Here is a 72089-nt window from a genome sequence, read left to right on the forward strand (position 1 = left end):
TTATAGTTTATTGAAAACAATACTTTGCTTTGAATAATCCTCGCCTGTCTTTCTCTTCACCCACATCATTTTATTCTTATAGCGGTTCTCCACTAGAGATAATTCAGAAATTCCCTGTCTCACTCCAAACCACATCTTATTCCTAATCTTGCTAATATTATAAATTCATAACAATATATTAATAAAATTAAAATAATAAAATATTAATTGGATATTAATATTTAACTTCTGAAATACTTTCTCTAATTTAAACTAAATATTTTAATATTCTAATTTTACTATTTTAAAATGAAACAAGGTATTTTGAAAAATTTTTAAGTGGTTTTAATTCCCTTCAAAAATCAGTTATTGGGGCTTCCCTGGTGGCACAGTGGTTGAGAGTCTGCATGCCAATGCAGGGGACACGGGTTTGAGCCCTTGTCTGGGAGGATCCCACATGCCGCAGAGCAACTGGGCCCGTGAGCCACAACTGCTGAGCCTGCGCGTCTGGAGCCTGTGATCTGCAACAAGAGAGGCCGCGATGGTGAGAGGCCCGCGCACTGCGATGAAGAGTGGCCCCCGATTGCTGCGGCTGCAGAAAGCCCTCGCACAGAAACGAAGACCCAACACCACCATAAATAAGTAAATAATTAATTAAAATAAATTTACCTTTAAAAAAAAATCAGTTATTTTCTCAAATCAATTCCCTAGATTCAATATTCTACTGAATATTTACTGCAAGTTTTTGATAGTCATACATACTTATATAATTGTATACCATACTTAACCATCTCTGTAAAAGGATTTGCTTTTGTTTTAAATGTCACATCTTCTACTAGATAGTAAGCTGCTAGCTTGGAGTTGTCTGTTCATATTTGCTTACCTAGGTCATAGTCAAATGACAAGCACATAATAGGCATTTAATTAAATATGTTAAATAAAACACTAGACTTAGTATTTTTGTAATGTTTTGTGTTAATTTAACTCTTTCTCCCAATGAATATTGTCAAAATTCTGCTCTTCCTTATACTCTTTTATATATCTTATATACCAAATGAGTATTAATATCACTTTTCTTTCTTTTCTGTTGGTTTCACCTTTTGTTTATTATCACTTATATATCATAATGATTATGATATATAAGTGATAAATGAAACTAAACCTTTAAATAAAAACTAAAGAGAAAAAAAGTTGTTTTTTTAATTTTATGGAAAAAAAAAAGAACAAAATCAAGAGAAGAGGGGAAGGTGGAAATGTGCATAGCGCTTCTCCACACAGGTGCCAAGAACCAACAACCCGAAGCTCCCAGGGCAGCTATGCCAACCACTGAGCCAGAGCTGTGGACCCCCAATCTCAAGTGGGCCACCATCCAAGGGCCAGAAACCTGATTCCTTTCTGATTTGCCCATCCTCCAGCCATGTGGCTGATGGAGTCTTGGTGATCTGGCTGGGTGTCAGGCCTGAGTTCTGAGGTGGGAGAGCTGAGTTCAAGACATTGGACACCCAGAGATCTCCCTCCATGTAATATCAATTGACGAGAGCTCTCACAGGGATCTCCATCTCAATGCCAGAACCCAGCTCAGCAAGCTCTGGTGCTGGACATCCCATGCCAAACAACTAGCAAGACAGGAACACAACACCATCCATTAGCAGAGAGTTTGCCTAAAATCATAATAAGTTCTCAGACACCCCAAAACACACCACTGGACATGGTCCTTCTCACCAGAAAGACAAGATCCAGCCTCATCCACCAGAACACAGACACCAGTCCCCTCCACCAGGAAGCCTACATGACCCACTGAACCAACCTTACCCACTGGGGGCAGACACCAAAAACAATGGGAACTACAAACCAGCAGCCTGCGAAAATGAGACCCCAGTTTACTTACTTAAACACAGTAAGTTAAGCAAAATGAGAAGACAGAGAAATGCACAACAGATGAAGGAGCAAGGTAAAAAGAAACCAGACCAAACAAATGAAGAGGAAATAGGCAGTCTACCTGAAAAGGAATTCAGAGTAATGAGAGTAAAGATGATCCAAAATCTTGGAAATAGAATGGAGAAAATAGAAGAAACGTTTAACAAGGACCTAGAAGAACTAAAGAGCAAACAAACAACGATGAACAACACAATAAATGAAACTGAAACTTCTCTTGAAGGAATCAATAGCAGAATAACTGAGGCAGAAGAACGGATAAAAGTGACCTAGAAGATAAAATAGTGGAAATAACTACCTCACAGCAGAATAAAGAAAAAAGAATGAAAAGAATTGAGGACAGTCACAGAGACATCTGGGACAACATTAAACACACCGACATTTGACCTATAGGGGTCCCAGAAGAGGAAGAGAAAAAGAAAGGGACTGAGAAAATATTTGAAGAGATTATATTCGAAAACTTCCCTAATATGGGAAAAAAAATAGTCAATCAAGTCCAGGAAGTACAGAGAGTCCAATACAGGATAAATCCAAGGAGAAACATGCCAAGACACATATTAATCAAACTATCAATAATTAAATGCAAAGAAAAGATATTAAAAGAGGCAAGTGAAAAGCAACAAATAACATACAAGGGACTACCCATAAGGTTAACAGCTGATCTTTCAGCAGAAACTCTGCAAGCCAGAAGGGAGTGGCAGGACATATTTAAAGTGATGAAAGGGAAAAACCTACAACCAATATTACTCTAACCAGCAAGGATCTCATTCAGATTCAGTGGAGAACTTAAAACCTTTACAGACAAGCCAAAGCTAAGAGAATTCAGCACCACAAAATCAGCTTTACAACAAATGCTAAGGAAACTTCTCTAGGGAGGAAACACAAGAGAAGGAAAAGACCTACAATAACGATTCCAAAACAATTAAGAAAATGTTAATAGGAACATACATATCGATAATTACCTTAAATATAAATAGATTAAATGCTCCAACCAAAAGCCATAGACTGATTGAATGAATAGAAAAATAAGACCCATATATATGCTGTCTACAAAAGACCCACTTCAGACCTAGGGACACATACAGACTGAAAGTGAGGGGATGGAAAAAAAAAAAAATATTCCATGCAAATGGAAATCAAAAGAAAGCTGGAGTAGCAATTCTCATATCAGACAAAATTGACTTTAAAATTAAGACTATTACAAGAGACAAAGAAGGACACTACAGAATGATCAAGGGATCAATCCAAAAAGAAGATATAACAATTGTAAATATTTATGCACCCAACATAGGATCACCTCAATACATAAGGCAACTGCTAACAGTCATAAAAGGGGAAATCAACAGTAACACAATCATAGTAGGGGACTTTAACACCCTACTTTCACCAATGGGCAGATCATCCAAAATGAAAATAAATAAGGAAACAGAAGCTTTAAATGACACATTAAACAATATGGACTTAATTGATATTTATAAGGCATTCCATCCAAAACAACAGAATACACTTACTTCTCAAGTGCTCATGGAACATTCTCCAGGATAGATCATATCTTGGGTCACAAATCAAGCCCTGGTAAAAGGACTTTTCATAGTGGAAATTTTCAATAAATAATACAGAGTTTCACATTAAAATTATGTTCATGTAAACCTTGCTTAAATAGATTATATTGTGAATAATTGTTTATACAGTGAAAAAATAAGGAAGAAAAGACTCATTAATGAATGAGGAGAAACTGGTTCAAACCGTTCTTTCAATATAGTGAAGAAAATAGCCAAATACCAGTTTTGTCAATTTTGCTGAAATTCTTTTTTTTTTTTTTTTTTTTTTTTGCCTTATTGTCATTCTTCTGTAACAGGAGAGAAATAGATTTCAAAGGGAGAACAATTACAATAATACAGTCTTTGGTATTTGAAGCAGCTTTTCAAGTAAACCATTCAGTGGGTCCCAAATTTCCATTTCATTTTGCAGTAATTTTCTATTCGCTTATTTCAATTATTGAAGTCTTGTGATTTTGAAGATAGATATTAGAATAATAGTGAAAGTTATTTGATATATGTCATCCATGCCTTTCTTCTAACAAGACATGGAAGCAGGAAGTTTCTTAGGACTTTTTTTCAATCTGATTTGATCACTGTCACATTGTAAATAAATAAATATCAGTGACTAATATGTAAAGAAATTCATTTTTATCTAATTTAGTACAGTACTAAATTTGTGTATTTTGCTGCACTAAAATGTTTTACACTTTAAATATATTTATCTGTTATTTCATTAATATCTAATTCTTGAATAAATATTCATGTATGTGTTTTGCATTGATTATGAAAAAATCATTTTTCCATAGACAGAAGAAAGAGAAAACTATCTAAAATTTTTTTCACCATTGGATAATACCATGCTTTAATTGAACAGGAAATTAGGGCATTTAAACCTGAAAATGTTTTATTTCCTATCTTAAAAGTTTTCAAAATATGTGACATATAATTTAAATAAGTTTAAATAATTTAAATTTATTAGTATCCTACTGTCATCATTATGACTACTGTAAATTGTAGTCTAGCAACATTCCTTATTTGATTAAAGTGGTATCTACATTGCTGACAGGCTAAATTTCTATAGACTACTGTAGAATTTTCTATAGATGCCTGTATCTGCTATTCACGAAATGCATCCTTGCTTCCCATGCCTAATTGTGACTTGTTAAGGGAAGAGAAGGGGAAACATCAAAATCATTATTTTGGTGGCTAGAGTGTGAGAATGGGGAAACTGTAGGAGAGAAATGTGTTATTTGTTGTTTCCAAAATTCTATTTAGTATTATATTTTAGAAAATAAAAAATGTCAAATCTTTTCCATAATAGGGAAGAACCTTTGCATTCTATTACAAGTTAATCACTAAAGGTTTGCTGCCTATAAGCTTAAATTATACACAATGGCCCATCTCTGGGAACCCTGCCTCCCAGGTAATGAGCGTTAAGCTAAAATACTATTGTTTAGCTCACAGAAAACATCCTGATCAGGTCCACCCCTGAATGGATGCAGGAAGGAAAAAAATAACACATTCTTTCTAGAGTCTGGCTGGAATCAGAACTTTACCTCCTCACTTTTTAATATAAAAGAAGCCTGGATTCTGACTCAGGGAAGATGGTTCTTTAGGACATTAATCCACCATCTTCTTTGTCTGCTGGCTTTCCAATAAAGTTCATATTCCTTGCCCCAACAACTTGTCTCTTGATTTACTGGCCTGTCTTGTGGCAAGCAGTATGAACCTGGACTTGTAAACATTTTTTTCTTGAAGTACACAGAAGCATGATTTTCAGTCTGCAATTGGAAAGCTAATACTACTTCCACATATATGTATATTTTCCCAAAGAGTTGAGTAACATTTTTCTTATATGATATTCACTACAACCTATATAGAAAGATAATAAAATAAGTAATAAACATAAAGGAATTATATTTGCAAAATTATAAATCCAAATTTGAAACTATAGGATTCAGATTCAGGCCTAAAGATAATAAAACATTTATACCCATTAAATTTTATAATATTTTTCTCTTTCATTTTAGAAAATTATCTCTTATATACATGTGCCATTTTCCAGAGGTCTAAGCTACCAAGACTTAAAATTTGTTATTATTCTATTTTTTTAAACTTGTACTTTTCTTTGGTGATTACATATTTGTCCTACATTACTTTTTCTATGTTTATTGAAATTATGACTAAATGGTCAGTTTCACTGGTCGTATGTTTTATCTAGTGTCTCTTCCAGGTACGCAAGGTACTCAACCAGACCTGGGAGCTTTGTTTCATTAGCATGGAGGGCTGCCCATCTATTGTTTATATTTGCGTGCCAATGAAATATCATATTACACACACACACTGTAGGCTACAAACAAGATACACGTATCTCTTCTATAGGCCACCATTTCCCCTAGCTTTGAACTTTCCTGCACTCTAGGAAAAGTTATTGTAAATTGGCCCTTACTGACATTCTTCAATGAGGATCCACTTTACCATATTTAGTAAAATTTCCTCATAAAGTCAAATGTACTTCAGTAATGATTATAGCATTTATTTTTCTTTCATCTTCATAGTTTCAGTCAACTTTTAGAAAAAATGGTAGGAATGTTACTATTACATTTTCACTCATATCATACTCTTTAAGTTTTAAGTACTCAACTTGAGAAAGATTCTAAAACTAAAATCTCTTCCATTCTAATTTATTTATGTGTTAGAAATTACAAACTCAGCCATCTATGTAAGAATAATCGTATTACAAAAGCAAAATAAACATTTAGGAAGGAGTAAATTAGTTTGTAATTTATTTTCTTCTTTCCAGAAGGTTTCCCTAATCTAGTTAGCCCCTTGGTGATCTGTGTGATCTCTGATGAAAGAAGCAAAGAACAGACTTGTCTTATTTTGACTTTTATTCAAAGTTAATTTTACAAAGAGCTGCAAAATAAGACTATTCTTTTCATATCCAATACTGAATCTTTATTTTAAATTAAGAATGCAAATTGTTATTGAGATAAATGGAAGATTATTATCATCTATTAAGTATTACCACTTTTTAAGAGCTATACAAAAGATATTCATAACAACCTAGAAATACATCATCAAGTTTTACTTCATTGGTTCAAACTGCTGCTTACTTCATTGATTTAATAGTAATTAATATCTGTGGCAACTTATAACTGTGTGTTTTTATTAAATTTATCTCTCTTGATGTTATATTCATGTTCCTTCTTTCTGCTCATTCAATTCTTATGACTCCATATGAACTGGACTGAATTTTCTATGTGTTTTATGTAAAATGATGCTCCACTGAGATCCCCTATTTTGGGCCAACACACTCATCTGCCAGCTGCTGGGAATGTCAACTGGTGATTAATCAAGGCTGAGCTCCTCATTAGGCATTATTCTGGGATTCAGGGAACTGCTTCACCTAAGGTTTCTACTCATCCTAAGAGATGGTCTGCAGCTGAAAGCTGGTTAATGAGAGATTTAAAAGTCCCAGCCTTTGCTTCAATTGTGAACATTTTTGAAGGGTCACCACAGCTTCAGAATTCTCAGTAGGATATGCTGAGGTCTAGGTTGCAACAACAATGTGAATCAACATTCCTCTCTGTCTAATTCTACTTTCATTGTTTTTTTATAGGTATATCTCCTCAAACACTTCCCAGTAAACCTTTTGCATGCAACCCTCTGTATTTTGCCAGGAAACCCAATCTAGACAGTCACTACCAAAAGTCATCCTGGGAAGCAGACTCCAGAGTGGGATTTTACAGAGAGATCCCTTGATGGCTGAAAATGAGGGTTTTATCACCAGTCATAGGTGGACCACTGATAATCCTTGTAAAACTCTAGCAGAGCAACTGTTAAAATTTTCATTGGTGGAAGTGAAAACACTGACTGATGCAGTACTTTTGACCCCTAGGAAATATAGGAATTGGTAACTCTAAGGACAACAGAATTGGACGATTATTCTTAGTGTCATCAATTCATTAATGAAAGATAATAACAGACTGAGCAAAATTAATCACAAATTCAAGGCAAAATGTTAAAGCCAGAAGACTTCCTTGGTAGCTATTAGTAAACATTTGTCTGCAGCCAGAGGGCAGACAGAAGAAAAGACCAGGTGTGGGAAGTAACAGAAAAAGTAGCAGTAGAGAAGGTTGAAATCTCAGGCCATGTAAGTTTCCTGTGCCAAGGTAAGGGCACCAACAGGGAAGAAGAAAGATCATAAGACTTAGTAAGAAAATATTTGAGTAGATGCAGTTAAGAAACATGAAATCCCAGGTTCTTCTGTACCTCCTTGGTCTGCAAATGTAGACATCTCACCCTTATGAAGAGATAAAATCTGACCAACAAAGGTTAAATTCCAAAACATCCAGAATGAGGAAGTTTTAGACCTGCTAAGGAAGAAGAGAGATTATATGACAAAGAAACAGCAGAATCTGGCTAGAAGGTACTAGCAGACGGGAAAGTAAAGATGAGACAGAATCTAGAGATGGCATATGAAGGGGAAAAAGAGGTAGAAACAAATTTAGATAAGGGACAGCTGATAGATCCAGGAACACTTTCCTATGTTATAGAATTTAACAGCCCAGAAAGGACTTCGAGAGACAGTGCTACCATACCTCTAAGATGGTTATTAATAAAGGCAATGACCCACATTAAGTGAATTAGTAATTTCAGAACCATCATGGGAGAGAAATAGGATACAATATTTAATATCAGAACATCACAGGGTTCCACAGGAGGACTCTGAGTATTGTCTATTACTAAAGTAATTAGGAATGCACTGGAAACGAAAACAAAAACAAAACAAAGCAAACAACAACAAAAAATAAACAGCACCAGAAACATGAAGAAATTCAGTGGTAACCTTCCTCTTTAGAATAGGATTTATAATAGAAAAAGCTATACAGAACTTGATAGCAATGATAATAAGATTTCAATCAGAGCCAAGTGGTGCTAAAATGGCAGGAGCAAGGTGAGCACAATTACTGCAATGAGTGGTAAGAGCAAAGTGATTGTCAGAAGGAATCCAGTTGGCACAAAATAATGAACTGGTTGACAGAACATGGTGTTTCTAAAGGAAAGCAAATATGTGGTCAACAATGGACTTGCTTAATTTATACAGTCAAAAAAACACAAGGATGGATGAGCAAGGGCATGAGGGCATTGTACATAAATATGTAGATAGAAAGATTGACAGACAGATAGAGATTTTATCTTCACCTATTTTTTTTTTTTTTGGAATTGAGCCTGTTTTCAGGCTTAGAACACACTGATTAAAGAAGAGGGCAGATTCCTATGTGGAGGGACTCTAAAACCAGCATGGCAAGTACATTCAATATTAATCACTGCAATCCTTTCCCCAAAAGACAGAATATTTGCTTAGATTATCAGGAATTGGGGGACCTTTCTTAAATTGTTTAATTCAGGGCTAGACTTAACATTGTTACTCATATACCCCAAACACAACTATGGTCCCCCCCATTTGACTAGGGCAATAGGAGTCAAGTAGTAAATTGAGTCCTGTCTCAGATCTTGTGGCTATTTAGGGTCTTGAATAAAGAAATGTGTTGCAAGATTAGGAATGCAGAGGTCTGGAGTAGAGAAATGTGGATTGACCTACAGGAGTCAGTAGAAATTCTGAAGATTTTTGATTATGTATTAATCCTGCTTGGAGGACAATCACCAAAGGGGAGCCACTAAACATCCAGTAGAAGAATAACTTGATCAGGTAATGTCAGCTGGGCTCTGTCATCAATAACCCTAGTGTAGCCAAAAGTGTTCATGGATAGAGTAGCAATGCTGAAAGGAATTTTAAAACTATGTGTAGGACCGATAATATGCGCTTTACTCAACAAGTCTGGTCTAACCACTGCTGCTAGTGAATGTCCAACCTTCTAGCAACAGAGACTAATGCTCCATCAATATGGCACCATCCCTCAAAGACACTAGCTACTTCTTGGCAAATTGATGAGAATGGATGCCTTTTATCTTGAAAGAGACAGTAATTCATCTTGACTAGAATTGGCACATATTACAAATATGGAATTGCCTTTTCTGCTTTCAGTGCCTTAACCAGCACCATTATCCTAGTGCTTACAGAGTGTTTGGTCTCTCAATAGAGAATTTGTGTAATCACTCCTCTGACCAAGAAAACTATATTACACAAAAAGAGGTGTGACAGTGGATCCAGGACTATGAAAGCTACAGTTACTATCACATACTGCACCATCACACATTTACTAGCCCAATAGGTGATGGAAAAACTTTTTGATGGCAGAGCTGAAGCATCAGCTACAGAAAGATACCTTGTAAGAATTGGATGAGATATAGACGTTAGGTAGCTAGCTAGCTAGCTAGCTAGCTAGATAGATAGATAATAGATAGAACACACGATGCATGGCTTAGGGAAATAAAAGGAGATAGTAGGAATGACTTTGCCTATTGTCTTCTTTTAAAATTACCCAGAGAAAAAGTCTATCCAGAATCCTGTAACAACATCTTTGCCCAATTGAGAACTTACAAGAAGTAAGTGGATCTAGTGGTATAAAAGATGGACTGTGGTGTATACTAAGGCACTGTGCTTAGATCCTCTCTTCATGGCCAGCATGTCCATCCCCTATGTCCTGGGAATATTATAACAACTTCTCTCCCTAGGAATTCCCCCCAGGCACAGGGAACTGCTTCAAAAAATCATACCCTCTGTTAGGGAGGGCTTGTGGCAATGACAGGTGCAAAAATGCAATTGCCTGTGGCTCAATCTAGGAGCTGTATATATATATATATATATATATATATATACACACACACATTTTAGCTTCTCTTAAGTAATATTGTCAAGGCATATTTCATTATTTTGATGAAATGCAGATTCTTAACATATGGGTCTTTTATATTCTTTTGTAAGTATAAAAAAGTATTTCATTGTCTTAGTTAGAAATTATTTTAAATTATCCATAGAGTCCATTAGCATTAATAATTTAGTTTTCACTAGATGTATAATGACAAATATGTATGGCATGAGTCCAAAATCATACTAGAGTCAATGTCTCTTGCCTTTACTATTTATTGAAAAGCTTTTTCTTGGGCTATCAGCTGCTTTCCAACTCACTTTGCCTTTTATCAATACAGAATTCAGCACACCACTGATATCCTCTCAGCCTTCCATTTATTCATTCAACATTTATTTTCAACCATTTATTATAATTTCAGGAATTTGATATATATTGGGACTATAATTTTAAAAAGACATAGTATCTCACTTTTAGAAACTGGAATCAATCAAAATTGTCAGAAGAAACTTGAGGAGAATATGACCATAACATAGAAGCATAATCATTTGCAACTTTTGCTGTGGAATTACCTATTATAGATATATCTGGCTATAGATAAACAAAGAAGGTGATCTGTCATCATGGGAGGCATGACGCAGTTAGAAATGTGTACTTCATTTTCTTCTATGATTTTACACTTGAGGGAAAACAATTTTTAACAATTGTATTAACTGAGGAATTAATTTTTAAGCTTTCAATGATTCTCAAATTAGTTTAGTTTATGGGTAATAGGGTTCTTAGCTCCTCCTTGCAGTGGAAGTTGGTAAGAATTCCATATTTTAAATGATTTTTATTGACTATCTTCCCCAATAGACTAAAAGATGTCTTAACACAATTGCCTAGCACACAGTAGATTTTAATTAGAAAATAAATAATAGAGTAGATTTTAGAAAGAATGAAAACAATGATCCAGACAAAATGAACCCATGAATCTTCTTGACTCCATCTTAGAGTCAGGGAATAATTATTCTCTTAGTTATTCCTTGGAATTCTAATGGAATAGAAAAAGCAAAATTTTCTGTACTTGGAATATACATATTTTCTTCCCTAATTTATTTTTAGAACAAATGGACTCTAATTCAATTTTAAGTGATAAAATCCACTTGCTAGCATTGCCACTAATTTACATTTTATACATTATTAGACATTAATAAATTTATGTTAAATATGTTCTGTATATGCTTCATTTGAAGCATATATATATATATAGCCATAATGAAATTTTATGCAATGAGAATAGTTTTCTATCGTCCAAATAGTTTAAAGATATGAATATTTTCAGCAGTTTGACTTTCATTCCTTTACATATTTACATATTCAAATTTAATAACGTTTTAATAAGATATTTCAGCACTGAATTATGCATCTACTGTGTGCAATCTTTCAATTTGCCTGCTTCTGCTACTTTATAGAAGTAACCTAATTTATTTTTTCTGAATATTCTCTTCCTCAGACGTATTTCTAATATTATTTTATTGTTTCTCATGGACAACTATAGCAGACACTTTTGGCCTAACAGCTATTCTCCCCTTCCTTGATTTTAGGGCAGTACTATTTTCTAGCCTCCTCTGTAGCAAGGGGTTGCTACAGAATACAATTCTGAGTAATCAGATATAAATAGAAATTGTTTAGTGTGGCTCCCAGAAAGTGCTTCAAAAGAGGGCAGAGCCAAGAGTCTGTGGTAAAACCATCTATTTCACTGGCTTGCAAGAACAGCATTTATATCAACGAAATCAGCAAATGCTACAAATCAGGGACATCCCCATCCCACCCCCCCACTCCAAATGTAGCTTAATGAAGCTAATAAACATATCATTGAGACAGACTCTTAGCAATTGCCTCTTGCCCTTCTCATTCTTTCTTCCTAAAATTCAAATAGTAATATAGGAGGCAAAATAATCAGTTGTGGCTGTCTAATGGCATAATGGAACTGCTGTAACAGCCCTGGATTGCCTACTTACAAAATTTTTGTTAGGTGAAAAAATTAGAAACACTACTTTATATAAGCCACTGTCACTATGCATTTTGCTGCAATTAGATACAATTCTAATAAATATAAAAAAATTATTTTTGCAGATGATGTATGTTTCTTATAAAGCAAATTTTCCAGACAATATTTAGAGAATTATTATTTCACACATGAATTAGTGGTTGAAAGGAACATCAACAAAGAGTTGGTGAGTTTTGATAGTTAGAACCCACTTTGATAACAATCTGAATGATATGATGAAACTGTTTTATAAGAGTGTAGATTTCACACGGAAGTTTACTGGGCATTTGAGGATGTAGGACTCACCCAACGTACCTTATGGCACAAACAACTTCATAATAGAAATATGGAATGAAATTGCTATTCCATCATACAATGCCATCTGACCCTCCTTTCCTGGTACAACTACTCCCAACCTCCCACAAAAATTTACAAACAGCCAAAAATGTGTAAAAAGCACAGAATACCAAACTGACTGGCAATGAACCTATTGCAGAAATCTGGAGGGAATTTCCATTACTCACAAGAACAATGGATTTAGAATGTGAAGCAGATTAGTAGCTCTTGCAGGGTATACTGCTAAAAGTAGAGCAAAGTGATTCATCTAAAAGACAGTAAAAAGAAGCTACATCCAACTTGCCTGCTGACACAGTGGTTAAGAATCTGTCTGCCAGTGCAGGGAACACGGGTTTGATCCCTGGTCCGGGAAGATCCCACATGCCGCGGAGCAACTAAGCCCGTGCCCCACAGCTACTGAGCCTGCACTCTAGAGCCCATGAGCCACAACTACTAAGCCCACGTGCCACAACTACTGAAGTCCGCGCGCCTAGAGCCAGTGCTCAGCAACAAAAGAAGCCACCACAATGAGAAGCCCGTGCACCACAACGAAGAGTAGCCCCCCACTCGCTGCAACTAGAGAAAGCCCACACACAGCAACAAAGACCCAACACAGCCAAAAATAAATACATAAAATAAATAAATTTATTAAAAAAATAAAAGAACCTACATCCTTCTTATATTGTGTGGTTTAGAACAGGGATCCCCAACTCCCAGGCCAGGCGACCTGTTAGGAACCTGGCTGCACAGCAGGAGGTGAGCAGTGGGCAAGAGAGCGAAACTTCATCTGCCGCTCCCCATCACTCCCCATCACTCACATTACTGCTTGAACCATCACTTGCATTATCACCTGAACCATCCCTTCCCACCCCTCCTTTCCTGTCTGTGGAAAAATTATCTTCCACGAAACCAGTCCCTGGTGCCAAAAAGGTTGGGGACCACTGGTGTAGAAATGCAACTTTGTACTATTCAGAAAACTGGTATTGTAAATAAAAAAAACAAGATAATGAATTAAAATTTAGGAATATAGTAGCTATTTAGTAACTTAAATAATATAAAAATACTCCAAGTTTGGCTTAGGAAAACTTTGTACAATAGATAAATGCATTTTGTCATTTGATTTATAAATCTATGTTGTGTGTATTTGTGCTCACCACCTTATTATATTTTCTTTATATAAAATATTCACTGCTTTCTCTGTGTCTATACTGCCTTGTTAAAGATTTGTCTTTTTAAATTTCCTTCAGAAAATTATACTATAAACAAAAATAATAACAGGTGCTTTCAGAGAATTATATTACTAATCATAAAAAGTTGATTCTTCCAAAACATTTATTGTTCCTTCTCAAGTAGTTCTGATTATAACCTATGAAATAGGGAAAATAGTTTCTTTCAGATTATGAGAAAATAACACCAGATATACAACAAGATCAAGGATACATTTTGCTAGAAAAATGAACTATTTAGAGGAAAATAAAAAGAAATTCTGTAGAGTTTTATATATATTTACATATTTCCCAATGGATTGTCTATATGAGAATTACACTTTAACATGCCTAAAATGTGTTATAATGACCTGGAGAACTTGTCATTAACCCATATTCTAATCTCCTTATCAAAGCACTACTGATTCTGATGTTAGTATAGGCCAGTAATGTTAAAATTGCCACAGCATTTCAGGTGTGTCTGTTGCAAGTGATCCTCAACCCATGGATCTCAAAAGGCTAAATTAAAGGGACAATTGAAACTCCAAAAATAAGAAAATATTGTTGAAATTCTAGATGTTTTGGGTGAGGGAAGACTATCGAAACTTTTTTACAACATGAATATGTATGAGGTATGAGCCATCCCATCAGTAAAAGAACCTCACTTGTCTGAATCCTGAGGGAAAATGAGAAATTTTGAAAATACTTCTCAAAAGATTTTGATATGACCACCAAAGTGTTTAGGATAGGGATAGACCTAGATGGAGAAGAGTGTAATTCATGACACATTGTTAAACAAGAAAGCAACATGAAAAAATGGGGGCAAGACATTGTATTAATTCGTTTGGGCTGCCATAGCAAAATAACACAAACTAGATGACTTAAACAAGAGAAATTTATTTCTCACAATTCCAGAGTCTGTAAAGTCCTAGATCAAGGTGCCAGCAAGGTAGGTTTCATTCTGAGGCTTCTTCTCTTGTCATGTAGGCAGCTACCATCTTGATGTATGCTCACATGACCTTTTTCTTTGTGCAAGAGAGCAAGAGCCAGCTCTCTGATGTCTCTTCTTATAAGGACACTAATCCTATGAAATCAGAGCCTTACCTTTATGAACTAACTTAACCTTAATTACTTCCTTAGAGTCCCCACTTCCAAATATAACCACACTAGAAGTTGGGGTTTTAGTATATGATTTTGGAGGAAACATTTAGCATATGAATTTGGAGGAACATTGAAAGAAAAAGAAACATTCAGTCCATAACAGTTATGCATTAATTTCCTGAATATCAATCATCAGTTACTATATTATCCAAATATTACAGGAAGATAAAAACCAAAATCAGAAAATTATTTCTAACTCTAAATTATTTCTAGCTATTTCTAATATCACTCCAAAATGGTTTATATCTTTAAAAAACAAAGTCACAAAAGGAAATTAGAAAAAGACAAAAATCCAAGAGAATGAATGATAAATATACTTTTAAAAGAGTTTATAGTATGGAAGAAGGGAAACATAGAAAAAGGAATTAGGTGCATAACACTGTGCCATTTAGGTGAAGTAAATTAAATGTACATGTATAAAAGACATTTTATGACTTCTAAGGATGTGAACAAATGAACAGAAACATACCCAAACACTAAAAAGGTACTTTATCATGAGGACTAGACAAAAGAATAGAGATGGCATTAAAAAGAATGAAAAATAAAATTTTAAACAATAGAGACATCAACTGGACTGATAATAATAATATTTCATCATCTGAGGTAGATGATTAATTTGTTTAATTCAACTGTTGCTGAGAACCATTAATAAAAGAAAAAAGAAAACAAATTACATGAGCAAGTAATTTACTCAATAAAATCATTGCTATAAAACTTGTGAAAATATTCTTTATTTCTTTAAAAGATGATGAGATCAAATATTTGTTTATAGGATTGAAAAATTTATTTAATGTATATTGTTAAATGAGTAATTATATAAGGCAATGGGAACTTAATTGCTGTAATCCTTATACAATAATTTTTGCTGTATGTATCAAGAGTCTTAATAAACTTTACTACCAATAGTTCCTATTCTAAACATGACATTAAGAAAACAGAAATCTTTGACAAAATAAGTATAAAAATTTGAACCTCAAAAATTAATTAATATTAACATCAAAATAATAACAACAGTATATTTGGTTATGTATGTATTTTATGTATCTATATTTATATGCTTCTGTATGCATATATATCAGAAATGAATGACAGCAATGATACAAGGGACAAGTGGAAGGAATTAGGATTATTATATAAGATATTCACACTACCAATGAAGTGATGCAGTGGTATTTGAAAGTAGATTTGGATTAACTGTAAGTATTGGAAATTCCAGGACAAACACAAAAATAAAGAAAAAAAAAGTTAAAAAAGAAGCATAATCAATATGCTAAAAAAGAGAAAAATGGAATCATATAAAATGCTAAATTAAAATCACAAAAGGCAAAAAAATAAAGGTGGAAAACAAAAAATAAGAACAAAGAACTAGGGCAATAAACAGAAAACAGTAACAAATATGGTAGATATTAATCCAACTGTATTAATAATCACTATAGATGTCAATGGTTTAAAGAAATCAATTAAATGACAGAGATTGTTAGAGTGGACCAAAAACCAAGACCCAACTATATGTTGTCTATAAAAAACTCACTTAAAATATGACACATATGAATTAAAAGTAAATAGAGAAAAATATGCCAAATTAACACTAATCAAAACAAAAGGCAAGAGTAGCTTTATTAATTTCAGATAAAACAGATTTCAAAGGAGGGAAAATGATCAAGCATAAAGAAGGGCATTACATAATGATAAAGAGGTCAGTTCTCCAAGAAAACACAACAATCCTTAACATGTATGTGCCTGACAACAGAGCATCAAGCTATGTGAGGCAAAAACCAATAGAACTGCAAGGAGAAGTAGATGAATCCATTATCATAGTTGGAGACTTCAACATTCTTCTCTCAGAAATGGACAGATTCAGCAGACAAAAAATCAGCAAGGACATAGTTGAACTCAACAACACAATCAATCAACTGGATGTAAAAGACATCTATAGACTACTTCATCCAACAACAGAAGAATACACATTCTTCTCAAGCTCATATAGGAAAGTCACCGAAATGGACCATATTCTGGGCCATAAAACACACCTTAACAAAGTTAAAAGAATAGAAATCATACAGTATGACCACAATGGAATTAAACTAGAAATCCATAAGAGAAAGATAACAGGAAAATACCAAAAGGTGTGGAGATTAAACAACACGGCTCAAAGAGGAAATCTTCAGAATAATTAAAAGTATTTATAATAAAATGAAAATATCAACTGTAATAAATGTACCACTCTAGAGGGGGATATTAGTAATAAGGGAGGCTATGCATGTGTGGGGACAAGGAGTAAGTGGAAATTTGCTTTACCTTCCCCTCAACTTTGCTGTGAACCTTAAACTGCTTTAAAAAAATAGTCGTAATTAAAAAAAAAAAAATTCTGTGGAATGTTCTAGGTGGACCAAAGAATTAAAATGAAGTTCTTGACAAAGAAATATGGTTCATGAAACATATTTACTGAGAAAGAAAGTTAAAGGAAAAAGTAGTCTGGCAATATATTGGAGAAAATATGGCTGTGGATTACCATAAAAATTAAACCTGGTACCTATATAAAATGGAATATTACTCAGCCATAAAGCATGACTGGACCCAGAGGTTATCATACTAAGCAAAGTAAGTCAGAAAGAGAAAGACAAATACCATATGATACTTATATGTGGAATCTAAAATATGACACAAATGAACATATATATGAAACAGAAACAGACTCATAGACATAGAGAACAGACTTGTGGTTGCCAAGGGGGGAGGGGGCATAGGGGAGGGAAGGATTGGGAGTTTGGGATTAACAGATGCAAACTAGTACATATAGGATGGATAAACAACGAGGTCCTACTGTATAGCACAGGGAACTATATTCAATATCCTGTGATAAACCATAATGGAAAAGAATATGAAAAAGAATGTGTGTGTATACCTGAGTCACCTTGCTGTACAGCAGACATTCACACAACATTGTAAATCAACTATACTTCAATAAATTTTTTCAAACAATTAAATCTTTCTTTTCAGTACTATGTGAGACTTCATGTAACATAGATGGCAATGTACAGTGAAATAACACGGGGTACTGAATCCTCTTAACCATTTTTCCATGTTTTGTATGACTCTGGGAAGGTAAATGAAGATATAAGATCCTCATGTTCCTCAGATGTAATGTTGGGGCAAGAATACCTACCATAAGTTGTAAGGATTAAAGGAGATAATGTAAGAAAACAACACTAAGCTTCCCACAGGCTAGACTTTCAGAAAAAATAAAACACATATTTTTGCTGCATTCTTCCCTTTAATAATTTGATACAGCATATTTTTAGGACTTTTAAAATGTCGATCATGTAAATTTCTTTCTGACGTTGAGTAGGTAAAATATCACTTGGATATCTAGTCACTATTCATTTCACTATTTGCCAGGAAATACCATGGCAAAGGAATTAAAGTCTATTGAAAAAATATTCATTTCCTTAACATATATTATAAAAACTCATTAATAAATAGCACATTTATGGTTCTGGATACATCATAAAATGTATTTCACAACACTTGGAATACAACATTGATATTCTTTATGCATAATTATGCTCTGTCTTGCTCTTTGCAGTTCTGTAGAAAAATCAGATAACTGAAGTGGTAATAGAAATAGATTGCCAACATATAAAAGATTTCTTTTCACTTTAATTGTTGCATGACATTTCAGTTTACAAGTAAGATGTATCTTTAATCTGAATAGCACAGCCTTTAACTTGCTTGAGTTAAATGTTCAAAAAATGAACGACCTTACATTTACCGAAATCTAAACTGGGGAGAGAAGCTCAAAACTGAAGCATTCATCTTGATAATAGCCAAGAAGTGAATTGAAATTCTTTTCCTAAGAAGAACTGAGTCACACAGAGCTATTTTCAGTAGATTTTATGTTTGTTCATTCAAGTCAAGGTCTCAAAGAGAATTGTTTATATATTGTAAACACTCAGCTAAAAACATTTAGTGGAGAGAATATCAGAATGACTCCATATTTTTTACATGGCCTAGTAATCTTTAAGGAAAATATTTTTATTCTTAAATTTTTTTTCCAGCATGTATCACATATCCACATACATCATAATAAAAACTATTTCTGTTGTTTTGTTTTTCTTTATACATTTAAAGCTGATTAATGTTTACAATTTGCTATGTTTTTTTCAGTCTTCTCTTCTATACTTTTCAAAGTATATGTATTTTTAAATGAGCGATGTGATGTTTTGACTGCATTTTATTCAGGCAAAAGCTAACTTTAAAGTGAGATATAGTGAGTATCAAATGTAAGGTTCCCTAAAAGAGGCCATCTTCAAAGTTGTATTCATGAAACAGATGTAACAAGACTCAGAAAAGCAGTAGAGTCTTCTTTCATTTGTTTCATTTGCAAAGTTTAAATTACCGAATAGTAGTGAATCAATCTACCTAGTTCTTTTTGAAAGTTACAAGTTTAGCAAGTACTCTAGGCCTAGGTGATGAAACGGTAGTAGAAGGACAGGTTATCAAATTGTTGGAGCACAGCATACTGTTTAATGCAGTACCTAACTATTTGGCAGTCACTTCCGTTTGTTACAACCTACAATAAGGTATTTTTTTTAATTAATTAATTTATTTATTTTTGGCTGTGTTAGGTCTTCATTGCTGTGCACAGGCTTTCTCTAGTTGTGATGAGAGGGGGCTACTCTTCATTGCAGTGTGCGGGCTTCTCATTGTTGTGGCTTCTCTTGTTGCGGAGCATGGGCTCTAGGCGCGCAGGCTTCAGTAGTTGTGGCACGTGGGCTCAGTAGTTGTGGCTTGTGGACTCTAGAGCTCAGGCTCAGTAGTTGTGGTGCACGGGCTTAGTTGTTCCACGGCACGTGGGATCTTCCTGGGCCAGGGCTCAAATCTGTGTCCCCTGCATTGGCAGGTGGATTCTTAACCAATGCGCCACCAGGGAAACCCTTAAGGTATGTATTTGATCCTTCAAAGCGTATATGAAATATAAATAGAATGAAAATGAATGTTAGAGAATTATAATATTTTGAGCACCTACTCTGTAACAGTCCTTCAAATTTTAAATCTACTTTTTACAATATTATACTATTATCCTGATCTTACTGTTTAGAAAATATAGGTTGAGAGAAGATGAAACAGTCAAAAATCTTTTTGCTTCTTGAGTTGTGATTTGAATTTACAATTCCCTAACTTCACAATAATATACTGTACATGGGTTCAATCACAGAAAATTCAATCAAACGTGGAAAATGTTTTATTTTTCAGAAGTTGCCCTATTCCCCATATAATATTGATCTGGGAAGTTCTTTACATGAGGAGTGAGTTTTTCAATAAATGTCATTTACGAGGTGCAAGGACTTTCACAGTACATCTTGCGAGCTCTTATATCAAGATTCCAGCTAGTAGTCAGGGGAAGGTAAAGTAAGGAAGTCTCACCTCTTCTCTAAATGATCCCACATTGTAAAGATACACATCACCTTTTCTCATATTTCATAATAGATGGCATGGTCAATGGACACTTAAACTGCAATGAGATCAAGAAAAGGTAATCCCCAGCTAGGAGCTCTCAAGCCCAATTCAAATTTATTAGTATGGAAAATGAAGAAAATGGGTTTTACTGGACAGATTCACTGCCTGCCGTGACCATTCTCTAACCCACAGAAATCTTTTCTTTCCCAGAAAATTATTCTGATTTTTTTTTGTATCTTAACCTTCTTATTTTGTTTTATCTAGTGTACTCCCTTTTGTTATGTTTTGTTTGTGTGCGTGTGGACTGATAGGGTAGCAACCAGTAAGTTCCACCATACCCTTCCAACTAATTCAAATGGGAAAAACAGATGGTGCTCTGAAGTGATTGTTGTTCTTAAGATGAGGAAATGGGGAGGGGGAAGGGTAAGATGTGACAAAGTAAGAGAGTGGCATGGACATATATACACTACCAAACGTAAAATAGATAGCTAGTGGGAAGCAACCACATAGCACAGGGAGATCAGGTCTGTGCTTTGTGACCACCTAGAGGGGTGGGATAGGGAGGGCGGGAGGGAGATGCAAGAGGGAAGAGATATGGGAACATATGTATATGTATAACTGATTCACTTTGTTATAAAGCAGAAACTAACACACCATTGTAAAGCAATTATACTCCAATAAAGATGTTAAAAAAAAAAAAAAAAGATGAACCCAAGAAATAAAGTAAGAATTAGGACTTTCTCAATGAATTGCTGAAATTTCAGGGGGAATATAAAAGTTTAGATCCCCCCAAAACTAATATAGATTGAAGAAATATTAGTTTTGTGCAGAGTAGAGTGGAATTGAACTGAAAGACTGTATAAATGGGCAAAGTAAAGATCTCATGGGTTCACTTTGATGACATCCATATACATATCCCATATGACCATTCACAGTAATGCATTTGAGATGCATCATGTCATTTTGTGTATCAAGTTTGTTCCTTTTAATTTAGTAATATTTTATGTGAATATTCTTTAATTTTTGATAACTATTCTCATGTTGATGCAAATTTGGGTTGTTTCCAGTTTGGGGCTATTATAATATAGCTCCTGTGAAAATTCTTGTGTAAGTATTTTTGTTATGGTTAATTACATAGCCAGAAGCAGAATAATTGGGTAGTAGGGTAATGACCTTTGGTTTATAATAAACTGCCAAGGTGATGGCATCATCTTATTATATACACATCAGCAATGTGGGAGAGTTCTAGTTGCTCAAATTCTGTACCTTTTGATATTGAGTGTGTGCATGTGAAATTTTTAGCCATTTTAGAGGATGTTACAGAGCATTTTTGACCATTTAAAATGCATTTCCCTAATTGCTAATGATCTTGATCATATTTCATGTACTTATTGGACATTTGTGTATTTTCTATCCTCTTTTGCTCATATTTAAATATGTTATTTTAATTTTTGAGTGCATCTTTTATATATTGTGCATGGAAATATATATTATGAATATTTTACCAGTCTGTAATTTGCCTAATAATTTTTTAAATAATATTAATTTTAATTTACTTTTATTATTATTATTTTAATTAATTCATTCATTTATTTATTTTTGGCTGTGTTGGGTCTTCGTTTCTGTGCGAGGGCTTTCTCCAGTTGCGGCGAGCGGGGGCTACTCTTCATCGTGGTGCGCGGGCCTCTCACTGTCGTGGCCTCTCCCATTGTGGAGCACAGGCTCCAGACGCTCAGGCTCAGTAGTTGTGGCTCACGGTCCCAGATGCTCCGCGGCATGTGGGATCTTCCCAGACCAGGGCTCAAACCCGTGTCCCCTGCATTGGCAGGCAGATTCTTAACCACTGCGCAAGCAGGGAAGACCTGCCTAATAACTTTTAAAAGGTTTATTTTAATAAGAAATTATTTTAATTGGAATGAGATTCAGTTTTCCATTTGTTTTATTTTATGATGTGTCTTGTATGTCTTGTTTAAGAAAACTTTGCCCATCCCAAGGTTGTGAAGATATTCACTTATCTTTTATTCTACAAACTTTATATTTCTAGCCTTTATGTTTAGGTCTATGGTTTGTCTCAAAGTAATATTTGTGTATGGGTGACTAGCAGTCTAGGCTAATAATTTTCCATAAATACCCAGGTGTTATAACAACATTTGTTAAAAAAGACTTCATTTTCCATTGAGTTGAATTACTGCCTTGGTTGAAAAATGTGCTTGACTAAACATCTGTGGGCCTACTACTTGACTCTCAATGCGTTCCTTTCATTTTTACGTTCATCCCTACACTAGTAACACACTAATAATTATAGCATTATAGTAATCCTTAAAATGAAGTATTTAAGTCCCCAATTTTGTTTCTGTTATTCAATATTCTTTTGGATATTCTTTATACTTTCCATTTCCATATAAATATTAGAATCAGTTTCCATGATTTTGCTGAAATTCCTATTTGTGCTTGCATTTTATTATCTTTTCAATAGATTATTTAAAATAATTAACATGGTTATTTTAAAGTAGGTTTAAATTTTTCTGTACTTTATTCCTAAATTTGACTAGTTTCTGGATATGTTCCTAGTGACGGTTTAATCTGTTGTCTATATAGACATGGTCTTGCTTATTCATGTAGACATAAAATTTTTGATTCTTTGATGGATATAAAAGAACATTAGAGATTAAAGTAAATAGCATCTGTCCCCTGTTTTTTCCTTAGGTCACTAGTACTGTGCCCATCTAATCTTTGATGGAGCTGTTTCTTGGTTTTATTGAGCTTAAGTTAGAGTCAATCCACTACTGGCTTCAAATATTTTAGGAGTAGCATTAGGATTTTCTCTTCAAAACTCTTAGGCTCTGAATACTGGAAAAGTTCTAGAGAGCCTAGCTACTTTATAGCTGGAGAGTTTTTGCTTCTGGCCAAAATAGAGTAACATGGACTAGATTTACCCTCTCATCTCTAGCAGCCTGAAAAAGCAAAACACATATTTGAGACAGTGACTATCCAAACACTAGATATCAGACAGCAAAGTATAGTAATCCCTGAAAGACAGGGAACAAATCAAGGAGCCTTACAATTGCCCAGTATTATTTTCTTAGGAGAGTTTCCAGGCTGTGGCAAAAGCGGGACAACCCAAGTAGATGTGAGCATACTCCCTGAGTTGAGGAGACAGAGCTGAGAATCCGAAGAGGCCAAGGTGACTGGTGTTTTCAAGCTAGAACATGAGAGAGGAAAGAGTTGCATAAAGAAAGAACCACAGAGATCTACAGAGGGTCCCCTCTTGAGAATTCGAGTGAGTACTGATCAGCAAATGCACGTGAGGAAACTAGCCAATGCTTGAGAAAGAATTACCCATAAGGAAAGAGGCAGCAATACCTGACACTCACACGGCACTGTGAATACTGCTTTTTCCCCCCAGCAAGACAGGAAAACCTCATGATGTATGAGATACTCAAAAGGGTTGCCTCAGAAGTGGGGAATAATTAACTCTAGGCTAAGCATGTCTGTGGTCCTGCCTGAGAAACTTTAAAGGCAAGAAGCAAAAGGATCAAGTGTCTTAGTTGTGTCCCATAATATCCATATAAAATTAAAATTGTCTGGCATCCAAAAATACCAAGAATGCATAGAAGAAGTAATATATGACTATAATGAGAATAAAAATAAATAAGTTGAAACTGACGTTCTATATTCTACTCTGGTCACTAAACACTATATTTTAATGATTTATCCATGTTGCTATCTTGCATATATTCTGTTGCTTCTAACTGTTGTTTAATACTTCCTAGTGCTCATCTACCATGTTATGTCTACCATTTATCTCGGTGGTGCAAAATAGATCGTCACCAAATTACTACCACCACAAACAATGTTGCAATGCATATCATTGCATATATCATCACATTCACCTGTTCCACAATTGCTCCTTGATTCTTAGTAATCTATGCTCACAAAGAAATCATTCTTCATGTGTATTTCTTCAGTGACTTATTTTATAGTCTTTAGAGCTCTTGTTCGCCCAATGTTTTAAATCTCTCAATATATAATCAATGCTTGGAAAATTTCAATGGAATTTTTCTCATTGAAAATAGAAGATAACTATATGCCAAATCTGATTTTCTCCAATCAAAAGAAATACATGAGTCTAAAAGTAAGTCATGGTAAATAAAATTAAAATGTGTCATTTAGAAAGAAAGTAGTAAATTCAACCAAAATATTACAAGAACAGCTAATGTATAAAGTGCTTAAATAATCTATGGGAAAAGGCTGACACTGGAAATTATCTATGTGAGGGGTATTTAATGTCCTTGTATTCTGCAGTTAAACTTTGGTTTGTGCCATGCTTTATATTTTTAATACCTTTCATGATAAAATTTACAGAAAAGTATTCCCATCATCAGAGAAACTGTCATCTTTTCTCCATTTTGTAAATATTTCTTACAATAATGGAAATTGCCTTCAAAATTCATTTAATATTCATATTGGAATAAAGCATCTGTTGTGGTAGATGGGGCAAATGACATCAAGTTCAGCTGTTTAAATAACCCTTAAGGATTAATGTGTAGTTTACAAAAATAATTTGTAATTCATTTTGGATTAAATTAATTTGAATTTATTGTGTTCCATAAAGGCTTACTGCAGCTGCTCCCAGCACTGAATTGATTGTTTTCAACTGGTTACTCCTACTAAAACATGCATTTTGACAGCAAGAAAACAATGCTCCCCATTATTCATTCTGTATCTTGACCAATAAACACAATCTTCAAAACAATCTGAAAATATAACATACCTGAACTGGATGACTTATTTGCATAATTAACTAGAGATTTACATTTCTATACTGTGAAATTTCATCAATTCAAATGCAGCAGAAATAGATACAGATACAAGTGAGTTTATTCAAATATCTCTGAATACATGTTTTTTTGTTTGTTTTTTTTCTTTTCCCATTGACCTCTATCCCTGTACAAGATGTGGAGAAAAATAAATGTGTATTTTGCACTCACAAGAAAAAGACTTAAGGCAATTTAATTCTATTTTTGGATGAGGTTTAAGAGGAATGATAGCTATAATTTAGCTCAAGATTTATAAGATACAAATGCAATCGTATATAAAAAAGACACTGTTGGCTCTTGTGAAAATTCTTAACTATTAAAGCCACATTGCAACCCTTGCTGGCAGAGGTTAAAATCTTCACAAAATTCATAGAAAATTATTCTCACATGATAATTCAACTATTTTATTGAAAAGGAGTTCTGCTGGATAAAATAAATAATTTGACTCTTGATTGAATGTTAATAATAATTATTGGCTGGATTCTGCAATGAGTTTTTTCATATTTTTATTACACATCTTTGGCAGGTCTATTTGGTTTTTTTTTTCTTTCTCTCTATTTTGTATTTCTACTTAAAAAATAGAAATACTTTAGTTAGATCAATTCCGAACAGAGTAAATATTTGAATAAAATGAAAAAAGATGTTTCAGTTTCCAGCAGTACTAAAATTTGCCCCTGATGATTCTCTTGCTAGGACATTCTCAGAATATTCCAAGCAGGTCATAATCATAAATGCAGGAGAGTATATCAGTTAGTGGCTTACACAATAGCACAGAACTTCTTATTTCAGGGGGCAAAAAGAAGTTCACCATACCAGTATTATTACAATCATTTAAACTGTCACAGTCTTGTTACTCACAAAGCCTGCAGGGCTACTAGAAGCATGTGTGGAATTTGTATTCTTTTTGGAGTTATAAAATTCATATCTGCCCTGAAAGAGGCCCATTTACAGAATCCCAGTCCCTTTGTCATAAAGATACACAAGAAAACAACTCACAGCTCCTTGTAGCTAAGCTTATTTAATAATGTAGACTTCATTTTCTTCACAGAGTTTTGTTTCTGTTTTTGTTTTTGTTTTTCCAGTCAGGCTCTTTTATCTGATAATGAAAAGGATTAATATTAGTATCCAAATCAACAATAAATCACCACTACCTCTGATTTGTTCTGGAAGTATATGAGGATTACCTATCTCAGAAGATACTGTTTCACATTGAGATGATTCTTGCTATGGACCCAATCGTAATTACTTGGTTGTGGTTTTGCAATGGCTGGTTTATTGTCATTCTATATGTTAATTTTTCTAGTATTGCTAACTTCTTGTGTGCCCATACACACAGTCTTTTGTATACATTCTTTGGCTAGGTCTTTGCTTCTGGATCTCAAACATTCCACAATTGTCGGTGTATGTTTAACTGTTAAATCCTGGCTTATAATCTTATCTAAATCCTCCTTTTTTTTTTTTCTGTCATTCCCTACAGCAATTTTATAAATTTTCTCTCCTCTCCTAGAGTTTTAACAACAACAGTTCTCTTAGAGATCATCTTTGATCCTATTTAGTGAAAAATTACATATAATGTGGCTGTAAACATTTAGCAGAGCATATAATTGATACATAAAATAGTCTTTCTATTCAAGTACACATGAACCTCACAAGAAATTTTGTTATATTTCAGGTCACAAAGTAAATCTAATTAAAGTCCAGAAACTAGTCAACATACATATGACATTTATTTACAACAATTCCATAAAATGTTTAAATTAATAAGGCAAAATGGGCAAAGATTATGAACAATCTAAAAAAGAAGAGACTGCAAATGCCTAAGAATCAGATACAAATGTTTTCAACCTCCAAAATCATCTGAAAAGTTAAACAAAGAAATATTTTCACCCATCAGTTTGGTAGAAATTTAAAAGAAAAATATATCAATTATGTTCAAATTTGGTGAGAATGTGAAGAGACAAGTAATTCTATACACTCTGATAGAAGCAAAAATTTATAGTCTTTTAAAAATAATATGGTGGTATCTACTGCATACATCCTTTAACTCAGCAGTTTTATTAAGAATCCTCTTTCTACAGAAATATATGTTTAGGTACACTATAACTATCTACAAAAATGCTCATTACAGACTTTTGCATATTAATAAGTAACTGGAAAACCTAATGAGTACCAATAGAAGAATTATTAAATGAGCTCCATCCATGTTATAGAATATTATACAGTGATCAGAAAGTACTACATGCACTGACAGGGGATGATCTCCATGGCATATTTTTACATGAAAAGAAAATTCTGGAATGATACATGTGACTTGACCCTATTCATGAAAAATAATACAAACACATAAACATATACAAGCATATATTTTCTGTACATATTTGTAGGTACACACCCATATATAGTCAATAGATAAATGATAGATAAATAAATATGTGGAAAGAAAAACTATCTGGAAAGATAAACACAGAACTGGCAATGCTGATTATCCTTGGGAAAGGAAGAGTGTAAAATTGGCTAATAGGAGAAAAGAGGTAGTGGTTCAGAAAAGGATACAAATTTAAATACAATTTTATTTTATTATTTTTTAACAAGGAAAGTATATCTATTCTCACCATATTTTTAATATATATATATTTATTTATTTTTGGCTGCGTTAGGTATTCGTTGCTGCATGAAAGCTTCCTCTAGTTGCAGCAAGTGGGGGCTACTCTTCATTGTGGTGTGCGGGCTTCTCATTTTGGTGGCTTCTCTTGTTGCAGAGCATGGGCTCTAGGCTCATGGGCTTCAGTAGTTATGGCACACGGGCTCAATAGTTGTGGCTCGCGGGCTTTAGAGTGCAGGTTCAGTAGTTGTGGCACACGGGCTTAGTTGCTCCGCGACATGTGGGATCTTCCCGGACCAGGGCTCGAACCTGTGTCCCCTACATTGGCAGGTGGATCCTTAACCACTGTACCACCAGGGAAGTCCTTAAATACAATTTTAAAATAAACATAAAAAAGAAGATAATGGGTCATTGACTCAGAAAAATATTTTTTAAATATGAGACAAAGAGAAAGAAAGACATACATTTATTGTTTCCTTGAAACTCCTTCCTCATTAGATGATACTTGTGCTTAAAATGAGTGATATCTTCCTGATCACTTTTGGCAGAAGAGCTATCACTGTTGAATGACAACAATATTTCCCTGGCACAGGAAGGCTTGCATGTGTAAATGTCACTGCCCCTCCTCACCTGCTATTACTTAGAGAAACAATTACCTCCCCTGGACAGACTAACTAACAGATAAGTAACCAAGCACCAGATAAGTGACCAAGCACCATTTTTAAAGGCACCATTTTTAAACTGGCATATACAAAACAAGATAAACAAATTTTCTTTGTTTTAAATAAAATAATCAGGTTGGAATAAATCTACATGAGGAATATCAAGGTATATTGTTTTGTTACCATTTGGGGTTCTTGGACTCTTTTTTTTTTTTTTTTTTTTTTTTTGGACTCTTTAATCAATAGAAATTGATAGGAGGCCAGAGGAGAGATTCAGGCAAGGCTTTATTGGGACTCGTGCTGCAGCACAAGGGACCGAGAACAAGTAACAGATACCCTTGCTCGCTCCCTGAGGGGTCCCTTAAACACGGTGAGAGTAGGGGTGGATCAGTGGGTCAGGCCACAGGTGTGTCTTAGGCGGTCTGCCCCTTGGTGGTGTTGTATGCGGGGATCATGTGCAGTACCCTGCTTTTGCTCCTGGCACCTCAGAAATGGCAGTTGATTTGTGGTCTTTCTGTATCTTATTGTTCATAATTTGCCCCAATTGCCACAGAGTGCAGTTATTTTTGGTCCCTCATAAATTTCTTTGTATTTTATTGCTCGAGGAGACATTTGTCCAGGTGCAAGCACTGCAGCAAAGGGTCCCAGATCCCAGGTCACAGCCTGTCTCAGCTTCCTACCAAAACACCAGCTCTGAACACAGAACATCTGCCTCTCGTGTCCCTTTCTTGCCTATTCCAGGTGCAGCTAAAGGTCAACAGTGCTTATTCTAAAAATAGTAAGATTGCTTTAGAAGGTCCAAATATTTTACCAGGAACCCACTAGGAATCTTTGATTTTCTCATTTGGCATAGCTATTGTATCTCTGGACTGAGAGATGTCTATTTCTTGTGTAAATGCCTGCTGGTTGGGACGGTTGCCTTTGCTTTTGGCAAAACTCTAAACAAGAAGAAAAAACTCACGGGGTCTGAAGGAGAGGGATTAGGTCAAATACTGAAACCAAATCTTGACTCTTAGTGACAAGGAAGAAATTAGAAAGAAAGTTCTTGCTGTTGTGATTTACTTAATAGTTCCTGAAAAGATTCTATATTTAACTCCAACTCTTAACCACATTTGCCGACAATGGTCCCTTGCCTTTATGCTAAAAGAAAAAAATCTACAAACCATATTGTTTCAAAAGATCAGACATAAGAAAGAATACATAGTCTCCAAAAGAACATCGTCAATGCTCTAAACTTCAGTGCACACACAACAAACATTTTTGAAGCTATAGAATTAAAGAGTATTTATTCAGTCTAAGACTCCTCAGTTATATTGATTGCAAAGCAGCTCCATTTTTTAAGACTCATTCCTCAACAAACACCAGTGCTGCTGCAAAAAAAGTACTCTCTGCTAATAATTCTGTTAATCTTTAACCAGTACTCTACTAGCATTGCCATCTAATTATTAGAAACATCTACAATATTATCACTTCTATGTGAGAATTTGACACGTGTCATCTTTGGGTAACTGATCATCATTTAACTCTATTTTGCTTCTTTGAATTTGAATGTGCTGGGACAGATCATGATAACATACATTTTAACCCTTCTTTCAGGAAAAATAAACATTATTTGAAATGCATTTCCCACTCTAATCTTTTCCACATATAGAAAGTTTTCTTTTTAATATACCTTTTATGTGGATGTCCTTTATCCTAGACATTAAAGTCAACATTTCAAACTTAGATACAAATCTCCAAGGGAAAGTAATTTCTTTAGGACTCTCCAAGGTCTTTAGACTGAATAACTGCTAAATGTCCTTTGTTGTACTCCTATATGTATAATGGAATACCATTTGTGATCATCCCCTTTGAAGATTCAAAGACAGGCATAAGTATTCTCCATTTACTAGTCCCTCCTAATAACAACTTTGTTCTTTTAAAATTTCCAATTTTAGAAATCAATTTCATCTTCTCTAGTATATACACTCTTTTATTTTTTAATATCATCTTCACAGGTATATACAGTTTTTAAACAGAGTTCAACTTAGTTGTATACTCTCCAAAATTAATATAATTTATTATCCATTTATAATATAGAGCCTAGATTGGGATTTTTACTAAGTTTATGTCCTCTAATGATTGTGAGGAAATGAATATAACCAAAAACCATAGTATTGAAATAAGATAAGAGGACGAAGTTTTGAACATATCAATTGGTCTTATTATGTCAGTTACTTCAAAAACTTTAAAATCACCACCCTATAATTTTCTTTATTACTTGGTAGAAAATATTGCTCCATTCCCAGTTTCCTTTATGTGCAGCCTTTTCATCACAAAAACTCCAGTTGCTTAATGTCTGTATATTTTAATCTCTAATTTTTTAGTGGAATTTCTACCACTCAATTTAATATATAAATATTTGATTACCATAGAAGAGCTGAATCTGATTAGTACTCTGTTGTTATATATGTATTCATTTTTTATGAAGTGTATGTGTCAAATAATATTTATTATTTTATAGATATTACCTTTTTTAATTTTAAGGGAGGTATTTACTTTCCTGGTATAACCTTATTTTGACATACTCTCAGTTGCACACCAATTTGTGGGAAGTAAATTGGAACAGATATTTTTTCCATGTCAGTTGTCTCTTTTGGTTCCTTAGCTATTCTGAGCTTCTTTTAAACTTCTGCCATCAATAATCTTTTAACATGCTGACAGAGGAAGCTCTTAAGAGGTATTTTTATCTATCCTTATCTGATTTATTTTATTATGTGCTGTGATATAGCTGCAGTAACATGTGAGTGCATCATCTAAACTTTTTGCTGAATAAAAAAACAGAGATTCAGAACCCATAGAAATATCTCTATATTCCATTTCATTAGCTATTATGACAGTAAATGTAAAAGTTCTACATTGCTTAAGATATTGACAGGCCACATTATAACAGATGGAACAGAATACAATTTCACCCTAATAAGATCTTCATGTGAAAAATGTGCCTATTTCTTTAAACACATTTAAGTTGTACTCCAGAAACTGAATTTTAATAAATATTTAAGAAGACATTTGCAGACTCACACAAATAGAGTTTACTGACATTATGACACCAGATTTTATAATTTTGAATTTTTGTCTTATACGTACTCATTATTATATTTTTCTTAGCACATACAAAAATCAGTACCTTTGATCATTAGCTATAATTGTTGAAAGCTAGCATGTACATCTGAACTACAAAGTAAAAATTGTTAACATGTTTATAACAAATTAATTATTTATTGAGTACTCATTTATTTGAGAACAGCTCCACATCTAGCTTCTGATTATGTAAACTTTATTCTCCTCTTTGATTCATATTTGTGTCATTTGAACTAAGATTCAACAAATCCAGGAAAAGTTCAGAGATGAAAATGTGGAATTAGAGAACATTGAGATGGTCAAGAATTATTTTTTAGCATAACAAAGCTATAAATTATTGTTGTATGATTACATTATCATTAAAAATTACATGTTTATTCTGGCCCTCAATGGACTTACTCCCTAGCAGTGTAAACACAGTACACATATGCACATTGTTTTACCAGAGAGAAGTGATTTCAATTCATTTAAACTGTGATCACATGCATAATTTGTGCACTTAATTCAGGAAAACAGAACAGATGCTTTCTAAACCACATGAACACAGCACAGGCTAAAGGAAATTGTTTAAGGAACTCAGACACTAATATGGTACAGCAACTGTGTCTTCAAACTCTCATTTTTCTTAATTTCTATTGCAAAGCTCATTTTTAGGTTACCACACAGCAGATACTATAATTTCTTCCACTTAGAGATAGTCAGATACATTCATTTTTTCTTCCTCCGTATTTTCTCTAGATCTTTCTTTTTCCTTTTCACTCTTCTACTCTCTTCAACCTTAGCTTCAAAGAGCATAAGTAATGGCATGTATATGTGTATTTTTTTCTAATGGAAAAGACAGACTAACAAGCAGAGATGGTCTTATATATGCTTAAAGAACTCAGGATAAACACATGTAGTCTCTCTCTCCCTATGTCTCCCATGTAGCTCTAAATACAAACAAGAAAATGAAGACTATTTATCAATTAAGAACCTACTTTTAAAATTAATTCCCATTACTTCCAACATCTACTTATCATCTCTCAATTATCTTCTCAATTATCAATCATCTATCATTCAATCAACCTATCATTACACTACATATTATTTGTCTTTACTTTCCTCCTGACCACTCACCTATACACAACAGTTATCTCCTCATTACTTTAGTAGTGCTTTAATTAGTAGATTTATTTACTGGAGATTGTCTAAGCATGCTTTCCCAATGTTTTAATTACTATAAATATTTTTTTTTCCATTTAAACATAATTTCTGTACATCTACAAATATGGATTTATTTTATTCTAGAACTTACATTTTAAAACTCTGTAATTTGTGTCTATAGTATCCTATTACACTGATAAAATTAGCTGCATGCACAAACTAAATGGATTATAAATATAAAATAGATAATGTAAATGTACTAAAATGTACAATGTAAAAATATACTGAATGGTTCAATTTTTCCAAGTATTTCTTTTTATAATCTTACACTTGATAAAGGAATTTTTCTTGTATTTATGTCTACATGAACAATGGCATGAATCATTTGTAACAGTTTCAAACAATAATTTATACTTACATGGATTGGTATTTGTCAAAACATTTGAGAATAGGTGCACGTGTTACAAATAACATACCAGAACTGGTAAGATGTGTTGATTTCTCTATTTCAAAGAAATAACAGGCTCTATTGTCTAATATAGGTAAAATCTTACAGTGATAGGGATTGGCTGATTTTAGAAAAAACAAACAAACAAACAAACTCAAAATCACTCATATTAATAGGGCTGGCAGTTTGAGTCAGTCAGTAAGACAACCGAACACACCAAACTTTTCTGTAGTTGAGAAACTTTCTAAACAAAGTAGGCAAACAGTATGTGTTTCATTAATGACTATATGAACATACTATTCAAAACCAAAATACTTTGCTGCATTAGGTCAGCCAATGCTTACCATTTTCAAGACTTAGTTTCCAGTGTTTAGTTCCATAATTATTAGTTCTGATACAGAAGTGCTGTAAGTACTTTCTGGTGTGTTTATTTCAACTTTTTCCTAAGAGATAGCACCTCTGCTAATTGTATCATTCTTGCTAAAACAATAAAAATCATAAACATATTTATATCAATATATCCATATGTAACAAATGAGAAAATTTTTGTTGTTCAATCTACTGGACTACAAAATGTTGAAGGAATATCTCTCACCAAAATGTTTGTTTTGAACACAGACCATCATTGCATATCTAAGTAAATATCTGACAATTACCAGTTTAATGGAATTGGCAGATGCATGCCCCATAGCACACCTCTCCTGGAAAAAAATCAAAAAAATTAAGCATGTGAATTCATCCTAGGTTGAGCTGCTCCTCTCCCAATGGTGTACCAATCACCAGGGTAAAGGCAAAACCTGCAGAACACACACATAGTGTCAGAGCTGGTTTTCGAATGTAGACACCAGGTCCTAGATGTTAGGTTTAACTTCCATGCTATGCTGCGTGTCTGAGCCTTAGGATCCTCCTTTGTGGCTGGAAATGAAATAATAGCTCTTTCCTTTCCAGGTTTACAGTGAACATTCAGCAATATTTTCCCCCTAGGACAGTGTAAATCACATTGAAATAAATAAATGATTGTTAAACCAACCTAATTTTGTTGTTAAAATAAACATTACATTTCGAGACACTTTATGCCTATTTTTCAATGCATGAGAATAAGTCCCCCATTATATGTAGGTTTCTTTCAAGCTTCTGAGCTGCAAAAAAGACTTACTGCTCTGGGCTCCCAAACATATCTACTGATACACAATACCTGAACTGTAGCCAAATAAGCTTATGTAGATTCCCACCTCTAAATCTGTTAAGTTACTAACCTCCCTGTGACTTCTCTGCCCTCACTTCATGCACGCATAACATTCTTAACTTGTGTTTTTATGCCTTTGGTAAATTATCTATTTTGTAAAATCCACTTATTTCTTCCACACAATAATTGAATTTGAACACTTTTCATACATTCCCTTGTATTCTTAATCGGGAAACTGTAATCACTTTGCAAACAGGATTCATATCATATATTGTATTAGTTCTTACACACAGCACATAGAACTGTGTCAGAAACATAATAGGTGTCAAAATATTTTGCATTAGGGAACAAATGAATACCTGAAAAGAATTGATGGGAGATGTTGGTTTGCAATGACATAATATGGCATTATATAAATTACTTACTTAAAAATCATTTAAAAACAAAACATTTAAAAATAAGCAGACATCATTTTTGTATAAAACAAAACATGAGGAGTTCTTTACTATCTTAAATATATTTGGAATTAAATTAGTTCATTAATTTTATATCTTTTTTTAAACTTACTGGAAATGGACATTTTTTAAAACTGAGTATATTGTAAACATATGGACATTTTTCAATATTATAAAATTATGAAAGAGATTAAGCCATTTGGTGCACAAATTCATATGTTCATAATACAAGTCCATCAATATCCAGGGTCATCTATACCAGAATAAATATCTATCTATAATGATCTATTTATGTATCATTCTTTTCAAAAGAAACATGTCCTAAAATCCAAAAAGTTTAACTTTCTTAGTAACAAAGATGCACTGATCCATATAAGAATGAAATAAACAGTATACTGTAATAACATAATGACAAATCTGAGCCTATGAATAAAAAATATCAAAATAAAACTACAAACTGTGATAAATAAGACCATCTTTTTTTTTTTTTTTTTTTTTTTTTAATTTTTATTTATTTATTTATGGCTGTGTTGGGTCTTTGTTTCTGTGCGAGGACTTTCTCTAGTTGTGGCAAGCGGGGGCCACTCTTCATCGCGATGCGCGGGCCTCTCACTGTCGCGGCCTCTCTTGTTGCGGAGCACAGGCTCCAGATGCGCAGGCTCAGTAGTTGTGGCTCACGGGCCTAGTCGCTCCGCGGCATGTGGGATCTTCCCAGACCAGGGCTCGAACCCGTGTCCCCTGCATTGGCAGGCAGATTCTCAACCACTGCGCCACCAGGGAAGCCCCAAATAAGACCATCTTATACACAGTCTTAACATCACATAGATACACCCACCATCAAAATGACTATTTTGTGTATTATTGATATTTAAATGTATAAGTTTCCCCTCAAAAAACACGTTTTTAGATTTTTTGGTTTGTGTTTATAAAAACACTTCTAATATATTTTTGTCAGAATTTAAGCCACTCATTATTATTTCTTCTGTTTGTAAATAATGGATTAATGAGTGAATGGTTAAGAAATATATTTAAAACCAATGCAGTGCATTCTTTATATCTGTGGGTCTTTTTCTGTTTTGTTATATTCATTTGTTTTATTTTTTAGATTCCATGAATAAATGATAACATACAGTATTTGTCTTTTTTGGTAAATCAACTATACTTCAATAATAACAAATAAAAAATAAAATCAAAGCAGTGGGAATTTTTAAGGTTCATCAAGCTGACACAAGTACATGACAGCCAACCTCTTACAGGAACAACTCTCAAAAATTTAAAAAAAAACTAAAAACTCAACTAATTGAGGACTCTGAAAATTAATCAAAGCAGATGGATTGGTTGCAGGAAGGGGAAACTTGAATTAAGTGACTTGTACTGGGGAGATTTTCATCTTTTGTTTATTTTTATTTTTTACTTTCTCTTCAGGCATTGATCTGGGGGTGAGCCCCATGCCAAGTAATGACAGACTTTAAAGAACCAAAAACTGATAGAGTTACCAGCCTCTATGGGGAAAACATGGCTTTGTTAGCTGCAGACTGTAGGAGGAATTTTTTTTCTTATTATTATTTTAATAAACAGACTTTATTTTTATAGCAGGTTAAGTGTACAGAAAATTGAGTCGAAAGTGCAGAAAGTTCCATTTATACTCCCTCTTACTCACGGCCCTCCTCCTCCCATGGTCTCTTCTATTATTAACATCTTGCATTTGTGTAGTACCTTTTTTATAATTGATGAGTCAATATCGATACATTATTATTGACGGTACTCCATAAATCACATTTAGGTTTATTCTCTGTGTTGTACATTATAGAGGTTTTGACACATGTTTAATGACATATTTCAGTTATCATACAGAATAATTTCACTCCCCTAAAACTCCCCTGTGTTCTACATATTCATTGCTTTTTCCCTCCCCAACCCCAGTCCCTGGCAACCACCAGTTTTTTTCAAGTCTCCATAAGTTTTCTCTTTTCCAGAATATTATATAATTGGATTCATTCAGTATGTACCCTTTTCAAACTGGTTTATTTCACCTAACAGTATGAATTTAATGTTCCTCTACATTTTTTGTGACTTGGCAGTCCATGTCTTTTTTATGGCTGAATAATATTCCACAGTATAAATATTCCTCAGTCTATACATTCGCCTGCCAAAGGACACTTCAGTTGCTTCCAAGTTTAGGCAATTATAAATAATGCTTCTATAAACATATGTATGGGATTTTGTGTGGATATAAGTTTTCAATTTATTTGCGTAAATACCAAGAAGAGTGATTGCTAGAGACTATTCTAAGTGTTTGTTTAGTTTTGCAAGATACTGGAAAACTGTATTTCAAAGTGACTATAACATTTTGCATTCCTTCCAGCAATGACTAGTATGTCTTTATGTTTCACATCCTTGTCAGCTTTTGGTATTGTCAGTGTTTTGGATTTTAGCCATTCTAATAAGTGGATAGTGATATCTCATTATTGTTTTAGATTGCAACTCCCTGATGACATATAATGTTGAGCATATTTGCATATGTTTAGTTTCCATCTGTACATATTATTTGGTGAAAAGTCTATTCATATTTTCTGCCCACTTTTAAACTGCATTGTTTGTTCTCTTATTGTCCACCTATAAGAATCTTTGAATATTTTGGATACCAGTCTCTTATCAGATATACACCTTGCAAAGATTTTCTCCCAGCGTTTTTATTCTTTTAAGAGTGTCTTCTTCAATTTTTATTAGTTTTTTCTCTTAATTATTTTTTCCTGACCCTGTCATAAAGGCAGACCCTAGTTATGCATTATAGCCAGTTATAGCCATGAGGCTATAACATGTAGCCAGTTATAGGCCAGGATTTAAGCTAGTAAACTGGAAAAGAGGTCCCCTGTGAGCAGGATATTATGCAGTTATTCACAGAGAAGAGAAAACAGAAGATGAGACAGATCCAAAACAACAGAGCAAAAGAGAGAAGTTCAAACTACAATGTAAACTATTTAAGCAAGTCACACGTTAATCTCTGAATGGCATATATCAAGAACAAACTCATAACATCATAGAAGAGTCATTGAAATCACATCTACCAGATGAGACCGAAATTAGATGTTCAGCCCAAATGGATTAATTGCATGCTAAAACAAACAAGCAAAGAAACAACAGTCAGTGTTTTTCATATTTTAACAGAGCCCAGTATCTCAAAACATAATATTAAAAATGTTCATGATAAAATTCATAACATCATTTAAAGAAACAAGAGAAAAGGCAATGAGCATGCCAACACTTTAATGACCCAAAATTGGGGATTATAAGACAAACACATTAAAGCAGCTCCTATAAGAGTACTCAATGAGATAAAAGTAAAGGCTCTCAAAATGAATAAAAAAGATAGACATTCTCAGAAGAGAAGTAGAAATTATGTGAAAAAAGAACCAAATAAAAATTTGGAATTGAATTATATAATATCTAAAATAACACATTTACTCAGTGGACTAAATAGTAGAATGGAGATAAATAGGAAAAATGGAAATGACAGGAAATGATTCCATTAAATAAAGGAAGATAGATAATAGTAATTATCTATTAAGAAGAACAGAGAAAAACAATTGAAAAAATTGATAAGAAGTTACAGGACAATATTAAAAGATCTAATGTTTATATCGCATGAGGACCAGAAGGAGAATATGAAAAGACAGGTTCTGAAGGCAATAGAGGAATAAGTAATCACTAAAATTTGTAATTTTTTTTTTTTTGTGAAAAATATAGAGGTAAAGATTCAAGTAACTCAGCAAACCCTAAATAAGGTCAACTCAAATAAATACATTCACAGATATCACAAAATAAAATGTCTGAAAGCCGAAGATAAGGAAAAAGTCTTGAAAGCAGCCAGAGAATAATGACATTTTACATAGAAATGAACAATATTTCGATGAGTAACAATTCCAGTGACAATGGAACAACAAATTTAAAGTGTAGAAAGATAAAATTGTCAATGCACAATTGTGTATAAAACGATAATATCATGTAGAAATGAAATTGAAATATATTATCAAATAAAGGAAAACTAAGGAAGTCTTTTCCCCAGAGGAAGTGTTCTTTCTCTCTCCACACACACACATACACACACACAGACCCTACTTTTCAGACAAAAGGCAAATAAAACCAGAGATAAACTTGGAACTTTAAACATAAAGCATGATATGATATAGTAATATGTGTGTAAATATAAAACACTGATTTTCTTATGGCTAAAATATGTATAACTATTTAAACAAAAAAATTGAAACACAGGTAAATTTCCAGTGTGTATAAATACAATAATTATGACAACCATAATATAAAGGTGGGATGATGAGTGCCTATATGGTTTTAAGGCTTGACATTTTAATTATTTTGGTAAAATATTAACTAAGAAATCTGTGAATGATTAGGTATTTATATTGTGAGGCTTACAACAACCACTAAAAACACACACTACTAATTTGTGCAAATAGAAAAAATTATAATAATAAAAATATCCAAGTAATCCAAAAGTAGGTAGGAAGGAGGAACCATAATAAAAACCAAAGGGAACAAACAAATTTAAAATAATAAAATGGTAGCCCCAGATTATATCAATAAACTGCAGGATGTATTAATTGTATTTGATTAACTATAATATTTAAATGCAACTTACCTAAACATACCAAAATAAAAGAAAAATTACCAAATTACATAAAAAATACCAACTATAGGCTGTCTAGAATAAACTACTGTATATATAAAGATTTATATTAAAATTACAAGCTTGGGGGCGTCCCTGGTGGTGCAGTGGTTGAGAATCTGCCTGCTAATGCAGGGGACACGGGTTCGAGCCCTGGTCTGGGAAGATCCCACATGCCACGGAGCAACTAGGCCCGTGAGCCACAACTACTGAGCTTGCGCGTCTGGAGCCTGTGCTCCACAACAAGAGAGGCCGCGATAGTGAAGAGGCCCACGCACTGCGATGAAGAGTGGCTCCCGCTCGCTGCAACTAGAGGAAGCCCTTGCACAGAAACGAAGACCCAAGACAGCCAAGAATAAATATAATAAATAAATAAATAAAAAATTACTATTAAAAAAAATTACAAGCTTGGAAGAAGATACACCATGCAAACACTGGTCAAAAGTAAACTGAATTGGCCATACTAATATTAGATAAATTTTCTTCAGAACAAGGAATGTTTTCAAGGATAAAGAAGGACATTACAGATTGATAAGAGGGCAAACTCAGCAATGAGACATAATAATTCTAAGCCATTTGCACCTGACCACAGAGTTTTATAAAGAAACAATTGTTAGAACTAAAAGAGAAATAGAAATATTCAAATTAGAAGGTCTGAATGACACTATACACCAATGTGAAACATATGAAATTTATATAACACACCACCCAACAATAGCAGAATATATATTCTTTTCCAGTTCATATGACCATATTCTGTACATTAAAATTTATAACATGCTGATATTCAATGCTTATATACATGTATTAAAACTGAAATAAGTTCTCTTGTCAGTGATATAAGCTTTTAGTTTAATAAACTAGAAAAAGAGTTAAATCCAAAACAAGAAAATGATAAATATAAGAGCAGATTTCAATGAAAATGAAAAGAGAAAAGAATAGAGACAATCAATGAAATCAATAGGTTATTGAAGTCCTTAGCTAATATTGTTGAATTTTTCTTATCTCCATTCCATTCTATTAGCTTTTGCTAAATGGTTTTTATTATTTATATCTCTTTATTGATATTCTCTATTCGGTGAGACATTGTTCTCTACTTTCCTTTCATACTGTGACCATGATTTCCTTTAGTTCTCTAACCAAGTATATAACAGCTGATTTAGATCTGTCTCTCTATCAGTTTAACATCTGGGTTTTCTCAAGAACAATCTCTACTGACTGCTTTTTTGCCTGTGTATTAATCATATTTTCCTATTCCTTTAAGTTGCTCTTGATTTTTGTTAATAGGACATTCTAAATAATATAATATGGTGACTCTGGAAATCAGATTTCCCCTTGTTCACGGTTTATATTTGTTTTTCGTCACTATTACTATTTATTTGTTTAGGGATTTTACTAGAATAATTCCATAAAGTCTGTGTTATTTCTCAGTGTGATCACTGCAGTCTCTTCTCAGTTAGCAGAGTCAGTAATAATTGGACAGAAATGTCCTTTAATTCATTGACTCAATAAATCTCCTATCTTTTGAGGGGGTGGGGGTAGAGGGACTCTGTGTATGTGTAGTGACATATGTTCTTTGCTCCAGCAGGTACTTTACAACTGTGACTTAGACCTCGCTTTCTGCTTGTGCATATTCTTAAAGTCAGCCACAGGTGAATAATTAGGATTCTCTCAAGTCTGTTCTAAGCATGTGCACAACCCTGCAAATTTGTATGGTCTTCTAGATTCAAGAAATATTATAAATATTTTCCAAGGTTTCTATGCCCATCTTATTCTCCTATTTTTTTATTTTTTTTTATTATTTTATTTATGGTTGTTGATCAGCCTCTTCTTAGCCCCAACTGGTCTCACTGTTTCAGTCAGATGTGATTTTGAACAGTTGTCTCTGATTGTTTTTTGACAAGTGCCAGGGAAATATGGGCTTTTATACAGATGTAATTCTAAATAAAATCAAATAAAGACAAATTCTGAAAACAGAGCTTTTCACAGAGCTGCCAGACCAGTCAAATAGTGACAATCTGGGGATGCAAATTTGCATGAACTTAAAACCCATTTATCCCCTCCTGTGGCTATCAGATTGTTCTTTTTCACAGTCATGAATGTTGAAAAATTATTGATTTTCAAAGCTACCATGGATCTGGATAGAAGGAAGTGTTAATCTGACAAATTTATAATTCCACGAAGCTCACTGTTCTTACAGCAATTAAACCATTTTTCTTAACTAATCATTCTTGGACTGTGACAAATCTGGCTAATTCCCAGGTTTCTTAAAAAGTTGATGTTAAAAATTGTTGCCTATGTTTTTATTTTTATGCAGTAGCAATTTTAAAGGATATTTACTCCACTACCCTGGAAGTATTTATGCCCAATTAATTTTTGAATAATTTGAAAAAAAAAATAGTGGAGGCTGTCTGGCTTTTTAAAATTGTACTGAAAAAATTGACTATATGCATGAAATTTAATCTCTAATTAAATCACACACCACTTAAAGTTATTTCACCAAATTATAGATTCACTCAGTAAATAAATAATTCTGGTAGCTGTGAAGATGGTAAATTTTATCTACCTACTGAAATGCAAAAGCTATGAACTTTCTTCCTTTTAACGTTTCTTATATTTTTCAAAAGCCTGAATTTTAAACCAAAGTATTGTAAAAAGTAGTAACTATAACAATTGACAATCATTGAATGCCTTTCATCTGTGAAGCACCTTGATATATGTATTTCATTCATTAATGAATTATATAGACACCATCAGTTTCCTCACTTTATAAAGTGAGTTTAGAAAGGTTATGTAACTACCCAAAGGTCACACAACTAATTAGTTACTGTAGTTTAAAATTTAAAACATAAAATGTGTCTTGTATCAAAGTTTATGCTCTTAAAAATGGTGTATATTTCCTCACTAAAATAAATATTATCGTATGTGTTCTCGGATTTCGCATATATGGACAGTTCTGCTAATTCTTGTTGCTTTACTGAGTGAGGTTTGGTCAAATATTTATGCATTATCTATAAAGAATATTCTGCTTTCTAAATTTCTAGAAGTATTTCCTAACCCTATATTTAAACTCTGTTTTTCTGCAAAACACACTAAATGAGACAACTTTTTATCTAGAGGATAATACTAGAAACGTAATTGTGTTATTAGAGAACATTGTTATAATGATGTTAGAGAACTCCATCCTTCACTTGGAAAACATACGAACTTATAGCAATTTTTTAAAAAGAATGATTTTGAATATATGTCTAAAATTTCAAAGAAAGACACATGAAAATGTTGCCTGACTGAGTTTTGGTTGCCGCCTTTTTATAGAGGCTACTAATGGAACTCGTTAAATTGGAAGTGGAATATATGGAGCAAAGATATTAGACATAGGAAAATATGAGAGCCCATGGGCCTGATTAGGAGAATGCAATGAATAGGATCAACCTATTCATCCTTTTTATTTTATGACAGAAAATAAATGTCAACATTAATTGACTAGCTCAATTTTTATTAATCAGGGTCTCATAGTGATGATGCTTCTGAAGTGTTCATTTTCCTTAAATCATAACTTTTGCCTTTTAACCTCTTTCAGCTCATTTATTGTCATTATGAGTGCAAGAAATCAATAAGTGACATCTAATGAGAGATTATAACGTTTTGACTTCATATATAGATCATTAAATTGGCTAACAAGTTTGCTACATTTTCATGGAGGGGTCAGTTTTAAGGTCATTGGTCTTTTTTAATGTGAAAATCAAATGGAATTTGCCTTTATTTAAATGAGCAACCAGCATAGATAAGCATAATTAATTATAGATTTAGTTTGTATCTTTTTTGCAGTTATGATTTCTTTTATGTTGTTGCCTGGTATTTCAATTCCATGGAACTTTTCTTTCAGTTTCAAATTCCTTAATGTAATATATTTTGTAACATTTTATTCTTGTACTATATATGATGCCTTACATCACTTAATATATTATTTTTCTTGTCAAATCAAATTAATTTTACATTTACAACTCCTTTGAGGGTTTTGATATCCCCAGCTCTGATTAGCTTTTTTACATAATTTCAATAAGCACACACAAAGTTAAAAAGCTTTAGTTTAGCTTATTTACATATCAAACCAGGACAAACTTACTCTGTCCAGCTTACCTACGTCTTATAAGGATAAAGACAAAGTGCTATAAAACTTATATTAATTTATAAACATGAACTGGTTTAATAAACTAAGGTTTCAATGAAATTACAGATATCTGATATTTATTTTTTATTTTATGCTTTTTAAGTTTTTAAACATAAGGAAACATTCTTGTGTAATCTAGAATTGAATAAAATGAAATTAGTTGGCTGCTATTCTTATAATGTCTTATGGCAGAACAAGTGATATTAATAATTATTTTTTCATCCAGGAGTAAAGATGTTTTAGCAAGTCCAGAATGGCTTGATTTAGCATATCTTGAAAGTTTTCTCATAGTCTCTTTAACATTACAACAGAAAAATACGGTTCATATTGAGTGCTAAAGCTTATTGGTAATTTGTGACTGCATAGACTGTGGTGCTGAGGAAAGTTCTTATGTCTTAGTGAGTTTAATGGGCCATAGATTAATTAATACTTTGAGCACAGAAGAGGCAAAAGTCAGTTCGTGTGTTACATATTTGGGGAGCATATTCTCAGGTGAATTACATCAGATAATTACACTAGATAAAATCTAAATAGGCAAAGTTTAAAAATTAATTCACACATAAGAGCAATGATAGTCTCTTTCCTACTGGATACACAGCAATTGATAGATTGGTATGTGGGCAGGCCCTATGAGATACCACATAGACACTTTTTTGTGTTTGAAAAGATGTCTATCACTAGACTGAAAATGAGCCTGATAGATAATATGATCCTTTCTTTTCCTTCATAAAGAACTATATTTAAATTATTAGGTTTAATGCATTTTTCGTTTCTATAACAAGTGGAATACACGAAAGGAGAATACTTACTTAACACCTGGGTTAAGAGAAGCAGTGCTCGGTACACAGTTGCCCTCCATGTGGGTCTTTCAGATGGATTAGATAGTTAATCAAATCACATGTCACTTACCTATGGAAAAATAATTAATTTTATATGGGCACTCAAACCTAACATTCTAAAGGAGAAGTAGCTACTCTGCTCTGCTTCATTCCAAAGGGTTTGAAGTCAATTATACATATAAATCCTTTAACAAAAATGCTACTGGATTTAAAACCTCATAGATATCAGTTTCTAGAAATGTGTTCCAGTATAATTACTATACAATTTTATTTACTGATTTCACAAAAATTCCGCATGAAGAGAATGTAACTGAGAGGCAATTATAGAAACAAATGTTAGGTCCTATTTCAAATGTTCAACTTAGAAAATTCAGGTAATATAATTTAATCTCCCTATTAGCCTTTATTTCCCATATTATTATTACAAATAAAGAACACAGGTTGCAAGTTGAAAGATTTTCCTTCCTATAAAATCTTAATTGTACTCTACTGTCAAATTACCTTTTAGAAAAATATCTCAAAGAGTAAGGAAAATAAAATGATATTCTCTATGAGGATTGCTATTTACCAAACCAGTTAATATATTACTTTTCTCTGCAAATTTAAGGAAGCAAGATGGGTTAGATGTTCTATGTTTTTATTCATTCAGACTATCTTCTTTTATCTCATTACTGCACAGGTGTTCTTTTATACCAATCCTCCATTTACTTTATATTGCATTCCAAGCTCTGGAGGAAACAAATGCCCTACTTAAGGAGGCTAGTGAAATCTAACATATCAAGGAAATACAGATAGAAGGTGAGAGGTAAGAAAGAGAACAGTTCAACAAATTGGCTGACTGTGATCTTTTCATTAAAAATCAGAGTAAAATAAATTTTGGACAATAAAAATACAAATATATAAACTTTTATGTCCTCTTATACACTGTTGGTTGGAATGTATCATAGCACAGTCACCCCGGCATACAGTGTGGTGGCTTATTTTTTTTCTTTTTTTTCAGCTCTATTGAGGTATAATTGATAAATAAAATTGTGAGATACTAAAGTGTACAATGTGCCAATTTATGCAACATAGATAAGTTCTAGAAGTCTGCTGTACATGAGAGTCCCTATAGTTAATGATGCTGTATTGTTTATTTAAAATTTGTTAAGAAGGTAGATCTCATGCTAAATGTTCTTATCATTAAAAAAAATAATAAAAAGAGACACAAGGAAATTTGTATGTATACATTGTAGAAAAATTTATCCCATTAAGTTAATTAACATACCCATTGTTTCACATATATATTGATACTGTTTTTAGTGAGAACATTTAAATTTTACTCTTTTAGCAAATTTCAGTCATACAGTTCAGTGTTATCTACTATAGTAACCATGTTAGACATTAGAGCCTCAGACCTTATTTAGCTTATAACTGAAAGTTTTGTACCCTTTTACCAGCTTCTCTCTATTTGCACCATCTTACGGTCTCTGGTAATCATTTTTCTACTCGCTTTCACTTTCTATGGGTTTCTATGAGTTACACTTTTTTATTTTTAGATTTTACATATAAATTATACCATGTAGTATTTTTCTTTCTCTGGCTTATTTCACTTGGCATGATGCCCTTCAGTTTCATCCATGCTGTTGCAAATGATAAGATTTCACTTTTTCTTAGGGCTGAATAATATTTCATTGTGCTTATATACCACATCTTCTTTATCTATTTATCTGTGGATAAACACTGGTTGTTTCCATACCTTGGCTAGTACAAATAATGCTGCAAAAAACATGGGAGCACAGATATATATTCAATGTAACAATTTTTTTCTTGGATATATACCCAGAAGTGGAATTGCTGCATCACATGATAGTTATATTTTTAATTTCTTGAGGGACCTACATACTGTTTTCCATAATGACTGTACCAGTTTAAATTTCCACCAACAGTATGCAAGTGTTCTCTTTTCTCCACATCCCGTCAGCACTTGTTATCTTTTACTTTTTGATAAAAGCTACCCTAATACGTGTCAGAAGATCTCTCACTGTGGCTTTGATATACATTTCCCTTATGATTTAGTGATGTTCAACACATTTTCATTTCCCATTTGGTCATTTAGATGTCTTTGGATAAATGTCTATTCAGGTCCTTCACTCATTTTTAATTGGATTTTTTTTTTTTGAGTGGTACAAGTTCCTTGTATATTTTGATATAAACCACTTATCAGATATGTGGATTATAAATATTTTCTCCCAGTCCATAGGTTGCCTTTTCATTTTGTTGATGATTTCCTTTGCTATGCAGGTGCTTTGTGGTTTGATGTAGTCACTTGTTTATTTTTGCTTTTGTTGCCTTTGCTAAGGTGTCGAATCCAAAAAATTATTGCTGAGACCAATGTCAAGGATCTTACCCCCTATGTTTTCTTCTAGGAGTTTTATGTTTTCAGCTTTTATGTTCAAGTCTTTAAACAATTTTACTGGATTTTTGTCTATGGTATATGATAGGAGTCTTGTTTCATTCTTTGGCATGTGGTCATCCAATCTTCCCCACATCATTTGTTAAAGAGACTATCCTCTTTCCCCATTGTATTTTCTTAATTCCTTTGTCAAAAAAATGTGACCATAATTCCTGGGTTTATTTCTGGGCTCTCTTTTCAGTTATATATATCTACCATATCACTCAATCACTATAATTCTATGTATTTACCCAAGAGAAATGAAGGCATAAGTCTATACAAAAACCAGCATATGAGTATTCATATCAACTTGCAATAGCCAGATTATGGACACCACCCAAATGTCCATCAACAGATAAATAGATAAATTTTGAAATATAGCCATAAAATGAAAGATGAATCATCAACATGGGTGACTCTCAAATTAATTGTAAGTTAAAAATCCAGACCAAAATAAGTGCATACTGTATGATTTTATTTATAGCACAATCTTAGAATATTCAGACTAATCTGAGACAAACTAGACCAGTGTCTGCCTGAGGACAAAGGGAGTGATATTTGAAAAAAAAAACATGAAGAAAATATAACAAAATGGCACTGGGAAACTTTTATAGGTGATAAACATGTTTATTTTTGTGATTATTGTGATATTTCACTAAAAATTTATACTTTATACATATGTATATGATTGTATGCCAGTTATAACTCAAGAAAGCTGGTTATCGGTGTACTAAGAGGTGATAGATTTCTGGAGTCACTCAGAAGAAATATATGGACTTTTGTAATTAATTTTTCAACTTAAAACATAAAGACACTTTTGGGAAATTCATGATGATTGTAATTAATTCATAAGCATAAGTAACATGCCCAATATAAAACTCAAATCTATGCGTCTTGAAACATCATTGTTTTTACTACATTTTGCCAATAACACTTTACGTAAAAAAATGTGACTCCGAATATCAGCATGCTATTTTTAAATACGAATAACTGTTGGCAGAACCTCAAGGGGAATTGCTAAGCTATTTCATATCTTGTATTTCTATGATTAATCAGTTCATCTAACAGTACTGAATGAAGTAACAGGGTATGAGTTTTACATTTGAAATAAATGCCATATTATTGTTACAACATCCAATGGACATAAAGCTATTAAGTATATGTTTAACACCTAAATAATTTTTCATTATTTGAACATGACCAAAGTATTGGCTTTTATTCAGTATACCCACCAGATTATTGATCACACCTTTTGGAGATTTAGTTTGGTAATGTGCAGTCAGTCACACGCAAATAAATTAATTCCACGTGGAAAATAGCAATTATAAAATATATTAAAATTATGTCTAAGTAAATTACTACTGAATTATAAAATTATCTTTCTTTTTAATTAATTAATTTATTTTTTTAACGTTTTTTATTGGAGTATAATTGCTTTACAATGGTGTGTTAGTTTCTGCTTTATAACGAAGTGAATCAGTTATACATATACATATATCCCCATATCTCTTCCCTCTTGCATCTCCCTCCCTCTTACCCTCCCTATCCCACTCTTCTAGGTAGTCACAAAGCACCGAGCTGATCTCCCTGTGCTATGCAACTGCTTCCCACTAGCTATCTATTTTATATTTGGTAGTGTATATATGTCCATATATACACTACCACTCTCTCACTTTGTCCCAGTTTACCCTTCCCCCTTCCTGTGTCCTCAAGTCCATTTTCTAGTAGGTCTGCGTCTTTATTCCCATCTTGCCCCTAGGTTCTTCAGACCATTTTTTTTTTCTTAGATTCCATATATATGTGTTAGCATATGGTATTTGTTTTTCTCTTTCTGACTTACGTCACTCTGTATGACAGACTCTAGGTCCATCCACCTCACTAAAAATAACTCAATTTCATTTCCTTTTATGGCTGAGTAATATTCCATTTTATATATGTGCCACATCTTCTTTTTCCATTCATCTGTCGATGGACACTTAGGCTGCTTCCATGTCCTGGGTATTGTAAATAGAGCTACAATGGACATTGTGGTACATGACTCTTTTTGAATTATGGTTTTCTCACGGTATGTGCCCAGTAGTGGGATTGCTGGGTGGTATGGTAGTTCTATTTTTAGTTTTTTAAGGAACCTCCATACTGTTCTCCATAGTGGCTGTATCAATTTACATTCCCACCAACAGTGTATGAGGGTTCCCTTTTCTCCACACCCTCTCCAACATTTAGTCTCTGTAGATTTTTTGATGATGGCCATTCTGACTGGTGTGAGATGATATCTCATTGTAGTTTTGATTTGCATTTCTCTAATGATTAATGCTGTTGAGCATCCCTTCATGTTTTTGTTGGCAATCTGTATATCTTCTTTGGAGAAATGTCTATTTAGGTCTTCTGCCCATTTTTGGATTGGGTTGTTTGTTTTTTTGATACTGAGCTGCATGAGCTGCTTATAAATTTTGGAGTTTAATCCTTTGTCAGTTGCTTCATTTGCAAATATTTTCTCCCATTCTGAGGGTTGCCGTTTCGTCTTGTTTATGGTTTCCTTGGATGTGAAAAAGCTTTTAAGTTTCATTAGGTTCCATGTGTTTATTTTTGTTTTTATTTTCATTTCTCTAGGAGGTGGGTCAAAAAGGATCTTGTTGTGATTTATGTCATAGAGTGTTCTGCCTATGTTTTCCTCTAAGAGTTTTATAGTGTTTGGCCTTACATTTAGGTCTTTAATCCATTTTGAGTTTATTTTTGTGTATGGTGTTAGGGAGTGTAAAATTGTTTTTATTTGAAAGAAATAAGTGCATGTTTTGTTTGAAAAAATTAATAGGCCAGTTTATACTTCTTGCAATAAGAAGAGCAAACCTGTTCTCAAAACATGGTGTTAACTTTAGCTGTCCTACTTTTGACTGCATTGATCCTTGTTTTCAACTTTTCTGGTTGTGGTAGCAACAGTCAGCAACTGTCTAAGAACAGAGAGTTTATCCATGTAAAGTTTCATATTTGAGAGATAATGCTGCTATAAATGAATCTCTGACCTTTATAGCAAGCAAAATGGATTCAGTTAAATATCAGTATGTATGGTGCTTAATATTCTCTTGATTAATTGATATAGGGTTATTAAATTCTGGATATTCATTTGAATATTATTTCATACAATTTAAGAATTTATATGTTTTCTTATTTGAACATATTTATACACCAGATTTCTTGCAAATATTACATGAAGACTAAATTATTTTCTGTAGGACTTTTTTTTCCTCATGCTACAATATGGGTAAATACTGACCTCCTGTTTTATGGGTTGACACATAATGTATGTGAGGTATTTAAGAATTGGGACATAGACAGTCACTACTTAGTAAGTGGTATTTTGATGATAATTGGAGTTAGCATGACCACTAGTCCTCAGAACTTGGATTTCATGTTGTATGGACACTGTAAGAAGTCAACATGGCATAACTATCTTCTATGGTTTTTAAGTGATTAGAACTTTTAAAAATTAACATCCACATAAATATTTAGCTCAGAAAAAGCATTTGTCCAATCCCCAATAAAAGCCAACATAATTTCAGCAAAAAGGATATACCCCTCATTAGTTCTAGCACTGATTTATGCATGCCTAGTACACAATCACACTTGGAAATTTAAATTTTCTTGTGGGAGTGATTGACTAATGGATGTCTTTACCAGAAGCTTGTAAACTTTATATTGATAACGATTTTTTGTTTGTTTGTTTTATTCCACATTTTATTACTGAGCCAAATAGCTTGGTATATATTAGGAAATCAATAAGTTATTGTTGCAAAATAAATTGTTGGTAATAAAATGAATAATAAATAATGAAATAAAAATAAATAATTAAATGAAAAAAGACTATAATAACTTGAAAATTAGGCACTATTTAAAATTATATTTGAGTTTTATTAGACAATAGGAAATTTCTGTAATAAAAGAGGTTCTAAACCAAATACCAGCAGACCAATTCCAACTACATGGAGTTGGAAATAAGAAAGTTTGAGAATAAAAATAATTAAAAGTAAACCGAGAATTTCTATGTGTTTAGTACTACATAATCAATAACTTTACATTTTAAAATTTATAATTATTATATTAGAGTATATTTAGCAATGTATCAATTGAATACACTTATTGTATTTAATAAGCAAAATTAAGCTAATAGTATTAATAAATAGAAATGAATTTAATCTCTAGCTGATTTAAGTATTTACCAGTATCATTATTTACTGAAATATATTTCACTGACCACATTGGATATTTTCAATGTTATATTTAAGTGCTCTAATCTCCACTAAATCATTTTCCCCAGGTGTCACCCCCAAGGTAATGATTAACGACATAGTATTAAACTCACTTTGGCAGACTGAAACTAAAATGTCATTCCTATGGGTAAGAATAATTTTCTGCTAAATAGAGCTTTCTGTCAGTAATGAGATGCTTACTGAAGTATTTAAAAGCAACCAAAAGCAAAAATGGCATGTTAAAATTATGTAGATGATAGAGTGATTTGGGTTTTGTCTTGTTTTGTTTTGCTTAAGTCTTATCTTATTCTTGATATAGAAGTGTCAGGGGAAATAACTTTTATCAATCACCAACTATAATCAGATTTGTTCATTGGCAAAGGAAAGCCAAACAATCATGTGGGTAAACAAGTATATCTCTCAAGAGATAATTTTCCCACCCATTTTTCTTTTTTCCTTTTTTTTAAGAAATCTGCCTTTATATAAACCAAAATGACCTTTCTTTTTTTTTTTTTGTCACTAGACATTTTTAGTCTAATGGACTGAAATTGAGTTTATTCACATTAGTGGCACCTACTTTAATTGAAATAATGTTTATTTTGTCTTGTTTTTTTAATTTTTAAAGCATAAAAAACATGCTATTCTTTATTTAACTTTGAAATAACATGATCTTCCTTGTAAAAGCTAATATGCATGTTGTTATTTATCACATAGAAAGTCTAGATATCTTGTAACAAATGTTAGAACGTTTTGTACTGAATACTGAGGATGTATTTATTTTTATCTTATTGCCAATTGTGTTGAATAAAATATTTTATTTTAGGTCTCTACAGTTTGTATGAGTTTTCTTTATTTATTCACATGTGTGAATTGCTTACTGCCACCTATACACACTCCTCCCCCCAGTATATAGGACTAATTAGATACATCTAATTAGTCAAATGGAACTGCCTTGTTACTGAGTGGTTTCTTTAAATTCTACCCTTCCACCTTAAAATAGAATTGATTTAAATGTACAGCTACCAATCCCTGACAGAGACCCTGTTAGCTTTTCAATAAAATCCTTATGAAGATAGAAAATAAATATAAACACAACACGGAAATTTAAGACAATCATTTAACTAATTTTTAAAATATGAGAGTATTTTCTGTTAACTGCTAGAACTGATGGCATTAGACTGAAATATACAAAACTGTTTTAACCTCTGAAAGGGAGAAATCTTACCTGTCTGGAAGCAGGTAAGAATCATTTTGATTTCCTCACTATGGATTTTTTGTTCAGATATATAAGGTCTGAATCAATTTTTTTGTTGCTCAGATACTGCATATTATTACAGAATAGTGATTCAAACCACTTCAGCTTTCCACTTTTAGCATTCATTTAGCGGCAAAAACAGAAAGCTTAGTTTCTAGTAGAGGCATATATTATTTTGGGAGTTGTCAATCTCGACGTAGTGGATGGCAGAAAAGCAATTTAAAATAATAATAATACCTGAAATTTTCCTAATTCAAGACTAGGAAACTTAGATTGGAAAAGTACTGCATGTGATAATCACACATTTAAAAGCATCATAATAGAACTCAAAATTATCAAGGATAAATAAAATTTTAAAATACCATAGTTAAAGATATTATAAAGATGTATAATAAATATCTCATCAAAACCTATGGATGTGAACACAATGGAAAGATAAGTTCAAATTAGTAATAGAAAGAACTGAAAACTAGCGTTTTATACAAAACATTATTAAGAAATGAAGACATTTTCAGATCATTTACATTGATATTTTCCCACACTGACCACCTCTAAGGGATCTAGTGAAAGGAAGAAGAAAAGTGAATAAAATGGAAGATATGAGACTCATGGAATGAACCTGAAAATATTAATTGATCCATATACCAATTAATTTATGTTAGAGTTATTATAAATAACATATGTTTAAAATCCCTTCACACCCAAAGTAAGATATTGACACTGTGTAGGAAGTAGTAAGGGAGAAAATTGGAGCCTGGTTCAAATGTAATTAAAGTGTGCTACATTTCCTCTTATAATTGGGAAGAGAATGGAATTAAGGAATAACTAGAGTATTTTGTGAGGCTAATTCACACTTGTTTTCATAAATTACTGATTTAAGAAAAATTACTAAAAGAATAGTCATAATACTATGTGGCTTCCCAACAAGCTGTGACAACCAAAAGGTGTTCCTCAAGAAAAATTATTCAGTTTAACAGAAATCAAGAAAGAAAAAAGGACGAAAGAAGGAAAAAGTGATATACATAAATGTAAAAAAATAATTTAAAATAACCAAGAGACTAACAATCAATGCAGAGATTATTAGATTAGTTTACAAATTTAAATTCAACTTTCTGCTCTTTACAAGTGATTTAAGTAAAGCAAATTCCTCAGAAAGATTGAAAATAAAGAAAGGGGTTGCACTGTGTAAATATTCACCTAAAAAAGCTGAAGACATTATACTAATATCAGAAAAAACAGATTTTAATACAAAACACATTGATGGAAATCTAGGACCCTACATATTAACAAAAACAAGAATGTGTAAAAGACGACTTTGCCAAACAACATGCCATTGATCCTTACACCGAGTTTTTGCTATGATACATTATCATGAATTGATAATGTGGCTATTTGTTATACTTTAGAGATCCATATAATCTTTCTATTTTATTATGTTAATGTGATACATTGATTTTCACACCAAAATTGCATTTCCCAATTATTCTTACATGTAGTTGGAATTGGTCTGCTGGTATTTGGTTTAGAATCTCTTTACATGGCTATGCTCATGTAAAATACAGAACTGTAATTTTTCTTGTATTATCTTTATTTGATTTTATGATGATTATTATTGGACCTCATTAAATGAATTATTTCAAGCTTCTTAGTCCTTTTGTTGTTGTGAAAATATGTCCATTTATTTGATCAATATATAATTCACCTGGGCCTAGAATTTTCTTTAACAGAAGATGTGTAATTTGAGCTTCAATTTCAGGTAAAATATTTTCTAATTCTTCTTGTGTCACTTTTAAGTTGTGGTTCCAAGCATTTGTCCATTTTATTTGAATCTTCAAATTTGTAGCATAAGGTAGATTATATGACTCTCTAATTATCATTTTAATACTTGCAAGATTTATTAATGAACCTCATTTACTACTGATTTTGGTAATCTGTGCTTTGTCAATTTTTTCAATTTCATTAATATTTAAAAACAAATCATCTTGGTTTTGCTTATTTTCTATATGTAGTTTTATCTTTTATTTATCTCTACTCTTATAGTCACTTTCATTTTATTTTCTTTATTTTAATTTGTCACACATTTTTTGACTTCTTCAGATAAATATTTAGCTCAATGACTTTAAATATTTTATATATTTTCAAACTTTTTGATTTTGTTTTTTATGCTGAATTTCTGTTGTCTTATCTTTCAGTTCTTTAGTCCTCTAACCTGCTATGTGCAATTCTCTTTTTAAACACTCATTTAATACTTATTTCAGATTTTATTTTTAGAATTTTATTTGTAATTTTAGTTCAGAGTTTTTTCATGAGATATAGTTGACATATAGCATAGTATTAGTTTTATGAGTACAGCATAATGATTTGGTATATATTGTTAAATGATTATGACAGGAAGTTTAGTTAATGTCCATCACCACACGTAGGTACAAATTTTCTCTCTTTTTTTGTGATGAGAACTTTTAAGATCTACTCTGTTAGCAGTTTTGAAATATACAATATAGTATAAACTATAGTCTCCATGCTGTGCATTACATTCCCATTGTCTTATATCTGGAAATTTTTTAACTTTGGACCAACCTCATTCACCACCCCCCACCTCGGACAACCACCAATCTATTCTTTGTACCTATGAATGTGTTTTGCTTTTGTTTTTTATTTAGATTCCACATATAAATGAGAACACACAGTATTTATCTTCCTCTGTCTGACTTATTTCACTTAGCATAATGCCCTCAACATCCATCCATGTTTTTGCAAATGGCAAGATTTTCTCTTTTTATGGCTGAAAAATATTTCATTGTGTTTTTGTACATATATAGATGAATATTAAATAGAGAAAATATAGATATATCTATTTTCCATTTTCTTTATCCATTCACCCATTCATGGACACTTAGATTGTTTCCATGTCTTTGTTATTGTTAAGTAATGTTGCAATGAACCTGGGGGTGCAGATATGGCTTCCCAGTCTCTTAGACTCTCAGCCTTCTGCTACTCAGTGTGCTTTTTTTCATTCCAGTATCTTGGCTCTTCCTGTCCTGACTACCATGGCAAACCACAACTCAATCATATACATATTTTTTATTCCCCAATCATGAGAACTCAGTGGAGCCACACAACTTCTCAGCTCCTACAAACTTCTTGTCTTATCAACATCTCCATCCTGAGTCATAAGAAATGCCTAGAAGGGAAAGTACAGGTGGTCAAGGTCCCTTCATGCATTCCTCTCCTCTCTTAGATCTCACATTTTGTTCTAGCTGCATTGATAGCTCTCTTATGCTTTAAAATGGATGCTTTTGAATTTTAGTCCGGTACACCAAATGGCTTGCAGTAAACTATATCACCATGACTAAAAAAGAAATCTCACAGAAATGATTCTTAAGGAATAGGAAACAAATCTATGGCCCAGTGCAAGAATAGAGATTAGAAACAGGACTCTCTTTCTCTCTCTCACTCAAAAAATTGGGACTTTAAAAAAGGCTCATTCACAGCCTTAGAGCAACCTAGAAGAATAAATAAATCCTGCTATTAACAAAGGGAGATAAATAGGTAAGTTGACTGATTTGATTCTGGTGCCAGGTGTAGGGGGACACGAGAGAGTATGTAAACAAATCTCTGTCCTCACTATGGATTAGGTTCAAGTGAATAAAAAGCCAAAATATGAATCAAACTTGGTCTAATTTAGGTAATTTCTTCTTCACGGTACAATGTCAGCTCCTTAGGTGACATACTTATGCAAAAGACCAGATTTCCATGTAGAAAAGAAATATACTTATTCATCATTCAATAATAAATGAGTACTTGTATTCTCCTATTCAAACAAAAATCACTTAATTTCCATTTATAAAAGGAGAAAATTGATCTAAATGTCACAATTAAATTTGTTGAACTTAACTCATATTACATGCTTAATAAATTTTCATACTGTACCTCAGAGCTTATATATATTTAGAAATAATTGTGAAATGATTAGTTATCATATTTCCCAATCTAAAAAACTTAAAAGACGAACATTAATTGAGAAGAGAAAAGTTACTAGAGGTTAAGAAAGAAGGGCTAACAAATCTGACAGCAAGGAATGAAACTCAAGAACTTTGGTTGTTATGTAACACATGGGTTAATAAATCATTAATCTGTTTAATTATAATGCAGGACAGCACTGCAATCATTAATAAATATGGCCACAGTTCAACAAGGGCTGCATAGGTTTGGTAAATGTTAAATATCGTGGTGAAAATTGAATATAAATTATTAAGAATCCTATTTTAGTGTTTACAATGAAACGAGAGTGTGGGTTTAAAATTGTCCTCAAATTCAACAATGTAATTTTTTAAAAACCGGAATCCAGATACCTATTCTGATATTTCACTGGAAAATTTCACTTCAGTCATCCCAGAGGTTGTACTCTGATTGTAGGAACTCACATGTGCCAAGATACCTGTAGGAATACGAGAACTGATTAAGGCTCCAGGTATTGATCATTAATTTACACGTGAGTTTACTGAGACTTCTACTGCAGATTTTAATGTGGCCCTTTAAGGAGTTGCTATTCTCTGTGACTTCTGAATTCTATCTGGGTTGAAGAAATCTGGTGAAACAGACTAAGGTTCTATCTCCACGTATACCCTACACAGTCATTTATCTCTACTAAAAGTTCAGTCCTATCTTCTCTTTGCTCCTTCTCACTCACTTCTCCCTGTCACTACCCAGGTTTGTATTTTTGTTTGTTTATAATCAGTATTACTGCCTGCATGGGAAATTCTGCTCTTTCTATCACTTTTGTCCAATATGCTTTACATATGTCTAAAAGAGTCCTTTTGCCAAAGTAACACAAAAGCTGTCAAAACTCTGTCTTTTCTCCCCTCAGATATTCTGCCTCTGAGGCAATGTGTCTTCCTATTTAATGTGAGGGAAGAAGAAAGGGGAAAAACAGTAAGAAAACTAGAGACAAATACACACATATATGTTTATATTAATGAGATAATCCTCCATTATCAGGAAAAGAGATTTCCTGGATACCTATCACTTTCTTATTGATAGTATACGTGAAAATATATAGAGAGATTATAGTTACCATTTTATTAGTCAGTTATATAAACTAATATATATGTATAAATGTGTTAATACATATACTTAAAAATAGGTTCACTCATATGTAGACAACTGATGGATGTTTAGACCAATAATAGACACTGAATAATATTAGACACAATAGATGGTTAAAGTAAGTGGGTCAAACAGGGTTGAAAATAGACCACATAAATGTATGTAGTTAAAATTATATCCAGTATTTAAGAACATTTACTGTTCTACTGATAGTATATAAAAGTTTAAAAATGAAGCAAGTAATAATTTAGGAATGTTAAACATTGCATAAATGCCTTAATAAAATTAGCAAACATGGTTCATCTGTTTAAAAAAAGTCTGCTATGACATTCTGTTTCTGAAATGATTTTCTTCTTTACCAAATTTAGAGATGTGGGAGAGGAAATCAGTGTCAGCTGCACAATCCCTTCTCCTTCTCTCTCTCTTTCGTCACCAAATTTTCAGTACTCACAACACTGACTTTTATTGTGGGAATATAGAGCAAAATTAGCTCTCTAATTTCTCCAATTTTGGTAAGCGAAGGAATTGCTCTCTCTCTCTCTCTCTTTTTTGTTTTATTAAAGTACTCCTTCATTTCACCATCTAGAAAAATCTTCATACAAAATTTTGGTGCATTAGCTGGTTATGAACATTTCGGTGTATAACATTTAAAGCAGTTCACAGTACATTTTTTTTTTTTGAATAAATGTACTGTCATTTAAATGGGACCATACTATTGATTTTTAAATTTTTTCATCTGACTTCTTAACAAAATTTTACATGTATGATACATTATTGTTGACTACTGGTACAATATTGTATAGCAGATCTCTAGAGCTTAACTGAAAATTTATGTCAGTTGATTAATAACTCCCCATTTTCCCTCTCCCAAGCCCCTGGCAACCAGCATTCCACTCTGGTTCTGTGAATTTAACTATTTTAGATACCTCGTGTAAGTGGAATCATTCAGAGTTTGTTTTTCTGAGACTGATTTGTTTTACTTAATGTTATGTCCTCATTATGCTTCAACCATGTTGTTGCATATCATGGCATAGCCATCATTTTTTAAGCCTGAATAATATTCCAATATCCATATAGATTATCTATATTTATTATATATATATATATATATATATATATATAAATATAATCTATTCATCTGGCAATGGATGTTTAGACGTTATAGTATCACTTAGAGATCCCAATTTCAATTATATTATTATAATTCAATAATACTCCACACTATTTTCCATAGCAGCTACACTATTTTGCATTCCCACTAAAATGTTCAAAGCTTCCAGTCTCTCCATATCCTCACCAACTGTCATCTTTTGCTTTTTGATGATAGCCACTCTGACAGCTGTGCAGTGATATCTCATTGTGGTTTTGATTTTCACTTTCCTGTGATTAGTGATACTGAACATTTAAAAAAATACACCTATAGGTCATTTTTATGTCTTCTTTGGAAAAATGTCTATTCAAGTCCTTAGTCCATTTTTCAGTCGGGTTATTACATTTTTTTGTTTGTTTGTTTAGTATTGAGTTGTAAGTGTTCCTTACATATTTTGGAGATTAACCCTTTATCAGATAATAATTTGCAAATATTTTCTCCCATTCCATGGGTTGCCTTAAACTAAAATCTTCATGAGACTTGTATGTAGAAGTTGCATGCTCCTTATCTGAATACAGTCATTTATTATAAGCCAATATAGAGGTTCAAAAAACCATCTAAATGAAAGCTGGTTGTTTAAAACTCATTAGTTTAGCACTACAATAAATGAATAGAAACACAGTCACTTTATTTTCCATGACTATTTATACTACTTTTTAAAAATGACCACTTAAATAATAGCTGACATGTATTTTCATTCAGCAAATGCCAGAAATTGTCCAAGGCATTTTACATATATTACTCACAGTAGACTTAACAGATTGATACAATGACTATCTAATTTATTTAGGATAAAAACTTTGGTCACAATTTTTCACCCCTCACAATTTTTCACAAATTTTTGGTCACAATATCCACACAATTTGTGATATAACTTTTCAGACTCACCACAAAACATGTACTGTTTTCTCTATACCTTTGCAAAAATATCACTGTGTGAAAATGCTTCCCTTGGTAAGTTTGCTCCACCTAGTTTGGCGCCGAAATCATCCCCTTTGCAATAGACCTGATCAGTTAAGTTCCCCATCTCCCAAACTGAATTGAAACAGAGCTTCCCCAAGTGATCTACTCTAATCAGATTAGTGAGCATATAAATGCTTTTTTGTGTGTTATGCTACTGAGATTTCTGAGGTGTTTATTTTGTACCAGGAGCCGATAAATGCATAAATTAATAACTACAAGTGGAGCATCGCCATAATAAACGTTTAAAACATGCAGCAGTGTATTTGGGATTGGGTGAGAGATAGCTGGGAAAAACTGTTATGTAGTGTTGAAACATTGGTAAAACTGTCATCTGAAGGAAATTGTAATACAAAAATTATATCGAACTATGTGTGGACTTAGGAAAGATGATGTTCATGCAGAATGCGGAAAGCTTGACTTTGCTACATTTAAGGTCTACATTTAACAGATGAGCTCAGAAAAATAAAATAAAATTTAAAAACTGGCTAACCTGCAACTCGAATATACAGGAAATATAGAGAATGTATAATTTGCATTTACAGGTGAAAGGTATCACATTGAGACATTTTCTTGATCAAAGATTAAACCAAATGACTGGCCATTAAGATATAGCCTGAATATTTCCAGTTTCAGTTCTCATATAGAAAGAGCTTAGAGGTCACCACTCCCTCTTTCTAATAAGAAAAATACTGAAAAATTGAAAATCAATGACATTTCTTATTCAGAGAATTAAGGTCACATGAAAAAAAACACTAGTCTAAAATCTAGAAAGATGGGCAAATACAGAAAATCACAGGACATATCAGCTTATGCGGAGCCCTAGACTGGTAGGTACAATCAAATGGTAACTTGACTGGTTGCTGAGGCTAGTACAAAGGCTGGAGTGTAGAATAGTGAAAGAGAAACTCCTGGAGACTGGGGTCTTGGGACCCCCTACATTTTTATGGGTCTTTCCTCCAGTAATCCCAGCAGGTTCTGATGGTGAATAGCCAAGAATAACTCTTATGTTTCTGGAATAGATAAGGGAACAGTAGTTATTTTTTAATCTACCCAGTGTTCTTTATAAGAAAGACGTAATCATCAAGTAAAAAGATTTAATACAGATTTATCATATGTGAAAGAAGGAAAGTTACCCAACTAACACCCACTTTTAGATCAACAAAAGAAGGAAATGAAAGATGACATACAATTGCAAAGGTCATAACTTAGGAACACAAGCCACTAAACACTGAGACTTAATCAAAGAATTATAGAATATTTGTTCCCCTCCCACACACAAATATTACCACCACATCAGCAGAGCTCCTATGATTCAATCATGTCAGACTTTCAACAAAATTTTACAAGATCAGCTAAAAGGCAAGAAAAACATAGTTGGAAGTGATAAATCAAGCCTCAGGACCATATTCTGATACGGTCGAGATTTCACGAGTATCAGAACAGGAATATGAAATAACTGTGACTAATATGTTAAGGGATCTAATGGGAAAAGTAGGCACTATGTAAGAATGAATGTATAATGTAAGCAGTGAGATGAAAATCCTAAGAAAGAATCAAAATAAAATGCTTGAAATAAAAAAATAAAAGAAATAAAAGATGCCTCTGACGTGCTCATCAGTTGACTGGACACGGCTGAGAAAAGACAGTGAGCTTGAAGATATGCCAATAGAAACTCCCAACACTCAAATGTGTGTATGTAGTTATGAAAGATCTCAACTCTGTTTCCTCTGACTTAACATCTTCCTGAATCTTTGATTATCATTTCCTAGATTTATGCCTCATATAGTTCATTCTCTTCACCATGTATTCCTAAATAATATATATATGATTTTTTTAACCTTATAAAACTGAGATTATGCTAAATATCTTTTGGAAATTAAATGTGTTAACAGTATATTGTTACGTTCATCATTTTTTCTCTGGGTGTGGTTCAATTGTTTAGACTACTGGCATATTAATGCCATTCTCTGACTTTATTAATGTTTATTTGTGCCCTCTCCCATCAGTGAGGATTTGGGTTGTTGCCAGATTCTTGCTCTTATGAAAGGTTATACTATGAATGATCCTATACATAATCTCTACATTGTAGAGGTGTGACTAATTCTCTTGGGTATATATCTAGGTGTGGGTTTGTTGAATTATGAGATAAGTGAGGCTTCAAGTTTACCAGATACGTCAACATTTCTAAAAGTGGCTCTACCAAGTTATGCTTCCTCAGCAATTACAGGAGATCCTGTTGATGCACACCCTCTACAGCCTCTGGTATTGTCAAAAACTTTTTTGTTTTTGTCAATAAAATGGATCTAAAATGGTATACTACCTGATTTAATTTTTAATTTTCTGGTTATTACTAAGATTAGTAATCTTATATGCTTATTGCCCTGATTTGTTTTCTCCTCTGCAAAATGTCTGTTCAGTTCTAATGCCCATTTACCTCTCTATTGGATTTCTCATTTGCTGTAGGAAATTTTATGCATCAGTGTTGTTTTCCAGAACCTGTGGGTTTGTTATTGCTTCTGATAAGGACACTAACCTCATTTGCTGAATGACAGAGACATGGAGGATAGCAAAGCCCTGTGTTCTAGAGTGGCCACACCAGAGCTCACAAATCAATTTTAAAATACTAAGAAAAAGCCTATAATTAAACCACTTTCTATGAAAGGTGACTGTCAACTGCCTCAAGGTAGGCTTAGAGACATGTGGTTCTTCACTCTCTGCCTGAACTGAACAGTGACATCTAACTCTTTCTCTTTTTTTTTTTAATTAGATATAACTGACATACAACATGGTATAAACTTAAGGTATACAACATGTTGATTTGATGCACTTATTCATTGCAATGTGATTACCACCATAACATTAGCTAACACTTTTATCATGTCACATAATTATTTTGTTTTTGTGATGAGAACTTTTAAGATCTAGTCTCTTGGCAACTCTGAAGTATGAAATCCAGTACTGTTGTCTATAATCACACTGCTGTGCCATGGATTACCAGAACTTATTCGTCTACCAGTTGCAAGTTAATTTTCTTGTTACTCTACTTTTTTAATGTGTTAATTTCATCTTTAAAAATTATAGTTTACTTAACTATTATATTATTTTCATGTGTACAACACAGTGCTTTGATATTTTCATAGATATATATTTCATTTTATATTCATATAAAGTTATTATAAAATATTGGCTATATTCCCTGTGCTGTACATTACATCGTTGCATCATATTTATTTTATGCAAGGTAGTTTGTGCCTCTTAATTCCCTTTACCTATTTTGCCCTTCCACCCACCACTCTCCCCACTGGTAACCACTAGTTTGTTCTCTGTATCTGATAGTCTGTTTCTGCTTTGTTATATTCACTCATTTATTTTATATTTTACATTCCATACATTAATGAAAATATACTTTATTTGTTCCTTACTGTCTTACTTATTTCACTAAACATAATACCCTCCATGTCTAACCATATTGTTGCAATTGGCAAAATTTCATTCTTTTTTATGACTGAGTAATATTTTGTTTTATATATGTATATGTGTATATACCACATCTCCTTATCCATTCAACACTTGATAGACACTTAGATTGTTTCCATATCTTGGCTATTATAAATAATTCTGCTACAAACAATGAGGTACATATATCTTTCTGAATTAATGTTTTAATTTTCTTTGGAACATATCATAGTGTTATTTTTATTTTTTTTGAAACCTTTATACTGTTTTCTATAGTGGCTTTACCAATTTATAATCCCACCAACAGTGTACTTGTGTTTCCTTTTCTCCATATCTTCACCAATGTTTGTTATCTTTTTCTCTCTTTTTTAAAAAAATTATTTATTTATTTATTTATTGGCTGTGTTGGGTCTTTGTTTCTGTGCGAGGGCTTTCTCTAGTTGCGGCGAGCGGGGGCCACTCTTCATCGCGGTGTGCCAGCCTCTCACTATCACGGCCTTTCTTGTTGAGGAGCACAGGCTCCAGACGCGCAGGCTCAATAGTTGTGACACACGGGCTTAGTTGCTCCATGGCATGTGGAATCTTCCCAGATCAGGGCTTGAACCCGTGTCCCCTGCATTGGCAGGCAGATTTTCAACCATTGCACCACCAGGGAAGCCCCTCTTTTTCTCTTTTTGATGTAGTCCTTCTGACATGTGTGAGGTGATATCTCATCATGATTTTGATTTGCATTTCCATGATGATTAGTGACTTTGAGCATCATTTTTTTCCTTTGTTTTGAGATATGGTGTATCATATTGATTTGCAGGTATTGAACCATGCTTGCACCCCTGGAATAAATCCCATTGATCATTGTGTATTATCAATTTATATATTATTGAATTTGGTTTCTTAATATTTAGTTGAGGATTTTTGCAAATATGTTCATCAGGAATATTGACCTATAGTTTATTTATTTATGTTTTAGTGTCTTTGTCTGCTTTTGTAATCAGGGTAATGCTGGCCTCATGCAATGGGTTTGGTATTTCCCTCCTCTTAAATTTTTGGGAATTGTTTAAGAAGTATAGATATTAACTCTTTTTTAAATATTGGATAGAATTCCACTGAGAAGCCATCTGTTCTTCACTTTTGGTTTTTGGGAATTTTTTGATTATTGATTCAACTTCAATATTAGTAATCATTATGCTTGGATTATCTATATTTTTCCTAGTGGAATTTTTCCATTCTTATAAATTCTTACTTCTTGTTGTAGCCTTTTCTTTCCCACTTAGAGAAGACCCTTTAACACTTCTTTTAGGGTCAGTTTAGTAGTGATAAACTCTTAGTTTTTGTTCATCTGAGAAGTTTTTAATCTCTCCTTCAATTCTGAATGATAACCTTACTGGGTAGAGTATCCAGGTTGTACATTTTTACTTTTAAGCACTTTAAATATACCATGCCACTCACTTCTGTCCTGCAAAGTTTCTGCTGAAAAATCAGCTGATTGTCTTATGGGAATTCCTTTGTGTTGACTAAGAATATGTGACTGTTTTTTTCTTCCTGCCTTTAAAATTCTTTCTTTAACTATAAATTTTGCCATTTTAATTATGATATATCTTGATGTGGGTCTCTTTGGATTCATCGTATTTGAGACTCTCTGTGCTTTCTGTATATCTCTTTCCTTCTACAGGTTAGGTAAGTTTTTGGCCATAATTTTATCAAATACCCTTTATGCCACTTTCTCACTGGCTTCTCCTTCTGGGATCCTATAATGTGAAAGTTAGCACACATGATGTTGTCTATGAGGTCCCTTAAACCATCCTTGTATTTTTTTAATTCTTTTTCTTTGTGTAGTTGTGATTGAGTGACTTCCACTATCCTGATTTCTAAATCACTTATCCATTCTTCTGTATCAGCTAATCTGTTTTTGTTTCCCTGTAGTGTATTTTTTATTTCAGTTGTTGTATTTTTCAGCTCTGATTGGCTCTTTTTTATATATTCTAGTTCTCTATTGGGGTTCTCACTTTTTTACTCTATTCTTTTCCTGAGTTCAATTACTATTTTTTGATCTCTTTATCAGGTAAATTATTTATCTCTGTTTCATTAGAAGTTTTTCTGCTGTTTTATTTTGTTCTTTCATATGAAACATATTCCTATATCTTCTTATTTTGTTTGACTTCCTCTGTTTTTCTCTATAGATGTAGGCAAAACAGTAACCTATCCTGGTATTGAAGGTGTGTAAATACATGGGCAAGGAAGGTGTGTCAGAATGTCCCTATTCAGTCTGCATGTTCCCAATTTCTTTGCTGGGAGAGCTGGATCTGAAGTGAGCATGGATGGCCTGCATCTTCTCCTGAGGTGTGCTGCCTTGGTGGAAGTTGGAGTGGGTAGAGCCAGAGCCTGATCTGAGCCGGAGCTTCTCTCTGGCATAATGGCAGTCTCTGCGGTGGTAGGGACAAGGCAAGTACTCATTCTGAATTTTGGCTCCACCTCCACCTTGGTCAAAGTTGGGGTCAGGGATCTAGGAATTGGAGCTGTACTTCTCCCTGGCTCTGGGTCTCTGCCCTGGCTAGTGGTAGGGTTGTGAGCTGGCTCCATCCTTCCCTGATGAGGGCACACACATTGGCAATGATGGTCTCTGTCTTACCGGGGAGCAGTGCTAGGGCTGGAGGGGCTGAAGCAGGAGCCTAGTGCAAGCTCAACTGCACTCTAGGTGGTCCTGGCAGTTCAGCCAGAGCACCAGACATTTTTCAATTTGCTTCCTCTGCACTGAGACTGGGAGCAAGTAAGTCTGTGGGCATGTTTTTCAAGAGCAGAGTCTTGGTTACTTACACCCCTCAGGTAAGCCCCACTGTTCTTCAAACCTACTAAGTGGGCTCCTTTTCCCAGTGTTAGACCTCAGGGGTGTGGTGTCTAATATAGGGCTTAAACCCTTCAATCCTAAAGGAGGAACCTCAAACCTGTGATATGCCTCTCCTTTTCTGGGTCACCTGCTAAAGGTGTGGGTCCCAAGTAGATTATTTCTCCTCCACTACTACCAGACTCCATGTGGTTCTTTCTTTACAGCCTTGGTTGTAGAAGGCCATTCTGCTAGTCCTCAGGTCATTCTCAACAAGAGACTTTTTTATGTATAGGTGTAATTTTGATGTGGTCATGGGGGAAGGTGAGCTCTGGGTCTTCCTACCCTGCTGTCTTGATCCTGTCTTCTTTCTTTACTTTAAAATTCATGGCATGCACTTTAACCAAAACAGATGGTAGGAAGTATTCTATGACTGTAGGTCAGCCTCTCTATGAGAACTGGCTGGTCCAGCTCTCAACTGCAGCTTTTGGGTGTGGGGAGTAGCAAGGGCACAAAATATTCAGAGCCTACTTCTACATTGTCCCCTTCTGACTGCTCAACTTAATCCCCAGGGCTTCTGCAGATACATGCACATTGTCCCCAGGCTGGCTGGACATTTATTTTTCTTTGGTTTATCAAACTGGAAATTCACAGGATAAAGATGAAGTCTCACAATGTGACGCTTTTGGTCTTGACTGGTCTTGAACTTTTCTGTGCAGCCTAAAACCAAGCCTATATATACCCTACCTCTTGGTAGGGATCTGGAAGAATGCATTGTGTCACTCTAGGATGTAGCTATACAGCAAGTATCCAGAAGGAAATGCACATTTTCAAAAGGAGCTGCCCTTTCTGTACAGCATGTACCACTGGTGATCATCACCCTCCAAGGTATAAAATACCTGGCAGGATCCTGTCACTTAGCATGTAAAACTGGACACCTTGTGCCTCTAGGGTGCCTCAGCCTCTTGTAAGAGATGCCACTGCATATCCCTGTTCTTTAAAATTCCCCTCCACGGTCAATGGCTCAACCATCCCAAGCAGCCATTCCACTTCTACTATTTTGTACTGTAAGATAATATATTTCAATAAAATGTTTATATGTGATATATGTGTACATATGTATGTATTAATATATATGTGCATATATATTATGTATACATATATATCCATATAAGAATATATAGAGATATATTTTTCTCCCTTAAAAAAAAGCTGCATAGCTTTCATTGTGTGGATATATCATACCGTATTTAACAAGTCTCCTGATTAAGTGGGTATTTGAACTATTTCCTATATTTTCCTATTACAAATCATCCTGCCGAGAATAGCCTTAAGCATACTTATTTGTCATAGTTGTGTTAAAGGGACTTTGGAATAGAATGTTGGAAGTGGAATTGCTAAATTAAAATGGTATATTTGATTTTAATTTTCCTAGAATTTTCCAATTTTCCTCCATACTGTTTACACCATTCTGTATTCTTACCAGCAATATGAGAAAGTGTGCCCAAACCCCACAAATTCACCAACGAAGTCTTTTGTCAAACTATTATATGTTGCCAATCTGATTGTTGAGGAAATGGTATCTTTGGGAGTCTTAAAAAGCGTTCCTCATATTAGAAGGAAAGTCGTACACATTTTACTTCCATTTTACTGTTATTTCTCTTTTTTTTTTCCTTTTTGTCCATTTTCTTATAGAGATTTTGGTTTTCATTATTCAGAAGGTCTTCATTTGTTAGTGATAGTAACCCTTAATCTATTTACAAATATTGCTCCCAGTTTAGACATTTTCATCTAAGGTTAGTGAAGAATCAAGATATAAATCTTTGCTTTGCACTTCAGTGAATGCTACAGCTGCTGATGCTGTGGTCACCAAATTATTAGCCACTAACTTACTCACATTTAATATAAGACTTGAAGTTTATTGATGGTAATGCCTGAATTTAACCAAAACCATCACATAATCTGAAGTCTTGTGTTATTATCTGAGAAAGAAGCTTCTGATCACTGTAGATTGTTACTTAAAATCTTTTCCCTCACTTGTATTTTTATTTGTAATACATTTGCATATGCTGACTTCATCACGCAATTATTTGAGACAGTGTTTCCTTAAATGTTGAGTTTAGAAATGTAAACAAGTAATACACTTTCAAGAAAATAACAGCATATTAAATTTCCAAGTGATTTTGCTTTCATTGTATGAATGCCAGTTTTATTTTTTTAATCACACAGTAGGAAAACCTTTAAAACATGTATCGTGCTATGTATGAATACTTTCACTCTCAAAGAACATCCATTTAGTTATTTTTTGAACAATCAGATTGATAGTAAGCTCCGAATGTTGATATTGTTATGTGAAAAGTGCAGTAAAGGTTTTATTTTCTTCGAGCACTACTGTTTAACCTATGATAACCATTGTTGCATCTTGTTCGAGCATCATGTATTAAAACTGGGCAAGGCAGTTCCAAAATCTCTTGTAACTCATATAGTTACCTTCAACTAAAAAAGAATGAAAAAGCTCTATGAAGTTATCTTTTTTTTTTTTTTTGCAGATTGATGTCTTTAACTTTAATTTTTAATTTTTTATTTTTTTAATCAGTCATCAATTTTATACACATCACTGTATACATGTCAATCCCAATCGCCCAATTCAGCACACCACCATCCCCACCCCACCGCAGTTTTCCCCCCTTGGTGTCCATACGTTTGTTCTCTACATCTGTGTCTCAACTTCTGCCCTGCAACCCGGTTCATCTGTACCATTTTTCTAGGTTCCACATACACGCGTTAATATACGATATTTGTTTTTCTCTTTCTGACTTACTTCACTCTGTATGACAGTCTCTAGATCCATCCACGTCCCAACAAATGACTCAGTTTCGTTTCTTGTTATGGCTGAGTAATATTCCATTGTATATATGTACCACATCTTCTTTATCCATTCGCCTGTCGATGGGCATTTAGGCTGCTTCCATGACCTGGCTATTGTAAATAGTGCTGCAATGAACATTGGGATACATGTGTCTTTTTGAATTATGGTTTTCTCTGGGTATATGCCCAGTAGCGGGATTGCTGGGTCATATGGTAATTCTATTTTTAGATTTTAAGGAACCTCCATATTGTTCTCCATAGTGGCTGTATCACTTTACATTCCCACCAACAGTGCAAGACAGTTCCCTTTTCTCCACACCATCTCCAGCATTTGTTGTTTGTAGATTTTCTGCTGATGCCCATTCTAACTGGTGTGAGGTGATACCTCATTGTAGTTTTGATTTGCATTTCTCTAATAATTAATGATGTTGAGCATCTTTTCATGTGCTTCGTGGCCATCTGTATGTCTTCTTTGGAGAAATGTCTATTTAGGTCTTCTGCCCATTTTTGGATTGGGTTGTTTGTTTCTTTAATATTGAGTTGAATGAGCTGTTTAAATATTTTGGAGATTAATCCTTTGTCCGTTGATTCATTTGAAAATATTTTCTCCCATTCTGAGGGGTGTCTTTTCATCTTGTTTATGGTTTCCTTTGCTGTGAAAAGCTTTGAAGTTTCATTAGGTCCCATTTGTTTATTTTTGTTTTTATTTCCATTACTCTAGGAGGTGGATCAAAAAAGATCTTGCTGTGATTTATGTCAAAGAGTGTTCTTCCTATGTTTTCCTCTAAGAGTTTTGTAGTGTCCAGTCTTACATTTAGGTCTCTAATACATTTTGAGATTATTTCTGTGTATGGTGTTAGGGAGTATACTAATTTCATTCTTTTACATGTAGCTGTCCAGTTTTCCCAGCACCACTTATTGAAGAGACTGTCTTTTCTCCATTGTATATCTTTGCCTCCTTTGTCATAGATTAGTTGACCATAGGTGCGTGGGTTTACCTCTGGGCTTTCTATCTTGTTCCATTGATCTATGTTTCTGTTTTTGTGCCAGTACCATATGGTCTTGATTACTGTAGCTTTGTAGTATAGTCTGAAGTCAGGGAGTCTGATTCTTCAAGCTCCGTTTTTTTCCCACAAGACTGCTTTGGCTTTTCGGGGTCTTTTGTGTCTCCATACAAATTTTAAGATGATTTGTTCTAGTTCCATAAAAAATGCCATTGGTAATTTGATAGGGATTGCATTGAATCTGTAGATTGCTTTGGGTAGTAGAGTCATTTTCACAATGTTGATTCTTCCAATCCAAGAACATGGTATATCTCTCCATCTGTTGGTATCATCTTTAATTTCTTTCATCAGTGTCTTATAGTTTTCTGCATATAGGTCTTTTGTTTCCCTAGGTAGGTTTATTCCTAGGTATTTTATTCTTTTTGTTGCAAGGGTAAATGGGAGTGTTTGCATAATTTCTCTTTCAGATTTTTCATCATTAGTGTATAGGAATGCAAGAGATTTCTGTGCATTAATTTTGTGTCCTGCAACTTTACCAAATTCATTGATTAGCTCTAGAAGTTTTCTGGTGGCAGTTTTAGGATTCTCATTGTATAGTATCATGTCATCTGCAAACAGTGACAGTTTTACTTCTTCTTTCCAATTTGGATTCCTTTTATTTCTTTTTCTTCTCTGATTGCCGTGGCTAACACTTCCAAAACTATGTTGAATAATAGTGGTGAGAGTGGACATGCTTGTCTCGTTACTGATCTTAGAGGAAATGCTTCCAGTTTTTCACCGTTGAGAATGATGTTTGCTGTGGGTTTTTCGTATATGGCCTTTAATAGGTTGAGGTACATTCCCTCTATGCCCACTTTCTGGAGAGTTTTTATCATAAATGGGTGTTCAATTTTGTCAACAGTTTTTTCTGCATCTATTGAGATGATCATATAGTTTTTATTCTACAATTTGTTAATATGGTGTATCACATTGATTGATTTGCATATACTGAAGAATCCTTGCATCCCTCGGATAAATCCCACTTGATCGTGGTGTATGATCCTTTTAATGTGTTGTTGGATTCTGTTTGCTAGTATTTTGTTGAGGATTTTTGCATCTATATTCATCAGTGATATTGGTCTGTAATTTTCTTTTTTTGTCCTATCTTTGTCTGCTTTTGGTATCAGGGTGATGGTGGCCTCATAGAATGAGTTTGGGAGTGTTCTTTCCTCTGCAATTTTTTGGAACAGTTTGAGAAGGATGGGTGTTAGCTCTTCTCTAAATGTTTGATAGAATTCACCTGTGAAGCCATCTGGTCCTGGACTTTTGTTTGTTGGAAGATTTTTAATCACAGTTTCAATTTCATTACTTGTGATTGGTCTGTTCATATTTTCTGTTTCTTCTTGATTCAGTATTGGAAGGTTATACCTTTCTAAGAATTTGTCCATTTCTTCCAGGTTGTCCATTTTATTGGCATAAAGTTGCTTATAGTAGTCTCTTAGGATGTTTTGTATTTCTGCAGTGTCTGTTGTAACTTCTCCTTTTTCATTTCTGATTTTATTGATTTTAGTCCTCTCCCTCTTTTTCTTGATGAGTCTGGCTAATGGCTTATCAATTTTGTTTATCTTCTCAAAGAACCAACTTTTAGTTTTATTGATCTTTGCTATTGTTTTCTTTGTTTCTATTTCATTTATTTCTGCTCTGATCTTTATGATTTCTTTCCTTCTGCTAACTTTGGGTTTTGTTTGTTCTTCTTTCTCTAGTTTCTTTAGGTGTAAGGTTAGATTGTTTACTTGAGATTTTTCTTGTTTCTTTAGGTAGGCTTGTATAGCTATAAACTTCCCTCTTAGAACCACTTTTGCTGCATCCCATAGGTTTTGGGTCGTCGTGTTTTCATTGTCATTTGTCTCTAGGTATTTTTTGATTTCCTCTTTGATTTCTTCAGTGATCTCTTGGTTATTTAGTAACGTATTGTTTAGCCTCCATGTGTTTGTCTTTTTTACGTTTTTTTCCCTGTAATTCATTTCTAATCTCATAGCATTGTGGTCCGAAAAGATGCTTGATATGATTTCAATTTTCTTAAATTTACTGAGGCTTGATTTGTGACCCAAGATGTGATCTATCCTGGAGAATGTTCCGTGCGCACTTGAGAAGAACGTGTAATCTGTTGTTTTTGGATGGAATGTCCTATATATATCAATTAAATCTATCTGGTCTATTGTGTCATTTAAAGCTTCTGTTTCCTTATTTATTT

Source organism: Balaenoptera physalus, assembly GCF_965194825.1.
Source record: "Balaenoptera physalus genome assembly, chromosome: 17".
NCBI lineage: Eukaryota > Metazoa > Chordata > Mammalia > Artiodactyla > Balaenopteridae > Balaenoptera > Balaenoptera physalus.